The sequence below is a fragment of the Neophocaena asiaeorientalis genome, unplaced genomic scaffold (genome assembly GCF_003031525.2).
Source record: "Neophocaena asiaeorientalis asiaeorientalis breed wild unplaced genomic scaffold, Neophocaena_asiaeorientalis_V1.1 scaffold59, whole genome shotgun sequence".
Taxonomy (NCBI): Eukaryota; Metazoa; Chordata; class Mammalia; order Artiodactyla; family Phocoenidae; genus Neophocaena; species Neophocaena asiaeorientalis.
This window is the reverse complement of record NW_020174268.1, coordinates 19,341,131-19,413,219: the sequence shown is the minus strand read 5'-3', so window position 1 is coordinate 19,413,219 and position 72,089 is coordinate 19,341,131. Positions and strand designations below refer to the sequence as shown.

Here is a 72,089-nt window from a genome sequence, read left to right as displayed (position 1 = left end):
CCCTGTGCCGGAAACCTGGGACAAAACCAAATATATATTTTTATTATACATACAATATCACCACGGGGGCACCATTTCAGCTGGAAGCTCTGGGTTCAGGACCCCCTGAGCCAGGCTGTTCTTAAACATTGGAAATCCTGGGTGTGATTTTGATGAGTCCTGTGCTATTATTTTCTCATTCACTAACATTATAATTTAAAGTATTTTGGGTGCCTATAAAAATATCACCCAAGTATTTACCATGTGCACATGGTGAAAAATTTGCCTGAAGTTCACCAACTTTGGAGCAGAAGTTAGATGAGATGAAACACTCTATAAGGAAGCCCAAACCGCACCCTGGACCCTACCCTGTTCATTTAGGGGAGAGGACTCCGAGAAATGTCAGAGCCACTGGCTGAGAAAACGGTGAAAAAGAAAGTACAAGCCCCAGATGGAGCCATTTGTGCCTCACCCTCACCCCGCAGCAAACCAAGGCTTCATGGCAGTTTCTTTTTTTTTAAGAGTTTTTGTTTTTTGTTATTTATTTATTTATGGCTGCGTTGGGTCTTTGTTGCTGCGCGCGGTCTTTCTCTAGTTGTGGCGAGCAGGGGCCACTCTTCTTTGTGGTGCGCGGGCTTCTCACTGCGGTGCCTTCTCTTGTTGCGGAGCACAGGCTCTAGGTGGGTGGGCTCCAGTAGTCGTGGCTCGCGGGCTCAGTAGTTGTGGCTCACGGGCTCTGGGATCTTCCCAGACCAGGGCTCGAACCCGTGTGCCCTGCACTGGCAGGCGGATTTGTAACCACTGCGCCACCAGGGAAGCCCCTTAATGGCAGTTTCAATCCCTCCTATAAATGTCACCTTTAAAGCAGCCAATCTGCAATTTCCTGATCAAGGTTGGTGAGGTACGACCCCTGCCTCCCCTTCTCCCAAAAGGGATCAGCCTGGCCTGGAACAATCCTTTCTTTTCTTTGGCTAATAGCTCCCCTTCCCCGCCCTCCTTCCCCCTATAAAAACCCCTCGAGCTCCCACCTGGATGGGATGCTGCCCAATTCATGACTCAGCTAACAAAGCCAATCAGATCTTCAAGTTTACTCAGGTGAATTTTGTTTTTATAACAAAACATAAAGCAACTCTACAGCAACAATAATAATAGTTAATGACTTCTTTCCTTTGTCTTGCTACTTTGTATTTCTGTGGCAAAATAGTTCTTGAATCACGTGAGCCAAAAGTCACCTCTTGCCTGTAACGCGACCACCGGGCTACAGGGCCCCAAGTCTCGCCTTGTCTGTGGTTCCTGACTCAGCTACACCTGCAGGGTTGGCTGCGGGAGACGGGACCCCGCCGTCAAGCCATAAGGGTAGTTTTCCAGCCACTCTGTACCCCGGGGGGGGTCCCCAACCCTTCACGGCCAGCCCTGAGCTGAGGTTTCTTCTCATCTGGATTGCAGGGGGTCCCATCAGCTGCCCAGAATAAGCTGGATGGGAACCCTGCGCAGAAGCCTTCGCTGATGCAAACCCGTGGCTCCCCTAGACCACCAAACCGTACGCGGGGCCCTGTGAGAAACAGGTCACTCCTTTGTCCGGAACCCTCCTGTCACGGGCTCAGCTAAACGTTTGCTGCTCTTTCAAACACAGAACCAACTGCCAACTCATATGCAGAAGAGAATAACTTGAATGCTAACTTCCCCCACCTTCTGGGGCCCCGCACAGGCCTGTAAGGAGGAAACCAGCGTTACGTTTGAACCTTGAGGCAGCTCAGTCCATCTCCCTCAGACCCTCCCTGCTGCCTGGCTTCATCCATTGGCCCAGATCCCATGGCACTTTCTCCCTCAGGGCTGTCCAGTGATCTGACAGCCTGGGAGACCGTGGCATGCTGAGAAGGCCAGTAGGTGGCCCTGGGGGACAGTCAGGACACTGCGATGTAGGAGGAAGGGCTGGGGGTGCAGGGGGGCGAGGAAGGAGGGAGGCTCTGTCCACAGCGAGCGCTTACCGCATTCCAGGTGGGGCTCGGCCCTGGGGTGCAAAGACAGCAGGACATGACTCTGCCGACCAGAGGGGCACAGCCGGGGGCCTAAGGCTTGTGCACGAGCAAGTGAGGCACCTACCGGGGATCCTGCAGAGCAAGGACTTTGGGCAGGTGTTTGGGCTTCCAGGACTGCCAGGAAAGTGGCCCTCTGTGCAAGGAAGAGTCGCCTCTGGATAGCTTCTCTGGAGAGCGGGAAATGAAACCAAGGAAATGAATAAGACAAAGATGGAAAATATGCCGGGCGGGGTAACGGACAGACCACAAGCCGAGGCCAGAAACACGAGGGCTAACGCTGAGCTCTTCTGGGGACTGGCTAGGGGGGTGGGGCAGAATTCTTCAGGCTCCGATTTCCTCAGCCATGCAAGGCTCTGGCTTGATGAGGAATAAGCCTACTGTGCACAGGGCCTGACCCCCAGGCAGGGCACTGAGAGGCAGCTACGGCTCTCAGCACGGGGACGCTCAGGTCCTGCCCGTGCACTGTCAGATGGGGGTAAGAGACACCCCAAGGATGCATCGACTTCAAACTGAAGTCACTGATTTCCACGATGCCTTGACACTATCCCCAAAAACATGTACTGAACACACTCAGCTTCAGAGGTAGGAACTCAGGGGGCAAGCCCAGCTGACCGTGACATCCCTGGGCCGTGGGTCATTTTGTTTCATCCCGAGAGTTGCTTCCAAGTTAAGGGAGGCGTTCAGCTGTGTACCAGCTCCGTGGAGCCATGTCACTCTGACCCACGCCAATACTCACCAGCCGTTTTCAGTGTGAAAATTTAGGTGCAGGCAGTGCCTTGCACTGAAGAGCATTTAATAAGTGTTTTGGGGAGAGGAAAGCATGCATCATACGCTCTGCTTCGGAAACAGATGGATTCTGGAGCTCCCATGTCTCCTAAAAAGAAGGAAGTGCTGCAGCCCGACCCAAGGTGGTACCACAGGGTCCATTCTGGAGGCAAGAGCCGGCATCTCCTCCCTGTGTCCCTGGCCGGCATGTCTTCTCCGTGTCCCTGGCGACGACGCACGTGACTGTGGAGGAAAAACTAGTTCTAGATCCCGGGGAAAAACACACAAGGAATGAGATGAAACGTCCTACTTAACTGGCCCCTGAACTCTCACAACCTGTTTTTCTGCTCTTTTCTACTTTATAAGCGTCCGTCCAAACTTTCTCCCGCTGTCACACCCACAGCCCTCAGGCCTGGACCTGCCTTCTCACATGTCCCCACCCTATCCGTCCACGTCCCTGCACACTGGTCCCGGCTCATCCACAAAAGAGCTAAAACAGGTTGTTGCTGTCTCACATCAGCCTCAAGGAGCTAAGGTCCTTTGTCTATAAGTTCAAGACAGAGAATAAGGCCTGGAGCTCACTGTTTTGACCTGCCAAGTAATTTCTAACTATAGAAAAGAGGCATGCAGGCTTCCAAATACCACTCAGTCACACACACACACACACACACAGACACACACACACACACAGAATGACCCAGCATGCACAAACAACGGGCATCTAGGTCCTTGGGTGGAGATGTCATTTTGAAATTGCATCTGTAGATCTGGAGGAGAATCTAAGTTTACCCCTTTCTTTCCCAAAGAGAGTTTACTGAACAGACAAGAATGCCGGGCCGTTGAGGCCAAAGCACAGAGGGCCTGACTGAAGGAGTGCATTTGGGGTTTTAGGCTCCATATCAGATTTAAGATACATGAAGATTAAAAACACTGGAACTCACCCAATAAGACAGTGTTGGTTGATCCCATACTAGTGAACTTATTACTTACAAGGGCACAATTCCAATGACTGTGGGACCAGGGGACCACTGATTTGGGGGCTCGAGCGCTCAAAGAAGGTAGGACGTTTCTTGGTGAGGTGGAAAGCCGGGCAGGTCTGGAAGGTCCCCACTTGTGAAGTGCACAGACGCACATGGTCTCTCTGCTGACCAGCTTTAAGGTGACACTAGGCAGAGATGAGCAAGGGGGTGAGTCAGAATCTGGCTTCGGCCGCCGTGTCCGCAGTGACACGCACACAGATGGAAGCTATGACCCGCTGGCCCGGGCCAGCTCCATTCCTGTCCTGTCGCCAAGCCCAAATTCCAGACTCCACCGGCCTCTCGGGGCAGCCGAGGAGCCTGCATCTCGGTTGAAGGGGTCTAGGCTCCTGTTCACTGCCCAGTAACAAGCCCTATAAGCCCCAGAACACCCTCCACCCCAGGCCCAGCTCCTGAGTCACCCACAGCAGAGCCCCAGCCTGAGTCACTCCACTGTCATAAATGCCTTCGCATTTCAAAGCTCCTCCTCTGAAAATACTGTCGATAACCACATCACAGCATAGAAACAAGAGCCTTAGAAACCGAATCTCAGAGCGGTGGGGTGAGCACGTGGAAAAGCCGTGTGTGGGCAGCTGACCCCCCAGCCAGCAGGTGTGCCGATGGGGAGCGCTGTCCTCAGGGCTCTGCTCCCCGCTCCCCGCCTCCTTCCAGTCCCCAGGAGGGTGTGGACTGAGGGTCCCCCAACGTCTCTGAGCCCCAAGGGCCGGGCGGCTCAAGGGGGTCAGCCTGACTCTCCCTCCTGCCCTCTTGGGCTCACTCAGCAAACTCACTCCCTCTGGCTCTCTAGGATTTCTAGGATCCTGGAGGCAACAAGGTTAGAAGTCCAAAACTGACTTCAAAGCAAAAAGCATCCACAGAGGGCTTCCCTGGTGGCGCAGTGGTTGAGAGGCCGCCTGCCGATGCAGGGGACGCGGGTTCGTGCCGCGGTCCGGGAAGATCCCACATGCCGCGGAGCGGCTGGGCCCGTGAGCCAGGGCCGCTGAGCCTGCGCGTCCGGATCCTGTGCTCCGCAGCGGGAGAGGCCACGACAGTGAGAGGCCCGCGTACCGCAAAAAAAAAAAAAAAAAGCAGCATCCACAGAGATAAGAAGGGTCACTTCGTAATGACAAAATGATCACATTTGGACAGTTTCCCACGTGGGGCTGTCCGGTGTTACCGGCAATGCACAGTGCTCTTATCAACATTCTTGCGTTGAAATCAAAATTGTTTTGAATATGCTCAATTGACCAAGAAGATATAACAATCTGATATATCTAATAACCTAGATTTAAGTATATAAAGCAAAAACAATGACTGAACTAAAAGGACAAATAGACAAATCTACACACACAGTAGGTGATTTTGACATACTCTTCTCATAATTAACAAACATGAAAGTCAGCAAGGATATAGATTTGGACAACCCAGATACCTCTTTGAAAAACAGTTCAGCATCATCTTTAAAATTACAGATATGCAAACCCAGAACTTCCATTTCGCAAGGTACAGCCCACAGAGAAACTGCACATGTGACTCATATTCAGAAATATTCATAACAGCATTGCCCACTGCCAGCAGCCCCGTACAACGGCCGATCCCCAGTCTACAGTCAAATGAACACGTAACTGTGGTCTACTCACTGGAGAGAATCCTATAAGCAGTGAAAACCAGTGCACTAGGTCTACGCACAACAGCGTGGATGAACCTCAAAGCACGATGCTTTGAGGAAGAAGCAGGATAAAGGAACGGAACGTGACTCCATTCCCGCTGAAGCACAGTGTTTAAGGTACACACACGCATGCTCGCACTATAAAGGGCAGTTAAGAGATGGTTATCACAGTCAGGTTGTCGGTCATTCTGGGAGGTCGGGGGTTGACCAGAAAGACGCACACAGGGGACTCCTAGGCTGCCAGTATTGAATTGTACCTACATTTTTATGCAACTTCAGGTATGCTGGTTGCTATTTACCAGTAAAAGCAATATTTTCAAAACTTAATAAAAGCTGGTCGAGCGCCCCCAGGAGCTGTCCTGCCTGGAGAAGCGCCACCCTCTCCTCCTCTGGTCCCTCCAGGCACCTGATTCTGACCGCACCCTCAGCCCCCTCCCCACCCAGACGGCCCAGGGAGGTAGGCAGCTCATCCTGGGATGGAGGCCCGGGCTCTGGCCTCTCCCTGATGGGCAGGCCCTTTCTAGGCAGGAATGCCTGTTTCCTACCAAGAAAGAGGCAGGTGTGGGCTGCAAAGCAAGGCCCACCTCAGCCTGTTTGGGTTCGGGGCCCTGACCTGCCTCCAGCCCAGGAAAGAGGAATCCCTCACAGGGGCCACACTAGATTGTAAGGACCCACGTGGGGCTTTCTTGTTATAAAAAGCACATGTCTGCCTTCACCTCCCTGTCTCGGGATTATCAAGGGCAAGCAAGGCTGTGCTGGGGCAAAATTCAAAGATTTAGGATCTTCAACCTGTTGGCAATGGCTGTTCCCAAGGGCCGGAACCGAGGGGTAGAGGCAGAGATGGCAGAAAATTAAAGCCAGGCCGTCGGGGTAACATCTCTGACCCATGCTCCTTCTTCCATCCCTCCAGAAATTCCTGGTCCCCAAGGGTAACCTCATGCAGGGTATTCCCGGTCCGCGCTAGGGACCCAGCCAGGTCCTCAGGCTTCCGGGAACTTTCTTTTTTTTTTTAAATAGATTGCTTTCACCTGTATATAAAATACATTCCCATAACAGACATTTTCCAAAAGCCTTCCAACCGCAGAGCGTCTCCCTAAAGCCTGGGAAGTGTCAGCCTCTGGCTTGTTTTCCCTCTGGGGAATTCTGCTGAGCAGCTTCCACGGGCGGCGCCGCCAAACATGGGCAAGAGCGGCCTGGGCCCACCTCCCAACGCATCAGCTGCGGAGACGGACGGAAAACAGGCTTCCTCGTCGTCGCTGAACCCAGTCCCGCCATCTTCCCTCTGATGAACTCAAAGGCCGCAGCACCTCGCCCTCCAGGGCGCCCCTCCGCTCCCATCCCCCCAGGACGCGCCACCACCAACATCCCTGTCCCTTCCCTAAGCCCCCCCTCCCCCTCCCTTCCGTGTCCATCAGGCCGCCTGTAGGGGTCACTCCCTCCGCCTCCGCCTGCTTCTCTCGCTCCCCCGCACCTCCCTGGGCGTCCGGTCCTCCCTGCTCGTCCTCCTGGGCATCACCGCCTGGGCCCTGTCTGTGCCATTTGTGACTTCCGGCTTCCACCTTTGCCCCTCTATCTTCAATTCTCCATACAGCAGCAGAGCGGCCTTTTAAAATGAGAAATCAGGGCCTCCCTGGTCGCGCAGTGGTTGAGAGTCCGCCTGCCGATGCAGGGGACACGGGTTCGTGCCCCGGTCCGGGAAGATCCCACATGCCGCGGAGCGGCTGGGCCCGTGAGCCATGGCCGCTGAGCCTGCGCGTCCGGAGCCTGTGCTCCGCAGCGGGAGAGGCCACAGCAGTGAGGGGCCCACGTACCGCAAAAAACATAAAAATAAAATGAGAAATCAGACCTAGCCAGGCTCCTTCCTCCCATCCCTCCCACCACGTGGCTTCCCTCATTTTCTGGGTAAGATCCAAAGTCACCCCCACGGTGACCTGGCCCTAACGGTGTCTCTCCTCACTCCGAAGTACTCGCCTTCCAACCCGCTCCCCCAGGTTCCTTCAGTACGTCCAGCTCAGGCCCGGCTGGGGGTCTTGCCCCACTGGTCCCTCTGCCCCTATAGTCTTCCCTTTGATCTCCACGTGATTCCCTCTCTGCTCTCACGTGTCCTCATTACAGAGGCCTTTCCTGCCCCTGCCTCCTCACCCCATCACCGGCTCTGCTCACCTGCACGGTTCACAGAGGTGCATGACGTCACAGGTATATATTACACGCCTGTTCCCTGCCGACTCCTACACTAGAATGTACATTCTGAGCACAGGGACTTGGTTGGTCTGAATCATTTCTGCATTCCCAGAGCTGAGAACACTGACACATAGTAGGCACTCAATAAGTATGTGTTAAATGGATGAATCAGTGATTTAAAAATTATATAAATACTTTAAACATTTTATTTTACCTTAAAACACATATATATGGCCAATTATTTGCCAGTATTTTGACCCAGGGCCAAAGCCTTTTCTTTGTGCGGTGCCCCAACTGGGGATTCTTGCTGTCTCCTTTTTCTGCATAAGTCACACCTATAATGTGTTATCTACAATTTCAAAATCTGATTACTTTAAATGGGCAGGAGATCTTACAGACTGTTGAAAAGCAATTTCAGTACAGAATGCTTCCGTTCTTAAATTATTTTCCCCCAGTCTCCCCTACACTTACTTTAAAGCAAATCTTTAAGTTACCTGTATTGAATCTTTCCAAATCATTCAACTTAGCTTTCAGAGAAGCAGTTCTCCCTTTTACACTCATGTTCACATACGTAATAGTTAATGGGCTGACTTCTTAGTGTGTAATCACATTTCCTAAGTACAATAACATGAACCACGGGCATCAGCTCGTTTAGGAACCCAGCTCCCCTCAAAGGTGTGCAGGTGAGCTGGGGAGACTCCAGGTTCATTGCTACCTGCCAGCGAGTTTGCTCCAGTGAGACAGCATAGAGGAGGTCGGAAAATAGGACTCCTGTAGAAAACAAGTCCCTGACGCAAGCACATGGTTTATCTGATGGAAACCGGTCTGGGTCCCACAGGAGAGAATCAGAAAAGCAAAATTAGGGCGGCTAAATGTAGCGAAGATCCAAACACAGCCTAGGCAAGAGATTTCCTTCTGCCCCTCCTGGCCAAGGAACTAGCGTTCATGAGAAGGAACTAAAGTTAGTATCAGAGCCATACTGAATGCTGGGTTTCAATCAATACAGTTAACCTGTATCATTGGTTAGTAAACAACCTAGCTCTCACTCTCTAGTAAGAAAGACCGGACAGTCATCCTCAATTCTTTGGTCATCCTTTAAATTCTAAATAAATTAATCCTTTTTAAAAGACAGACTTCTGGGGAGTTCCCTGGCGGCCCAGTGGTTAGGACTCGGTGTTTCCACTGCAGGGGGCCCAGGTTCAATTCCTGGTCAGGGAACTAAGATCCCCCAAGCCACTCGGTGTGGCCAGAAAAAAAAAAAAAAGACAGACTCTGAACCCGAAGTGAACCTAACTTTGAGCTCCTGCTTTCCTCCCTGGGTAACATTTTATACAGCCCCAATGTTTCAGTCACCCTGTTCTTCTGGTCATTTGTCACCCACGTGCTGATGGGGAACGATGGCCTCAGCTGTGGGTCTCCTCCCATCCGGTCACTCATTGACACCCTCTTCCTAATGTCCCCCTGCTGGGAACCCGGCCTGGCAGGATCACATGCACATTGGTCATGGGATGTTCATCCTCTCCTCAGATGTACGGGCTTCAGAAGCTGCTGGGCCCTGGTCCACCATCCCCAACTCGGCCCAGATGTGGAATCAGTAACGAGCTCTACAAGCCAAGTTAAATGTTTATAATCCTTCAGGCAAAATTTTAGCCACAGCTTTCATGGCAGTTTTCAAATCTTCCTTGGGAATGAGGACAGAGCTCAAGGCCCAGGTCCTTTCCTCTGGGGCACTCATATGTATGTTTATGACACCTGCTCTCATCAAACCAGAGCTACAGGGACTTCCCTGATGGTGCAGTGGTTAAGAATCCGCCTGCCAGTGCAGAGGACATGGGTTTAAGCCCTGGCCCGGGAAGATCCCACGTGCCGCGGGGCAACTGAGCCCGTGAGCCACAGCTACTGAGCCTGCGCTCTAGAGCCCATGTGCTACAATCACTGAAGCCCAGTGCCCTAGAGCCTGTGCCCTGCAACAAGAGAAGTCACCATAATGAGAAGCCCGCACACCACAGTGAAGAGTAGCCCCCGCTCGCCGCAACAGCAACGCAGCCGAAATTAAAAATAAATAAATTTATATTAAAAAAAAAAACAGAGCCACGGTCCAGACCTTCCCCTTCTCTGATGCAATGACCAATCATTCTGTTAGACACAGATGTGAGCTAGTTCTGCTGCCTTGACTCCCATTCTGGAATCCATTTCTGAATGACCTGATAATGGTGACCTGCAAAGGTGATCTGGAAGCAAACCGACGACATGCCGTGCAGACCGATTCACGGGTGACAAAGGACCTGGCAAAGAGGGCCGGTGCATCCAGCCTTCCCAAAGGGCACATACCCCTCGTGGGATCTCAGGCCAGATGGCACTTGGGGCCACTTCCTCTGTTCCGAGTCCTTCCTCACCATGTGGCTTCCTTAGGAGTTTGCTTAGCGGGAACATATGCTGTTCAGGCCAACACATATACTTGGTCAGTTTGACGGGTATATTTTTCATCATAAATTAATAAGACGACATTCAGACCTCTTCATTTGAATCTCACCATGTGTCTGTCTCTCCAAGACCAATAACCTCGAGGGTTCTGATAAGAGTTCTGAACGTATGAGGCTGAAGGCCAGACCCCAAGCGAATACCACTGTGAGGCTTCCTGACGTCTGGTCAGCCTGTCCCAGCTGATTAGGACGCAGAGCAGGGCTTCTCAGCCCTGACAGCGCATTAAGTGCGTGTTTAAAAGAATGTGGAAACACAGAATTCCTAGAAGACATGGGCTCTTTGACATCAGTCTTAGTAATATGTTTTTGGATCTGTTTCCTTGGGCTAGGGCAACAAAAGCAAAAATAAACAATTGGGATTACATCAAACTAAAAAGCTTTTGCACAGTGATGGAAACCAGCAACAAAATGAAAAGGCTGCCTACTGAATAGGAGAAGACATTTACAAGCGATATATTTGATAAGGGGTTCGTATCCAGAATCTATAAAGAACTCACACAACTCAATATCAAAAAAACAAACAATCGTTTAAAAACGGGCAGAGGACCTGAGTAGACATTTTGCCAAAGAAGACAGACAAATGGCCAATAAACATATAAAAAGATGCTCAACATCACTAATCGTCAGGGAAATGCAAATCAAAACCATAATGAGGTATCCCCTCACACCTGTCAGAATGGCTATTGTCAAAGACAAGAAATAACGAGTGTTGGCAACGATGCAGAGAAATGGGACCCTCCTGCACTCTTAGTGGGAATGTGAATAGGTGCAGCGGCTATGGAGGTTCCTCAAAAACTTAAAAATAGAACTACCATACGATCCAGCAATTCCACTTCTGAGTATGTATCTGAAGAAAATGAAAACACTAATTGGAAAAGATATGTGAGACCCTAAGAAATCTTGCCATTTGTGACAACATGGATGGACCTAGCGGGTACTATGCTAAGTGACATAGGTCAGGCAGAGAAAGACAAATACCATATGATTTCACTCATATGTGGAATCTAAGAAACAAAACAAACATAACAAAACAGAAAAAGACTCATAGATACAGAGAACAAACAGGTGGTCGCCAGAGGGAGGGGTGGGGGGGATGAGTGAAATAGGTGAAGGGGATTGCGAGGTACCAACCTCCAGCTCTAAAATAAATAAGTCACGGGGATGTAACGTACAGCATAGAGAATATAGTCAATAGTGCTGTAATAACCTTGTACCGGGACAGATGGCTACTAGATTTACCGTGGTGGTGAATTCATAATGTACATAAATTCAAATCACTATGGTGTACACCCGAAATCGTATAATATTGTACGTCAACTATTCTTCAACTGAAAAAAAAAAAGGGAAGAACACCCGGCCTCATCCCAGATCAGTTAAAAGCAGAATCTCTGGGGCTTCCCTGGTGGCGCAGTGGTTAAGAGTCCACCTGCCGATGCAGGGGACGCGGGTTCGTGCCCCGGTCCGGGAAGATCCCACATGCCGCGGAGCGGCTGGGCCCGTGAGCCATGGGAGAGGCCACAGCAGTGAGAGGCCGGCGTACCGCAAAAAAAAAAAAAAAAGCAGAATCTTTGGAGGTTTCCCAGGAGATTCTAATGAGCTGCAGAAACTGAGAACCACTGGCTTAGTGTATTTCCCTTTCTACGATGAAGAAAAAGCCCTTGGGTCCTGGAACCAGTGTGTACAGTCTTCTAATCTGAGTTCTACTAAGCATTAGTAATAGTACTGGTTACCATAACCCGAGGGCCTAATCTTTGCCAAGTACTATGTTATGCACTTTTATATACAGTATCTGAACACCTACAAACAACCGTATACGGTAGACATTGTTATCCTCATTTTAAATGTTTTAATTTATTTCATTTGTTTACCTGAAAAAATAGACTCAGAAAGGTTAAGTAACTTGACCAAAGCTCACACAGCTGGTCAGGTAAAGAATCCAGGTTGATCTGATTCCAAAGTCCAAGCTTCCCCATTCTGCCATGTTGCCTCTTAGCCTTTAATGATTGTAGGACGCATGATACAAATGTTCAGATTAGTAATGTTTTGGCCAAAATTCCATCCATGGAAAATCCAAGCTAGGAAGGCTGTTTCTCCAGAGACAGTTGACGTGAGGGAAACGGCTTGTGTTTAAGAGGGTCAGCTCATTTATGACTGTAATCTAATTTTGTAGAACAGCAAACTAGAGGATGATTTTGAGCTGAATTACATTTGTATTTTTAATCAAGGGGCCAACATTATTGAGTATGTAATAACCCATCCTCTTAGTTTATTTTAATCCTTGAGAAAACAATAATTTCCCCCATTCAACTCATCCCCCCGCCTTGATTTTGGCGACTCACTGCCTGAGTTTGACAAGACTCCCACATGGAACCAAATTATGTGCATAAAATATCAAAATGAAGGATTGCTCTTGCAGAAGCAGTTGCTGAGATGTAAAGGGTAAACGGCACTAGGCTAGAAGCACTTGTGGGGAGTGGCCTCCCGTCTCTCCACACCCCCAGCCTGCCCGCCCTGTTCCGGAGTCATCAGTGGATCGCGGCACCGGCTCTCGGTTCCATCACAATTGCTGGGAAACCAAAAAGCTGGGCTGAGTTGTGCAAACACTGCCCTGCACGGAACTCTGATCCCGTCTCACACTGCTCACCAAGGTAATATCCTTTCATAAACTGGAGAATCAGGCTTCAGCGGTCAAGGTCAATGACGTGCACAGCGTCAGGGGCGCTGGCGTCCACGGTGCAGGTGCAGGAAGGACCCTCCTAACAACATGGTTGGATGGTGTGTCCAGACATTTTACTTCCCTTTGCGAGTTTGTAATGATCTCTCCACTTTGATGCTCTCAAACCTTGGACCCGCAGCCTGAACCCCGAGACACTGTTCCATGGAAACAACGGGTAAATCTGATGCTTAGCCCCGTGCCTGGGCGGGAGGTTCGTAAGTTATCTGTTGAGTAAACGAGGGAGATGGGGGCAGGTGTGGCGTGTGCCCAGGACTTTGGTGGGGGCCGTATTGCGTTATTGCATCACGTAAACGTCACTGCTCTACCCAGCTGGCCTCGCCGTGGCGGGTCCTGGGTTTGAGAGGCAGCTCCATACGTTCGTGAGGATCCATCTTGCCCGCAGGGGGCCCGGCCGGCCACGGCCCTCTGGTGGCCAGGAAAGCCCAGGACACGACGGCCCAGGGCGGCAATGACATCCTGCTGAGGGATCCGTGAGGGTACGATGAGGATGAGGGCAGAGGGCACGGCCTGCTCTAAGGCCCGGGGCAGAAAAGCTGGGCCTGGGAGTGGAGGTAGGGTGAGGGCGGTCCACTGTGCAGGCTGCAAACTCGAGCCCGGCGTCTCCGGGGTCCAGATCCCAGCCCCCTCTTTCCCAGCTCCCGCAGGGGAGAAGCGCCAGGCAGTGCGAGGGTAGGGCGAGCCCCGGCCTGCTCACAAGTGCTCCCTAAGTCGCCCTGTCACTCCTGTTCCTGGGGCTGCAGCCACAGTGCAGCATGACTGAGGACAGGGCATGGGCAGAAGCAGCCTTCCACCCCAGCACTTGGCACACTGCTCGGTAGGTATTAGACGTTCGTCGGAACACAGCCCGTGAATCTCCCACCCTTCCCAGTAAAACAGAGGGCGTGGCCGCTGCTCCAAAGGGTTGAGGTGGGGATTAAACGAGACGAGACACCTGAAAGCTTTCCTGCACGACACCTGGCCGGAGCAGGTGCAAGTAAAAGCCGCGTGAGTCTGACCTCCTCCTGGGTCAACAGGCCTGCTGGGCCTTTGTAAAGCAAGATGTACAAGTTCAGTATTTCTCAAATCCAAGGAATGCCTGTGTTCCACGGGACGCCAATAGCGTTCTGTGAAAATAAAAATCAGTGCCCAAACACTTTCTGAAATGTATTAAATAGTCAGAGACAGAAAGCACTAGGCACTCCTGTATGCTTGTCTGTATTATTTTTCACTGAAGTGCTACTAAGACGTGAAGACCATGGGGTTCACAGCTATGTGGTCCTGGGACTAGACAGGCAGGTCTGGAAGCCGAAGAGAGGGCCCCAGAGAGCTCCCAGTTCATGCGGGATTTCAGGACCTGATGGAGGTGGCATTTCTTCAAATCAATGGGGCAAAGAGGTTTTATCCAGGGAATGACATTGGAACAAGGAGCTGGCTGTCTGATTTCTCCCTTGTCTACTTCCAGGAAACATTCTATGATGTGCACAGAAGATGGATGTAAAATTTTTAAGCCATTTTTCAAAATCTCCACCTAATGAATATTCAGACATTTGCACTCAGCAAAACACTTGCTCCGTTTAAGACACAGCAGTGAAGCCGCTCATGGTGAGGATTCCCAGTGAATCAGCCACACGATCTCGTTCTGCACTAGCTCAGTCCCATTTCATGTGTGCGTTTTAGATGAGTTCTTCCAGCATGTATCCAGGAAGTGTGCGCGCTTTAAAAAGAGCCCTCAGGGGCTTCCCTGGTGGTGCAGTGGTTAAGAATCCGCCTGCCAATGCAGGGGACACGGGTTCGAGCCCTGGTCCGGGAAGATCCCACATGCCGCGGAGCAACTAAGCCCGTGCGCCACAACTACTGAGCCTGCACTCTAGAGCCTGTGAGCCACAACTACTGAGCCCGCGAGCCACAACTACTGAAGCCCGTGGGCCTGGAGTCCGTGCTCCGCAACAAGAGAGGCCACCGCAATGAGAAGCCCGCGCACCGCAACCAAGAGTAGCCCCCGCTCGCTGCAACTAGAGAAAGCCTGGGCACAGCAACGAAGACCCAACGCAGCCAAAAAAAAAAAAATTAAAATAAAAAAAAAAAAAAAAAAACAAGAGCCCTCAAATTTCACTGCGGGGAACGGATTTACCGAGGCCAGGACTGGAGGCCGAAATGCTGATTGGGAGGTACAAGGTGGTGGCGACCTGGACCAAAGCCATGGCCTAGAGATGTCAAAGTAGGTGGGCTCAGGAGATTTAGAGGGTCGTCCTGAGAGGACTTGAGGTCTGGATGTATTGGCAGGATGGACATAAAGGCACAGAGGACGATTCCCAGTCTCTGACCTGTGTACGTGAGTGAGGGCAGGATGGGGGTTGAGCCAGTTGAGTCTGAGGTGTCTGTGTAACATCTGGATGGAGCGGCCCACGTGACAACTGGCTAGAAGGGCCTGGAGCTCAAGGCACCTAGGCAAGAGGTAAAGATTTGTCACTAGCATAGCTGATAGTCGGAGGCGTGGGATAGGTGAGGTTGCCCCACCGGAGCGTGAAGAGAGGGACCAAACGGCCTGCAAGAGAACCCGCAAGAACCCCACCACGGCAGTCACGTCCTAAAGATCCTATCTCAGCGTCTGGTGTCCCAAACCCGCCCCCCATCCCCAAAGCCGCCCCTTGGCCAGGCTCTCACGCCTTCTCAGCTGGATGACCACAGCCTTCTCACTGGTCTTCCTCTTCCAGGCAGGAGGAATCCACTAAAAGGCTCTTCGCGAGCGTCGCTCTGAGAAATCAGTCCTCTGCTTAGAACCGTCCCGAGGTCCCCTCTCTGCCTTTTAGGAAAATCCAGACTCCTTACCTGATCAATTACGCTCTTGGATTTACAGCCCCACCTTCCTTGCCTCTTGGTTCTGGCCACACTACAGCCGCACTTCCCAAGGAGGCGACGCTTCCTGTCCACAGCACTTTCTCACATACTGTCTTCTTTATAATCAGAGGCGTCCCCTCTCTATCCCCTCCTTCTTCTGAATAACCCTCACTTCTCCTGGCAAGCTCGGCTCAAGTGGCGTTTCCTCTGGGCGCCTTCCCTGCCTGCAGTCTGATTTAGATGCTCTGCCTCTTGTGTTCCTGCATTGTCTTACTTACGTCCCCATCAGGGCTCTCCACACTCCGTATCCTTGCAGTTAATTACTGGCTCGCCTGTTTCCTTCACTGAGCCGCACGAGGCCTCGCTCTGTGTTCTTGGCAGCTGGTGGCACACAGTGCGTGCCCAATCACAGGAGCTGCATCAATAGATCCTTGCTGGCACTGGCTGAGCCCCTGCAATGCAATCCTCACCCTCTGGACCCTCAGGCAGCATCCACAGTGATGTCTAGTTCACAGGCCAGGAGCTGAATGAAGCCCGGCGTTTGCTCAGCTGACACGTGGAGCGGGGCTGGGATGCGCTCTAAACCACATGAGTCTCCTCTGACAGCTCCTGCGGAAACTGAAGAACATTTTACTCACGTTTTGTCTTTCTTCCTCAACTATGAGCTTACTTTCTACACTGTGAGCGCCGTGAGAACAGAAATGGTGTCTTAGCCATCTTTACATCCCCTGCAGCAACTGAAGGGATGCTTTTCACGTAATAACTCTCTTCAATATCTAAGAAGTCAGTACTAGGTTTCCGCTGAAGTTTCTAGACAACGCTGTTGAGGGACTGTCGCCCTGAACTGTACCAGGTGTATCTTACATGTATCTCAATTCCATTTATGACATTCCTACAAGATAGCCTTACTTTTGCCATTTTATAAATGAGGAAAGCAGGCTTATGGGCTATGGGACTGGGTCCTGAGGCTCTGAAGGGCTGGCTCGCTGCCCACTTAATGTGTGTCTGATTAGCTCAGCATATAAAGGAGAAGGCAATGAACATTACGGTCACCAAGTGACCACCAGTTCAGATCTAGATTGGTGCTGGGAAAGATACCAAGAGACCTGTGTCAGAGAAACTTGTCGCGTCAGCAGCTGTCTCTGACAAGAGTTTCCCCTGGAGAGAATGGAAGCATGTTCGATACCAGTGAACCCGGGACTGCAAGGCTGCCCTGGAATCAGTCCTCCTCCTATGGGACTGCAACACCTGCATCTCACAGAGTGGCACCCGGCTCCTGGGGCAGGTCCATCAGATTCATCGGACTGGACTTCCATCTGTCTAGCAGTAAATTCACTTCACAAAACTTCCTTTGAAAACTTTGCAAGTTGCCCTTCAACTGCATTTTTTTTTCTCTCGTTCTAAAGCCCCTCCACGGTCCTTAAGACGTATCACCTTTCCATAGAAGGAAATTATTTATGCCAGAGCAGAGGATAGGTACGATTTATTTCCAATAAAAGCTTTCAAGACACCCAACATTCTTCACCATGAGGCTGCTAAGCTTATCAATCTGTCCTCAGTTATTAAATAGCTCGGAATCACTGTAGACCTTGTAACACGTTCTGGGAGTTCCCTGGCCACAGAGTAATTATCTCAGAAGTACAAGAGCCATTTCAACTTTGTACCTAATCTCAAATTCTACTGTTAAAGCTTTGCCCCGTGGCATGTGGGGCAGAGGCTAATAGATCCTGAGCGTGTGAATTCCAGTGATTCCCCAGCCATCAGGGCTAGGCCTCCCCGAACTGCCAGGCAGTGTGAGTTTGTTAAAAGCAAATGCTTATGGGGCTTCCCTGGTGGCGCAGTGGTTGAGAGTCCGCCTGCCGATGCAGGGGACATGGGTTCGTGCCCCGGTCCGGGAAGATCCCACATGCCGCGGAGCGGCTGGGCCCGTGAGCCATGGCCGCTGGGCCTGCGCGTCCGGAGCCTGTGCTCCGCAACGGGAGAGGCCACAACAGTGAGAGGCCCGCGTACCACACACACAAAAAAAGCAAATGCTTATAAAGAAACCGTGGTATTCATACCGTGGAGTACTATGACCTAACCCCCAAGCCTGGCCCTCCTCCAGGGTTCTCAGCAGAAGGCTTCTATCTCATAAGCTGTGCCAGCGACACAAATCCAGGAGTCCTCCTAGACACTGCTCCCCTCGCCTGCACCCCAGCCAGCCCGCGGCAGGGTCCTGTTGCCCTGAAGCTTCATCACACACACCCACTCTGGCCCCTCCAGACCCCTCTCCACACCACAGCTCAGGATTTCCTTCTCAGAGCACAAGTCTCCCCACCCCTGCCTGCCTGCTGTGGGATAGGATCTTAAGCCTTATCTCACTTTGTAACTACATTCAGTAAATCAATGTAATTTCAAACTGGTTCTCGTCAATAGCTTAATATATAGTAAAACAGAGTAGATATGATGTATAGAAGTCCAGACACTACATCGCTCATACTTGGGTTCACGATAGGAACTTAAAATATACACCTTTTGGGCAGAGTGCAATAACTGAGATGGCTTTTAGAATGATAAATACATGTAATGCTGGGAAAACAGGTAAGATGCTTATATTTTCTGAAGCTTCCATGATCCCATCTAATCATCTTATCCACGGACAGGCCATTTTGTAAGTCTACTTTCCTCATCATCCTATCATCCCTTTTTATTTTTCCTTAAATAAGTGCGACACTCTGGCAGGTTATTAAAAACTAACCAGTCAAGTCCAGCCAAGAAATTCTTTTTTCTTTTTTTTTTTTTGCAGTACTTGGGCCTCTCACTGCTGTGGCCTCTCCCGTTGCGGAGCACAGGCTCCGGACGCGCAGGCCCAGCGGCCATGGCTCACGGGCCCAGCCGCTCCGCGGCATGTGGGATCTTCCCGGACCGGGGCACGAACCCGCGTCCCCTGCATCGGCAGGCGGACTCTCAACCACTGCGCCACCAGGGAAGCCCAAGAATTCATTTTTGCATCCTAAAACAAACTCCATTTGGAAAATGGTTCCTTCCTGAAGGGAAAAGCCACCAGCAAACAGAAGTTTCAGTAAATAGGTTATAAACAACACAAGTCATCATTTATCACCCCAAAACGTGCACAGACAGTATGCGATCACTGTCTTGTTCCTGGGCCTTGCAGCGGGTGAGACTTTGGAACGACATGGCCGAGTACAGTAAAATCACGTCTCTTCTTCCGCAATCTTGTCAATGACCCAACATGCACTTTCCAGGATTTACTGGGCAAGGGGTGCACCACCGCACAAGGTGAGCCATCGCTCCTCGGTCACTTTTTAATGTCTTCTATCAAGTTGGCCACAATTCGGAGGTTCCTAAATCTGAAGAACCAGAGTGTTCTCCAAAGGAAAGTATGTTGAGAGACGGTGGAGTGCATCTTTAATGCAGGGTAGGTTCACCCAAGGCCGCTGTGCCCGCCCAAACTGAAGGAATACGAAATCAACTCCTGCCACCTGAAACCTAGAGACTGGTGTGCTTTGCTCAACCCATCTACCTCTTTTCAAGTCAGGGACAGGCGAAGGGGTGCTTCCCACCCTAATGACCAGTGCAATCTAGATTCTCCCTGCGGTAAATGATAGCACCCGACGTCCAGCTAGTTTAAAAGATGCAGGGCAGTGTGATGTGGAGCTAATACAAGCCCTGGCCTAGGATGCATGGCTCCCTGTCCGCCTTGTCCCTGCAGCCTCACGTGGGAAGGAGCTTGTTTTTCTAGCACAACCTCTGAGCCAGTCTAGGCACCCCACCTGCCAATGGTAAGACGCGCCTGCTCGAGGCTTCATTTCTTATCTTCTCTCACTGCTGAACCAACAGAGAGCTCTCCCTTGTACTTAAGGGCCTTTCTGCTCTTCCCACTGCTCTGTCCCAACTCAACCCTAGAAGCAAAACACCCCCTAGACGGCAGCCCTTCAAATGCTGTACGTAAAGACAAAAGTTCTGTCCCTCTTAAGTATCCCATGAGTATTCCTTAGATGATTTCGCTTTTCGACAATGCTCCCAACAGGTCAACTCCAGGTTGGCAGTGAACTTATAGAAACCCTGATCTAGAACTTCAGGTGAGTTCTAACACGGGCCCAAACCTGGATGATGAGAATCACCTGGGAGCCCTTGAGAACTCCATTTCTCATCTTCAGTCAAAATCTTCGGGGATGGATCTCGGGAATCTGAACGTTTGTAAGATTCCTCCAGTGATTCTGCTAATTATCCAGATTTGGGAATGACTTCTCAGTAGAGTGGGACTGTTTTTTTGATCTTCAAAGAGTTTTGCTTCTTTGAAAACAATTAGAAGGTATGACGTTTTCATTAAGGCCTAGATCAGTTTAATTATAGGGCACATCATTGACAGCAGGTGAGGAAACTTAAGAAGGGAACCCAGTATTAAGGTGGATTATAGTTAAGCGGTATATGACGAATCGTGTAAGCTTGTTTCTTCAGAAATCAGGGGTCCATAGTGGCTGCTTGAGGGAGAATTCCTGAGAGTAATTTAGAACCTTCCACAGGGAAACAAGGGGTTCAGATCCTCTGACACCTGGATCTACTACCTTCCAGCTGAGTGACTTTGGGAAAAATCACTCAACCTCTGAAAAGCCTTAGTTTCCTCTTTTGTAAAATGAACCTCATAGACACGGTCTTCAAGATGAATCTTTTAAAAAGGTAAAATGCTGAGTCCAGGGCCTATCACATGCTCAACTCAAAAATGATGGGTTATTTCAGCAGCTCTGGAGATTTAAAAAAAAAGGGTTATCACAGAAAACACATCAATGAGGAGAAGAGGAAGAGCTTTCAAATAACAGGTATTGGAAGCTTTCAAATAACAGGTACTGGAAGACAAGGGAACTTGGAAAACGGGAGGGGTGGTCCTGGCTTTTCAAGAGTCCACGAAAAACTCTTGAAAACAGACAGTGTCATTTACTCAAAGTTCAACACGATACAGATGATCATCTCAGCTCCCCACCTCCGGGTACTGTGTTCACTCCGAGAACAGTCCTTCAGGGACGTGAATAAACAAGAGCGCCTCCAGGCCAGGGTTCCCAAGAATGGTGAGGATAAATAAACAGCAGTCCCTCAACAGCTGACGAAGCTTCAAGTTCTCAAGTTCAAGTGCTGATTTTACAGGCGCAAGTACTACCCTGGAAGGGAGGAGGGGTGCTAGCAACAGTGACTGTTAAGATATCTTGCCCTCTGAGATTCTAAGTTTACATTTCTAAACTTGGGATTTGGGGAAAGACAAGGCTACTAAATAAAGACAGATAAATGCAAGGTACGTGCTGAAGAAACACGCAGGCACGCACGGAATGCTACTTTACACAAATGGGATGTGTTCCGGGAAAATCTCTTTGGGTCACAAAAGTAGTAACTTCTGAGCAAAACCAGTAACACAGTGTCCTGTCCGAAGTGTGTACTTCTAGTTTGCAAATGCATCTGAGGAAAAAACACACAAAACCCCACAAGCACAAATAAACCAACTTTAATAGATATTATTTTGTATTTATATAGCGCCTTCTTCAAGAACCTTAGATGCTTTACAGACATTATATCTAATTAATCCCCACAACAACCCTGTGAGGTAGGTATTACTCCCATTTTACAAGATAGGGAGACTGAAGCACAGAGAGGTTAAGTGACTTGCCCAAGGTCACACAGTTAAATTCACTGAGGAGCCAGGACCTGAGCGCCTTAGCCTCCCAACTCCCAGGTAAATACCTCATGAGAGAATCTTTATTGAAAAGTAGCTTTAAAGAAAGTATCAAGAGTAGTAAGTTATGGGAGTGAGGTCTTTCTACTGCCGTCAAGGAAAGAAAAAACCCTACACGGATGGTCAGAGGCGACGAGACCCATATATTACATTCCTCACCTCTTCTCTTTGCCTAAAGTTTCAGGGCTCCTGTCTCGAGGCAGCTTCTAAAGGTAAAGCCGCCAAGACAGAAGCCATGTGACTTAGAAGTGAGACTTAATTTAGAATATGTACTTTCAGTTACGATAATTTATAGAAATTTTTATTCCAATATACAAAATATGGGATAGCCATCCCAACAAACAAGTACACAGTTAGACAGCAATCAGCCACCATTTACAACTGAAACCCGCCCCTCAGTTCCATCAGTCGGACCAGCACACCACCTCACAATGCGTTCTATATGGGTCACTTTTCTTACTTACTGTATCTGCATTTTTCCCCCCCGACCCTAACCCTACATGTTTTTAAAGTATACTGTATTTCTGAGAAGCTTCAAAACATTTTACGTAGGTGCAGCTGCACTCAGAGTGTACGAAGAAAATTGACAACCATCACCGCATCGCCCCCTCCTGACAAGTCATCCTATTAAACCGGGTGTAGATGTGAACAGTGTGTGACTACCATGGAACTCAAAAACAACGCTAGAACTTGCTTTAATAGGAAATTTAACCTTGGCTTTTACTTCACTGTATGTTTTTTTAAATGCAAAATGTAAAAACAAACACAACATAGTATCCCAATGCTGTACCTTTTTGCAAATGACTTCATCTATCTTTCTCATACATGTTGTGGCCCAACGCAAGGAAAAACTGGTTCAGCTTCACGTCACTCCTCGTCTCCATACTGAAAGCTGCAGAAATTTCGCTTTATAATTCCAAGACAATTTGGCTGAAGCCCTCAAAATAAAAAATGCACCCACCTCCGCAGCTATCGCCTTGCCCACATTCTTGGTTGTGATTCTCTGTGCCATGGTGGTAGATCGGGCAGGCCATATAATTTGTACCAGAACCATTCCAGCCAGGGTAAGGCTTTAGAAACTGTCTCTTAAAAAGCAATCTGTCAAAACATATCATCATTTTCTCCCAGTACATCTGTTTCAACAGTCCCATTAGCTAAGTGACCCTGTTAAAGATCGATCCATGGAACGAACAGGTGAAGTCATTTCCTGAGCTAAAAGATACAGATAATAAATGTTAATAATAGCAGCAGACAAAACATTTTTTTGTTGCTTGTTTTTCAGATTCAACAGTATTAGTAAAATAAGTTTACAAAATTACAACGATTAAAAGAAAAAGATTCCTGCCTGGAAAAAACATGAATAAGGAACATCTAAGGCCTGATTGCTATTATCTTGAATATATATTCAATTATTTTCAGCAAGTTACATTCGGCCACCGTCAGACAACTTCTTGATGCATGGCAAAGTGTCAACTGCAACGGTTTACATACATCGTACATCACACATATTACTTCTTGAAACTGCCAACAGAATGAAGTCTTAAACACAAAGTTAAATTCCAATAACATCTGTAAAGGCGGAAGGGGGAAAGAAAAAAAAAAAAAGACTTGCTTTCAAAGTACTTCTGGTCGACCTCATTAAAATGTAACCCTCACAGGGTCTGTTAGCTCTCCAGGAGCTGGGGCTGGGATGGATCACTTCTTTCCAGGATAAAGAACATTTGAAAGTAACGTAGCTGCTATGACATGAGTTTTCTAAACGTGGCCTCAACCTGAAGCAGAGCACTGACGAACTCTCAAGGTCGCGCACCACTGCTGCACCAGGACTTCTTAGATCATTCCACAATGACAGGGAATTTGGGATAGTTTTTAATTTTACTGAAATTAAAACTGAATGAAATAACTGACTGACAACTAGGACAAATATTTAGCCAGAGATATCAGTTCCTCCCGAAAAAGAATATGTACCTCCTCTCATTGCAATTTTTCTTAAGGTAACTTATGATTTAAAACAGAGTTTAAAATTCATCTTAAAAACAGAAACAAACAAAAGGATTAGTTAAGCTGACAAAAACTAATAAAAATATGCTGAAATTTACTGACAGAATCATGGGCACTTCATACAATACTTAGACTCTACCAGTTTTAAGTAAAATAAATAAGGAAAAAAATTATAATTACAAAGCCAGTCTTTCCCCTTGGGGAAACAAAAAGCCACTTTTGACCAACTGTTCCCTAGATATACATATACTGTATATTATTATAAGCTTCTTCAGAGAAGCAAACGTATTTGTCTTCCTGACACTGGATTCTAGTATCTGTTAGTTTCTTTACATCAGGAAGGCAACTGCAAGTGTTGGGCCCAAAAGTATTTCTGGTTTACGCTTGAAAAGACCACCCAGTATTGCTTCTCGATGTGTTCAACCAGGCAAATGTATGCAGTGTGTTCAACATCATCTCCTGCAATTGTCAGTACAACCTCACAGATTCCTTTTCTTTCTACTGCACCCCCAAGGAGTTCAATCATTATTGGTGCAATTAATGAAGAGAAAATGCATGTCAATTACTGGAAGGCTGTTTTACAAGAGGAGCTGGTATCTCTGATTTCACTGCCTTGTTGTATGGAACTGCGCAGACAGCATGATACCTGAGCAAATCAATCAACTACCACGGTAGGAAGAGCGCGTTAATCCAGTCTTTGCTTTACTGTGTGCAAAGTGTGCTACTGCCCCCTGAGCTTCCTGCATTTCTCTTTTCTTGGAACACTGGTGCTTGATCCTTTCCCAAATAACCAGAGAAGAAATGAGGCAGAAAGTCTCTCTTTATCGCAGTTCCCTCAGTCCCGGGACTGATAGAAAAGGATGTAGCCAGACTCAGAGTTCTTTGAGATATCTGACGTCAACCCGTAGAATTCTTCGATAGCTTGTGCATCTATTTTCTGTGAGGCAAAACATAAACTTTAGTACAAAGACAAGCTCTTTGAACTGCTTAAATGCAATAAAATCTTCAACCTTTCTTAGAATAATGCCTTTCATTTTCTCATTCATAAAACAGCTCTGCACAATCCAAATGGCTTAAATTGAAAAGACGGATGATGCCAAGTATTGGTGAGAATGTGGAACAAATGGAACTCTCATTCATAGCTGGGAGGAATGTAGAATGGCACAGATGCCGGGGAAAATGTTTAGCATCATCTTCTAAGGCTGAACATCCAATTACCCTGTGTGTGACCCAGCAATTCTATTCCTGGGTATAGGCTGAACTATAGGAAACCACTAATTGTCAACCATTGGGGACCTACAAAAATGGCTGTTTCATATGGTTCAATCTAAAATATACCCAAGAAAAATGAGGGCCTATGTCCAATAAAAGACTTGTACAAGGATAATCAAGGCAGTTTTATTTGTGATAGTCAACAATGGACAAAAAGTCAAGTTTCTAACGTGGTATATCCGTACAATGGAAAATTAGACAGCAATAAAGAAAGAACTACTATTGCAGGCAACAAGACTGAGCTGCACAGGTATTGATGAGTGAAAAAAGCCAGACACAAAAGCAGTCACACTGGATGAGCCCCTTGTATTCAAACACAGGCAAACTTCATCACAGTAACATAGTAAAATTCAAAATAGGGGATTCCAGGGGATGGTGGGTAGGGGAGGAAAGCTGTGGGTACTGACCAGGAGGAGGAATAAGGGAGCTTCTTGGGGTGTTGAAAATATACTATATCTTGATCTAGATGGCGGTTATGTGTGTGTGCGTGCATGTGTGCATTCACGTAAAAATTTAAGTTGTTTAAAATTTGCATACTTTACTGTGCCTTATAGCTCAATAAGTTATTTTGTTAATAGTGTGGTTGACTCTCAACCACTGCGCCACCAGGGAAGCCCTAGTGTTTTTTTTTTTAAACTAGCTCTGTTGTTGAAAGATTTCCCTTGTTTTATTCTAAACATTTTAAAAATTTTTATTTATTCATCTATCTATCTATCTATGGCTGTGTTGGATCTTCGTTGCTGCATGCGGGCTTTCTCTAGTTGTGGTGAGCAGGGGCTGCTCTTGGTTGCTGTGCAGGTGTGAGGGCTTCTCATTGAGGTGGCTTATCTTGTTGTGGAACACAGGCTCTAAGCACGCAGGCTTCAGTAGTTGTGGCATGCGGGCTCAGTAGTTGTGGCACGCGGGCTCAGTAGTTGCGGCTCGCGGGCTCTGGAGCGCAGGCTCAGTAGTTGTGGTGCACAGGCTTACGTGCTCCGCAGCACATGGGATCTTCCTGGACCAGGGATCAAACCTGTGTCCCCTGCATTGGCTGGTAGATTCTTAACCACTGTGCCACCAGGGAAGTGCCTATTTTAAATTTTTTTTTTTTTTTTTTGCGGTATGCGGGCCTCTCACCGCCACGGCCTCGCCCATTGCTGAGCACAGGCCCCAGACGCGCAGTCTCAGCGGCCACGGCTCACGGGCCCAGCCGCTCTGCGGCACGTGGGGTCCTCCCGGACCGGGGCACGAACCTGTGTCCCCTGCATCGGCAGGCGCACCCTCAACCACTGCGCCACCAGGGAAGCCCTCTAAACATTTTAAAGGTTAGCTGACCATTATAGCAATGGGACTGGATGTTAGGGAGCAAGAAGTAGAAATTAGACTACAATCTGAAGACCTGTCATATACAATGAGAAGCTGGAAGGAAAAAGTTAAGAGCAAAATACACACACAACTTTGAAGAAAAACAAGAAATTAGGAAACTACTTACTTCTACAATGTCGTCATCAAACAACAACCAAAAATCATGACTCTTAACTATTGCAATATAATGGCCTCGATTGGGACCACTAAAACAAAGAGAAATAAAAGTTAATTTTATACAAAGTTTATTAGCATTGCTCTTCTATGCCCTATATTCCACGTTCTATAAAGTAGAAAAACTGAAACAGATAAAAATATTCCTTATCTATTCTTTCCCCCAAAAGATCAAGCTACATTGATCTGAACTGGCATTCAATTTTAAGGCCAAATAATCGGTACTCTACTTTGAGAGATATAACCAGTATTCTCTTTAAAAGCTATACTATAAAATTCCCTGTGCCTTTTTAAATTATTATTATTATTATTATTTTTTTTTGCGATACGCGGGCCTCTCACTTTTGTGGCCTCTCCCGTTGCGGAGCACAGGCTCCGGACGCGCAGGCTCAGCGGCCATGGCTCACGGGCCCAGCCGCTCCGCGGCACGTGGGATCCTCCCAGACCGGGGCACGAACCCACGTCCCCTGCCTCGGCAGGCGGACTCTCAACCACTGCGCCACCAGGGAAGCCCTAAAATTATTATTTTTGAAGTAATTTTCCAATTTGCTTCTATAAAAGATTGAAATAAAAATTTCTAGCATTTTTTGCGGGGAGGAGAGGTGATCACAGGCAGAACATGCTGAGTTAAACTACAAAACAATGCATGTAGAGTTATTTCTGAGTCTTAACCCTCGGCAATAGTTTTTCTTGAGGAAGGATTCCATGTGATGCTTGAAAAAGGAAAGATATCGAATCCTTGGCTCTGAAATCAAGCTCCAACTTCATAAACTTCTTTAAACAAGTGACTTTTTTTTTAGTATTACTAGTGCTAGCTTTAAGTACTTAACTCTTAGCACCATTATAATTATTATAATTGCCTCTGCATCCCATTTTCAACAAATCTGGAATACAGAAATCTAGAAAAATGTAAAAATAAAGGTGGGATTATTTCTTTTAAAAGAAATTCTTTTTTTTTTTTTGGCTGTGCCTCGTGGCTGGCAGGATCTTAGTTCCCTGACCAGGGATCGAACCCCGTGTCCCCTGCAGTAGAAGCGCAGAGTCCTAACCACTGGACCGCCAGGGAAGTCCCTAAAAGAAATTCTTTACAAAGAACACGTCAAAGATTTTTAACCTCTCCCAGTTTAAGTATGACTCACTATAAAAGCTTATATATACTTTTTAAATCAAATTATAATTCTACCACAATTATTATATTACAGACTTTGAAGTAATTTTCAACACAGATTATTCTTTATGGTGAATACTATTTTAAAAGTAGCAACCTCAGATATAAGAATAAGCTGCCTCCAAGTTTCCTCAGATCTTTTTTTTTTTTTGCGGTACGCGGGCCTCTCACTGTTGTGGCCTCTCCCGTTGCGGAGCACAGGCTCCGGACGCGCAGGCTCAGCGGCCATGGCTCACGGGCCCAGCCGCTCCGCAGCATGTGGGATCTTCCCAGGCCGGGGCACGAACCCGTGTCCCCTGCATCGGCAAGCGGACTCTCAACCACTGCGCCACCAGGGAAGCCCTCCTCAGATCTTTGATTCCATAGTTGAGATGAATATCTCAGGTGACAAAATGACACAAAGAGAGTACTTTTTCACTGTAGAGGAAAATACCTCAAAACTTAAAAAAAAACCACCACTTTTAATGCTAAAATAAACCTCCAGTCTGATCATTACACCAGGGTTCTGTAAGGTACCCGATACTGTTTTCCTCTGTTCAGATGTCATCACTCTTCTTCAGAAACATAATGCTCCAAAAATGGAAAACAAAGATTACTGCTGAGGATAAGAGGCAGGAGATGGGCTGACACAGACCATGGAGGTTAAAGACTGTGACAGAAGCGGACTCCCTCGCAGCTGTCCTGACATATTCTGAGCAGAAAGCTGGGAGAGGGAGGGACAGCTAAGGAGAGGCTGGAGTACAACACGCTGTTAGTACAAGTTTCCAACAGCCAGGGGGAAAAGGATGAGTGACCTGTTTTAAAATTATTACAGGAGGAAATTCCCTGGAGGCCCAGGGTCAGCACTCGGCACTTTCACTGCCAGGGCCTGGGTTCCATCCCTGGTCGGGGAACTAAGATCCCACAAGCTGCACAGTGCGGCCAAAAATAAATAAATAAAAAATAAAATTATTACAGGAAATTCTAAATAGTCAATGAAGACTGTATGTTCCAAATATAAATGTTGATTATGTGACACTCTTGTGGTTTGAGAATTTTTTGAGCCATTCTATAAATTAAGATCTATAGATGAGATAGTACACTCTATTGGCTAACAGGAAACACACGGACTTCTAAAATCAGAAAGCTTATCTTTGAAGATTATCTCCAAAACCTTTTAAAGTGTTTTCCACAATCACTAACATGATGAACATATCCAATTAATCTCAGAAAGAACTTATTTTGTAAAATCGCTTTAAGCAGTGTTTTTTTTTTTACCAATAATCAAGAAAAAAGGAAACAAAAAACTAACAGGACTTAAAGTTCCCAGAATAATATTTAAATAATAAGAACAAGTATCAAATCCAGGCAATAACACACTATTTTAATATGTAAAGGTTTTAAGAAGGAAATGGTAAAATGCATCTGAAATATCCATTTGAAATAAACTTATTTTCGTCCTACAGCATCGAGGGCTACGGAAGCCTCCACAGGGCCTGCATATCCGAGCATCCTGTGCGTGCACCTGCCCACCACCGAGCATCCTGCCACCATGGCCCACGGCCCTGTTACCTTCCACAGTGAACCACGACGGCCACGAGGTCGTACATTCTGTCAGGATTGGTTGCATCGCCTGAAGTGTTAAATAGACGAAGTTCTAAAGGAAAAACTACCCGGTAAGAAAGTTTTGTGTATCGATGGAGTTGATCCATGTATTTAAATCTTTTCAGATGCAGAGCTAGAATCATGGGCAGCTTTTTAACTTTCATCCTGTTAAAATAAACATGAAAACAAAATTTCATAAGACGTTCACCATGTCCTTAAAAGAACTATCAAACTTCACGATTCAAGTAACAGTTGATAGTTTTCATAGCCGGGCACTGCCCACTTGTACATATTTCTACTCATGACTTTTGTATTAGCAAAGCAAAATTCTGAAAGTCTTAAGACGGCCCCTGCCCCCCATCATCACCAAACCACATAATCTGACACAGCACTTGGTACGGCTCCCAAAGAGATATGATGGCACATTCCTTTATTAACAACTCTGTACTTCTGAAATATAGGTCACTGGGCCCGCTGCAGGAAAAAGCAGTTCCTTAAGGCCGCTCGCTCCTTCGGAGGTGAACGGAGGCTGGATCCATTTGTTCTATTCAGCTATATAATTCAGTAACAGACTGAGAGCAGGAGACAGTGAGAAAAGCATTAAAGACCATCCATTAAAGGCGTCTGCCAGAGACAAGGAACAGCTCCTTAGTAAGAGCGGTGGCTGCGTGCACCCTGGAAAGGGAATAGAATAACCTGGAAACGCAGGAGTGAAGCTTTCACCTGTAAAGCACGGGCCTCCCCATCCCCCAACGCCCTGAAGGACCCCTCCGGGCAGCCTCTCCCCGAGATGCCTCTGCTCCCCCAGTTCATTTCAGCGCCGACGCCTGATCTTCTGGCGCAAACAGCTGTTCTCCTCAACCCTCCATCAGCACTTTACACACTCACGTCATATCTGTACAGTTTATTACACTATAAAACACTTAGATGAGTACGGGTCGTTCTCTTCTAGGGTCTGGACTCCGGACGGACAGGGACCATCTCTTTTATTATATTTATCCATCTAGCACAACTAGGTACTTGACAAACACTAGAGAACTGAATTCTGTGTGTGTTCAGTGAAGCAAAACACTGTTCGTGATTAAAAAACGACACTTGGTAAACCTCTGCCTCTGCTGAAGTGAAAACAACTCGTGTTATGGCATCATTCTAGATCTGCATTCTACAGATCTTACATGTGGTGCGGCAGCTGATTCCAGAAGTGTTTATTAACCTGGCTTTTGGGAAACATCAGCGAAAATAAATGTAAAACCTAATCGTTCCTGGAAAGCAATCTAGCAATACGAATCAACAGCCTTTGTGGCCTTTGCCTCAGTAATCGAAACTAAATATATCATCTCAAATACAAGACTTCTGAGAGGAATTCAGTTCTGGAGTTATTTTATATTGTGAAAAAGTGGGAGAATCCTAGCTATTCAACAACGTGAAACGCTGAAATACATTACAATACAAACACAACAGAATATTTTACAACTTCAAACAATGCTGTTGCAAGTTTCTAAATGGCATGGGAAAATACTTACGGAAAGTAAAAAAGTCAAGATATATATTTATATATACAGTAATCCAACTCTTAAACATCAGATGTTCAATTAAACTGGTACAGAGTTGCTAAAACAAACTCTTTCAAAACAATAAAAGCAAACTATCCTTTGAAAATGTCCAGTGAGGTGCAAACCCACAAGGATTTTTCTATGTGTTAAATATGTTAGTAGTGTATTAGATACAGGCAGTTAAGATTAGGAAGAGGAACCAGATATGGCCTGGGGGTTAGGAAAAATGTGCTTTTAGAAATTAAGCCAGAGCAGAGGGGGAAAGGCCCAAATGGAGAAAACAGAACATGTCCAAATGCTGGCTTATAAAATACGCCCCATCAGACAACACGGGAGGAACACGAATCCTCCCAGCAGCACTTCTTCCCAGAGGAAACCCGACACTTGTGAAGAGACACAGGATAAAGTCAAACACAAATATTTGTGGAGCCACATTTTAAAGATGATGAGAGACTATCTCACAAAATTTTTCTCATACTGACATGGCTCAGGAAGAAATGAACACATAGATAAGCTGAGTCAAATTCATTATGGAGATTGTGAAGCAGAAGGAAGAACAAAGAAGTTGATTTCCTGCTTGAAACACCAATTCCACCAACACACCAAAGAATTGATAGGATTCTGGTTTTCCTTCCATTCAAACACGTGTGGAGAAAGGTGACCTTAGGGAGCTCTTGATCTCTGTCACTGTTGTTAAAAAAGTGGTCTCAGAATGTAATGTTTTCTCCAAAAGACAAATATGCTGAAGAAAAAAAGGGGAGGACAGAGAACTTTTTTTTCCTTTTTAGTTAAAGTTTGAAATAGACATTGATTTTTAAAATGTATTGATTTATGTATGCACGCACACATGCACGCATGCGTGCATGCTGTGCTGGGTCTTAGTTGCAGCACGTGGGATCTAGTTCCTTGACCAGGGATCGAACCCGGGCCCCCTGCATTGCGAGCACAGAGTCTTAAGCCCTGGACCACCAGGGAAGTCCCCGACATTGATTTTTATCTTCTGTAAACTGACTTATAAATTAATTTTCCATTTAGATTTTTTTAAATGGCATTTACACAATGATTAAAATTTGGATGAATTTACGATATACATTTTCTTGCTTTTACATCTTTAAAACAATAAGGTGTGTTCTTTTTGCACTAACGTAAGAGGTATTTACCTTCCTTTTATCTAATTATAATTAGATAATATCTAATCATAATTTAAAACTATTTTTAAAAAGCAGAAGGATGGAAAAAGACATTAACAAAGTCAGCAAAGCTGGCTCTGGCTGATTCTAATATCAGACAAAGTAGAACCCAAGCCAAGGAGTGTTACTAGAGATAAAGAAGGACATTCCAAAAAAAAAAGAAGAAGGACATTCCATAATAAAGAGGGCCAACTAATCAAGAGGACACAATCTTCAAGTACCAAATACCAAATTTGATAGAATTAAAGAAATAAACAGATAAATGCACAGAGTTAAAGTCTTTAACGGACTTCTCTAACAAAAAAAGTCAGTAGGAATAGGGAAGGTATGAACAACCAAATTATGGATCTAATCAACATTTATGGAACACTCCATTTCAAAGTGAAGAATATATGTTCTTCTCAAGTACAACTGGACATTCATTAATGTACTGGACAATGAAAGAAGTCTCAATAACTTCCAAAACACAGAGATCACAGGATATATTTTCCTGACAAAAATTAAAAAACAAAAAAATAGCAAAATCCCCCTGAAATATGGAAACTAAGCTATACACTTCTAAATAATCCATGGGACAAAGACAAAATCACAAGGGCAATTAGAATAGATTTTTAAATGGATGATAACGCAAATACAACATGTTAAAATTTGTGGGAACACAGCCAAAGCAGCGTTTAGAGGAAAAGTTATAGCTTTAAATTTTTATATTAGAAAAGAAAAAGGGCAAGTCTTGACCACACAGAAAAGCTTAATAATTGTACATAAAATTCCAGTTTCCTCTTATAAACTTAATGTCAAGCACGACTAACTGGGGCACATGGTGCTGGGGGTGAGGGGAACACGACCTATGACCATGTGTGACTGTCAGCAGACATTTAAGTTGCCTCCACCTCTTCTTGGTTATTGTAAATACTAGAGCAATGAACATGGGAATGCACATATCTCTTTGAAAATCCTGTTATCAGTTCTTTTGGATATGTACTTAGAAGCAGAATGCTGGATCATACGGTAATTCTATTTTTAATACTTTTGAGGAACCTTCACACTGTTTTCCACAGTGGCTGCAACATTTTACATTTCCACCAACAATACACAGTTCCCTTTTCTGCATATCCTTATCAACACTCATTATTTTCTCTTTTTATTTGAAAGTGGCCATCCTAACTAATGTGAGGTGGTATCTTACTGTGGTTTTGATTTGCATTTCCCGGATAATTAGTTATGTTATCTTTTCATATGCCTGTTGGCCATCTGTATGTCATCTTTGGAGAGATGTTTACTCAAGTCCTTTGCCCAATTTTTAATTGGGTGATGTGGTTTCTACTGTTGAGTTGTGTGAGTTCTTTATATTCTGGATATTAACCTCTTATCAGATATCTGGTTTTCAAATATTTTCTCCCATTCTGTTAATATTCTGCAAATATTTTCTCCCATTCATGTCATTTCATTCCGTTGTTTCCTTTGTTGCACGTAAGTTTTTAAGTTTGATATAGTCCCATTTATCTATTTTTGCTTTTGTTGCTTGTGCTTTAGGTGTCATATTCAAGAAATCACTGCCATACTCAACATCGTGAGGCTTTTTTTCCCCCTATGTTTTCTTCTAAGAGTTTTATAGTTTCAGGTGTTATGGTTAGGTCTTTAACCAATTTTGAGTTAATTTTTGTGAATGGTATGAAGTAAGGATCCAACTTCAATCTTTTGCATGTGGATACCCAGTTTTTCCACCACCATCTGTTGAAGATCATTGAGCATATAAATGCAGGTTTATTTCTGGGGGGCAGGGGTGCGGTGATAAGCCTGGCTACCTACAGGGGCACTGACCAAACTATTAAATACATAAGGATAAAATATATATATATATATATATATACACACACACATAAGGATAATGGGAGCCAATCTGTACTGTCAGAGGAGGGGCTTACAAATATTAAAAAGGAGAAAACCAGAATAAACCCTATGGTGTTGGATGAAACTGGAGGTACTGTTGTGAATTTGTGGTTTTTCGATACAGATAGACCAACAGATAAATAAGTACAGATGTAAATATGTGTACATATGTACACACACAAGCACGCATGTCCTCCAGCTCTGTTCACTAAGTGGGCCCAGGAACAGTGACACGGCAACGGCAACGAGCACACCTATACCACGGTCCTGGTTTTTAAACGTTATTCTCCCCCTAAAAGGAACCAGGGCTCCTTCGAGAAACGGCTGGTACCAGTGTGGGGGGCAAGGAAGGTACAAAGCAAGCCTGGACATCTTGTTGCACTACAGAGTAAAGAGGGGCTGGAGAACAAAGGGACGGGACAAAAGACACCAGAGGCAGCGGGAAGGGGCTCCTGCTGGCCAAATCGGGATAATGTGAACATGAAAATAAACGAGACAATCATTACCCACAGGATAAAACAGGAATCTCTGAGTCCTCACTGAGATTTAAAAAATGAAAAAAACTGTAAATATCCCCATTTCTCACCGAACCTTCAATCTCAAAATACATATGAATTACAACTGGGGAAAAGCACAGCTTCACAGTGAAGAATCCTGGGAGACAGCACCTTAGTCAAGTGTCCAAAGAGAACAGTACCAGTCACGAGATGTGCAAGACAGAGTACCAGAGCAGGCCTCAGACTGTCCTCGGAAAGGCCGGGTGCAAGGATGGTCCTGGGCTAACATCTGGGAACTTGATCGGGGGGTGTCCCCACTGTTCCCTAACTGACAAGCGTGTCTCGATGCCCCTGAGAACTGTCTGTGCAAATCATCTGGTTTATGCTGAACACCTGCTTCCCTTCCGGAAGCCTGGAATTTTGGTACATGCCAGGCAGAGGACGCCTACGTGTCCAGCCCCCAATAAATCTCGGCCACCGAGTCAGTGAGGAGCTTCCCTGGGAGACAGCATTTCTCCCATGTTGTCACATTTGATGCTGGAGGAACTAAGTACGTCTGTGTGACTCCACGGGGACAGGACTCTTGCAAGCTGGCCTGGCTTCCCCTTGGCTGATTGTACTTGTCCCCTTTCCCTGTAATCAATCTCAGCTGTGAGCACGACTATGTATGTTGAGTCCTGCAAGTCCTTCTAGTCAATCACCAAATCCAGGAGTGTCTTGGGAACCCTGACACTTGACACATAGAGAATCATGTGCCATTTAAAAGAACACAATGAGAAGAACACAGCATCACTTCTGTGCGATTCCTGCCCAAAATACATAACCTGAACCTAATCATACAAAAACATGAGACAAACCCAAAGAAGAACATTCTATAAAATAACTAATCTGTAATTTTCAAGTGCCAAGATAATGAAAGTCAAGAAAAGACTAAGGAACTGTTCTACATGTAAAAAAGACTAAAGAGACATGAATACTAAATGCAATGTGTAATTCTGGACTGGATCCTTTTTTCTATAAAGGACATTATTGGGATCTCTGGTGACACTAAAATAAGGTCTACGATAACAGTAAGACATCAGCGTTACTCTCCTGACCTGGATGGATACAGTACATAGGAGACTTCCTTTAAGTGTCCAGGATCGCATCATATCAGGAGCTCACTCTCGAATGGTTTAGGGTAAAGAAAAAACATGGTTAGTATCGCTCACGCAACTTTTCTGAGCTTGATCCAAAATAGAAAGTAAAATAATCAGGATGACGATGATGATTCAATTCCTTGATACCGAGATACCGTCTTCATCATAATATACTGAGAGAAGGTACAAAATCCTATGCAGGAACAGTGGAAACCAGGGTGAGGGTGAGTAAAGTACTTTCCCCTCGTCCTTCCTCACCAAGAAGAAGTTTACATTATCAAGAAAGCTTCAAAGCAAAATATTTTAACTGTATTGGTTTATGATTATTAAACAATCACTAAATGCAGAAAGTCACCTGAGGGTACAGAGTTGGATACTGTTTATCTAGGAATTACCTAATAAGTCTGAGCTCTTGGTGATGAAAGAAATGTTTTCTCATCGCAAATTGTCATAGATCGCTTTCAGCTAGAAAAGCCCATCCACAACACTGCCAAAGAATCACTATAAATGTTAAAAACACTGACTTACCGTTTGTGTGCTTCCTGTTTGCTGCGGCATTCTTCACAGTAGTATTTGTATTCACTGCATAGAGTTTCTGTGTTGCTAAAACCCCTGTGTAAGACACAAAATAACTGTGTCTATACCAGAAAGTTACGTATTCATTTAAAAATATTCTAAGCCCAAAGACAGTCATTACATGTCAAAATAAATAACTCTGCACTTACCTTAAGCAGTGAGTAATGGATGTGTTTTGTTCCACGTCAACAGAAAGGTCTAAAAAATCTTCATCTTTGCTGCTTATCTGTAAAAATAGGGAAATATTTTTGATTTCTTTTTTTTTTTAAACATCTTCATTGGAGTATAATTGCTTTACAACCTTTGATTTCTTTAATCACTGTTCCAAAATGATAGAATTAAGTGCACCCTATTATTAGTATTATTAAGTATAATTAAGTATATAAAGAATCCTTTTTCCCCCAAGTTATCCAAAAGGACACTGAATGAATAACTTTCATTATATGTACAGGTGAAACACCAAAGTGCACCTGTGACTGATTTTCTTACTGGCAAAGGCTAGTGTGATGTGAAATTCCATTACTTCTCCTAATCTTGGTAATACTGTGAAGCATAAAACAAACTGTAAAAAAAAAAAAAAAAAAAAAAAAAAAAAACAAACTGTACCATATACGCTATTTCTTAAAAAACACAGGCCAAGACTGAATGAGAATGTTTGGCAAAGGATGTGATATCTGTATTGTTTTATCATTTAAGAAAAAAATTTAGCCCAAAATGCCAAACTGTAATCTTCACTTATGACTTTCTTTTATTTTCCCCCAAAATTGAACAATGTTCTGTTTGAATTACGCATAAATCATCTTATAAAAATGAAGTTACTATTTATTCATCTGAACTGGAGTAGGACAGAACTTTAGTCATCACTTTTCCTACGTGCAAGGAGACGACGCGATGCAATGGGAGGGACCTCTGACTCGGTTCCCGGGGCCTCCCACTCGCAACGACTCTACACCCGCTGATGGTTTGTGATGACTTTTCAATACAACACCAAAAGCATTTAAAGAACATCGAAAGCACTTCCATGAAGGAAAAGACTGGACTTTATTAAAATTAAAATGTAATACTTAAAATTTAAAACTTCTCATCTACCAAAGACACGGTTCAGAGGATGAGAAGACAAGCCACAGACTGGGAGGAAATCTCTGCAAGAGACACACCTGATAAAGGACTGGTATCCAAAATATACGAAGAACTCTTAAAACTCAACGACAGAAAAACAAACAACCTGATTTTAAAAATGGGTCAAAGACCAGTACAGATACCTCACCAAAGAAGATGTACAGATGGCAAACAAGCACATGAAAAGATGCTCCACATCACATGTCATCAGGGAAGTGCATATTAAAACAACAACAAGACGCTACTACACATCTACAATAGAACAGCGAAAACCCAAAACGCTGACGACAGCACCCGCTGATCAGGAACCCTCACTCATAGCTGGCGGGAATGGCGCAGCCACGCTGGCAGCACCTCACACAACTAAACATACTCTTCTCACCACACGATCCGGCAACTGTGCTCAGCGCCGTACCAACCAAAGAGGCTGGGAAGTTATGCCCACACAAAATCCTGCACACGCACGGTCCTAACAGCTCTGTTCATAATTATCAAAACCTGGAAGCAACCTACATGTCCTTCAGTAGGTGAATGGATAAACTCTGGTACCTCCAGACAATAAATCGTAATTCAGCAGTAAAAAGAAATGAGCTGTCAAGCTGTGACCAGACATGCAGGGACCTCAAATACGCACTGCTAAGTGAAAGAAGCCAATCTGCAAAGGCTGCATACTCTGCGATTCCAACCACATGGCATCTGGAAGAGGCAAAACTATGGAGGCAGGAAAACAAGCAGCGGCTGCCGGGGGTTGAGGAGGAGGGAAGCAGGAATCCGTGGAGCACAGAGTGAAACCACTCTGCAGGATACTGTAGTGATTGACACATCATTATACGTTTGTCAAAACAAAAAGAAATCAAAGAACAGACAGCACCAAGAATGAACCCTTATGTAAACTATGGATTTCAGATAATAACGTATCGACATTGGCCCAGCAACTGCAACAAATATATCTTACTAATGCCAAGGATGTTACCATTAGGGGGAAGTGGGGAGGGGGGCAATTTGGGAACTCTCTGTACTTTCCACTCCATTTTTCTTAAATCTATTTAAAAAGAAAAAGAAAAAAGAGTTCCTTATTAGTCTCTGCCAGTGTAAGTTTATGTGATTCAGTTAACCGAGTAGACTATGTTATTCTTTCCAACATCCATAAAGCATTTCCCTTACTTTTCTAGCTTGTGGACTCTTTTCCAGTTGACCACGCTACTCTCCTCTGCTATTAAAAACTAGCAGTACAACCATCACAGTAAAGACTGGACTGGGCAAAAATCATCAGTGAATGCTAAGTCTGGGGGGAGATTTTGATGAGGAACAAGAATATCTGTGTCTCCCACAGTCTCCCTACTAGTTACAAGGGCATAAAAAAGTCATTATGAAGTGGAGAAACTGAACAACATCGTGAATCGGAGATCAAAATTAATTTTACCAACGAGGGGCAGAAGGAACTGTGTGCCTGTATGTGATATCCTGACGAAGACATATTAACTATGAATTGTTCCGGTCAAGAATGTACAAACCGGGGCTTCCCTGGTGGCGCAGGGGTTAAGAAACCGCCTGCCAATGCAGGGGACACAGGTTCGAGCCCTGGTCCGGGAAGATCCCACATGCCACGGAGCAACTAAGCCCATGCACCACGACTACTGAGCCCACGTGCTGCAACTACAACTACTGAAGTCCGTGTGCCTAGGGCCCGTGCTCCACAAGACAAACCACCGCAATGGGAAGCCCGCGCACCAAAACGAAGAGTAGCCCCCGCTCGCCGCAACTAGAGAAAGCCAGCGTGCAGCAACGAAGACCCAACGCGGCCAAAAATAAAAAGTTAATTAATAAAAGAAAAGAAAAAAGAATGCACAACCTGCATCTAATTAGAAGGAAACATCAGGCAAACTTGATACGAGGAATGTTAGATTAAAGGGGGGAGGGGCACAGTCTTTAAAAATGTAAGTATCATAAAAGAGAAGAAGACTATGAACATGTTCCAGATTGCAGGAGGCTAAAGGAAGCATGGTGACCACATGCGACGCAAACCACTAAACTCTAAAACCAGACCCTGTGCTGAGAGGAGGCGGTGCTGTAAAGGGGGTCAGTGGCAGAACTGGATAAAGGTGCCTAAGTAAGAGTCTGACCTTTCATTTGTCAAGGGAGAACAAGGTAAGAACTTAACAGGAGGCCTGCGTTATCCGACCCTACGAGTAAATCGTTTTCAAGAGATTTACCTATTGCTCATCTTTACAAACTACCCAGCAAGTGGGTAGTTTCCCTCCTTAAGTGTACACAGGAGGCTTCAGCTTTTATTCCAACCATAAACAACAAACATAATTGTAGGAAAAGGAGCAACAAATTAATATACTTCCCTGACCTGTAGGTTTTACGAGCTCAACTAAGACTATAATTTCCAGAATATGGCTTTACGGTCTCTTGTAGCGAAACAAACTCAAATAGTTCAAACAGCAGCAAATGTTTCTCTGCCACCTCAGTATTAACTATGAACAAGCGGACAACTGAGAGGCACATCTGTCACAGTCATATACTCTACCCCTGAGGATTACAACTTCCCAGTTCATCTCTCATACCCACTCTCAAAGAACACTTCATATAATGGATGAGATTTGTTCTACACGAAATTTTATGATATACTTACAGTCTCACAAGTAAGACATCTGGTTTCATTAGTTAATGTTCCCTGAAAAATCTCATGAACCCACGTTGGGTCTGGTGTGCTGTTGTTGTTTTCACTGTCAATATTCCCGTTGGGCAAACGACCATTCTGCTTTTCCTGCTTTCTCTCTTCCTGTAAGATGTCGGCGATCGTGTTCAGCAGGTAATTCAAGAACTCGTGGGCATCCTGCTGCATGTAGTTGTCAAAGAGCTCTGAAAGTAAGCGCATTTCAGAATTAATAACTTCATGAAAAAACTAAACTAAAAAAAAGAACAGTATTCCATCAGAGCTAAGTAAAATGTTTGGAACTGTTAGAGTAATGTACAAGAAATAGGTATCTTTCGCATATACACATTATGACTGAATTTGGAGAAAACAGTTACGATGAAAGAGAATCTTTAAAAGAATACTAATAGGTCAATGAGAAAAGAGCAAAACCTATCCTCACACATAATGTACTGAGGAGATAAGAAACAACCGCTTTTTATTAACTCATTTAATCTATTACTCCACAAATATTACAACATGGCAAGTTTTTTTTATTTTTGGCTGCTGCATTGGGTCTTCATTGCTGCACGCGGGCTTTCTCTAGTTGCAGCGAGCGGGGGCTGCTCTTCGTTGCGGTGCAAGGGCTTCTCACTGCGGTGGCTTCTCTTGTTGCAGAGCATGGGCTCTAGGCGCGCAGGCTTGGGTAGTTGTGGCACGTGGGCTCAGTAGTTGTGGCTCGCAGGCTCTAGAGCGCAGGCTCAGTAGTTGTGGCGCACGGGCTTAGTTGCTCCGCGGCACGTGGGATCTTCCTGCATCAGGGATCGAACCAGTGTCCCCTGCATTGGCAGGCGGATTCTTAACTACTGCATCACCAGGGAAGTCCCAACATGGAAAGTTTTAAAGTAGAAGCTGGACAACCTCTTGGCAGTGCCAATGCAAATGCATAAGAACCACAGAGGAAGTTGTTCACATTAAAAAATACTGGGCCATACATGCTAGAGATTCTGATTAAGTCAGAGATGAGGCCTGGAACCTGCACTTTTCAAAGCTCCTCCAGGTGACTCTGCTGTGCAGTCAGGCTTAGGGAACAAAGGCATCATGAACTACCTATTTAATCCAGATTTTCTCTAAGGCCCCTTCCAAATGTGAGGTCTGTAACTCTGTGGAACGTTTCCTGTAGTTACAGGAATAAGTAAATGACGTGGAATCCTGAGGGTCGCTAACATTAAGTGCTTGACCTGTGCTTGCATCACGCACCCTGAGCCTGAAGAGGAAGGACTTCAGGGTCAGGGTCTCATGCCCTGTGACATTGCTATTAACGGTATTTCACAAGCGAGGAAAGGGGATCAAGTGGTAAAGTCACTGCCAGGAAGCGGCAGGGCCCGGATTCAAGCCAGGCCGTCTGGCCCCAGTGAGCCACATACAGGCAGCCGGGGCCACCTGGCCACACAAGGCGCCTGCGGTCCAGCCAACAAAAAGCACTCAGATGACCACCCAGTCAGGAAGCTTCACCTTCAGAGCTTCCGTAAACATTTAATAAGTGCCAGGAAGTTCACAGTTTACAGTTTTTTAAACGATAGAATAGAAATTGAGAAGAAAATTTAAGGAGAGCCTTCCTAAAATAAAAGGAATTTAAAAATTACATTTTAGAAGAGCTACAGACATGACTGCATAAAACTAAGTTCCATGCATTAGAACTCATTGAAAAAGTTAAAAACAGTGAAACCTGAAAGTTATTAACATCTTCAACATATAATATAAAGAGTTTATCTCAACATAACAGAAAACACAAAGTTGGCAAAGGACTTGAAATCAACAATTTATAGAAACAAAACTCAAACGTTTAAATAAAACACACGAAAAAACATTCAACCCCACTGTAACGAAAAACGTCTTGATTTTCCTGTCTCTAAAATGGAATACCATCTTCCTCTGCAAGGTTATTATAAAGATAAAATGGGAGCAAGTGAAAATATTCATTTTCATGAATATTAAAAGAAAATAATGATTTTAATTTACGCGTCAAAAAAGATCTTTGAAAAGTATCACATTTAAGATGCGGGTGCTAGAGCAAGACTGTCTGGATCCATCCTGTGGTTCCACCTCTGGTCACGGGCATGTCACAGGCCAACACAATGATGCTAGGACTGCACCTGGAGCCACACTTCACTTCTCTGCTATAAGTCTGTCCTGAGGGGTTTGATTAGCCTTAAACAAACTCCCTATGTTATTTTTAATAACAATAAAAGCCCTGTGTCCTAAGAGTTCCTGCATTAGTGCATGTGGACTTAACCTCTAACTGATCTTTAATTTGCTGTACTGCGTGTCTTCTGGGTTTTGCCCACGAGGGACAGTGGATCCAAAGCATCTGACACCACTCCCACCACCTGCTCCGGCAGATGTCACTGCACACCACCCACACCGTGAGACGCCTGCACCTCTGCAAACCCTCCAGCCATCCTCTCCGTCTCCGAGATCAAGCCAAGTCATGCTGGGAACCCTCAGATGGTGCCGCCAATGGACTGGTCTATGCCAAAGCTGAGATAACTGAGGTCAATGACTTTTCCCCTTGCCTCTCAAGGCAATAACCTCCATCCCTAAGAACACCACCCTGCCCCTCACCCCAGTCTCCTAGTCTCCACTATTATTGTACCTCATTTCCTTCCTCATCCTTGGGATTTTCTTCTTTCGCAACCCTTTGTCTGCTGTTCCTTCTAAGAGCTGCTTTCTGTTCTAAACTCCCCATTTCTTCAACCTTTGGCATCTTCTAGCTTCCTGCTGCCACCCCTAAACCACTACACTTTCACTTGCATATAAAAACTCTCCCTCAATCAAGAAAGCGCGTAAGATCTGGCCATCCTACCCTTAACCCTCACCCTTCTGTGGTCATGGCTAACCTCCCCTCGCCCACTAATGGCCTGACCCATGGTTTCTCCATCCACCCCGACTCCTGCCCTAACCTGCTCTGTGTCCAGGCAGCTCCTGGACGTGAATGGGGCCCCTCAAAAACCAAGAGCTTCCATCTCTCACTCACCCCTCCCCAGGTCACAAATCTAGAATCACCAACCTCAGGAGGCCCACTAAGACGAGGACTGCAGGGAGATTATGCTAGAGGCGATTCGGGGTCTTGAACAAAGTGGAAACAGACTGGGGGGGGTCATGGAGAATACAGAGGGAGGGATGATGGGAGAGGGCCAGGAAAAAGACTTGTAACCACTGCTAAGGGCCTGGTTAGGGTGAGGGATGGATAATTCACCACAGTGGGTAGTGATGGCTTAATGCCACAAGCTAGACTCACTCTCCCTCTTAAATTATTTTAGCATACATGCATGTTTCTCAAAACAAACATTTTTTGTAAAGCAGAAATATGCAAATGTTTTTATTTTTTTTAAAGATGAAATATCTTTTGGGAGGGTATGTTCCTTTAATACAGAACAATGACATCATATTCAAAGAAATACCTCAATTGACCTGAATGCTCTACAAATGAGATGCAAAGTAAATCAGAAAATACTCTATTTTGTTCAAATATTTTAAATATTATCATCCATTTTCTATAAACATAGTAAACCGAACATACCAGAACCTCGCAGAGCCTAAACTAAGAGCAGCCACTGTAGTTTTAAACATCAACCAAGATCACATAAACATCCAAACATCATCGACTAAATGGCCTCACAACAATCCCTGTAAACTGTATTATATTTGATTTCTAAACTCTTAGCTTTCTTATGGGTGGCTTTCTTCTCTGCAAAGCAGCATAATGGGCAAGGCGGACTTCAAACTTGCTTTGGCAAATTAAACAAATTCACTCATTCATTCACTCATCCAACAAATATCTAGTAAGCACCCCCGATGTGCCGGGAACTGGATTAAGTCCTCGGACTACAAAGGTGCATAGAAACAAATGGCTCCCGACACTGAGGAACTCACAGTCTAGCGGGAGAGACAGACAATGTCAATATTAAATAAACGTATATGAAACGTATAAGCTATCAAAGTCCTGGTACAGCTGTAACATCAATGCAAAAAAAATAAAAGAGGGAAACTGAATCACTGCCTAAAAGTAAGTTTTCTTCATAATTCAGAAATAGCTACAGCTTTTCATCATACAAAATATCTTTCATGCTCTTTTGGAGAAAAAGCATTAATGAATATGAGAAAATATTTACTAAAATCTATTTAATAGCTGTTATTTCCTCGCTTGAGGAAGATGTGTTCATATTTTTGTATCTGTGTCTCTCCATAGCACCTGAAACGCTGCTGTGCACACACGGGTTCCCTGAGAAGCAGCACCCTTCCTCCTGCATTCACTGCTGTATCCCCAGCACTCAGAACAGTCCTGCCACACATTAGACGCGCCTGACATTTCTTGAGTGAATGAAGGAAGGAACGAACAACAGGGGTTGGAACAGCTACGACGACATGAGAAGAATCAACTTGGCCCCAAACAACAAAGTGAAAAATGCACTTTGTCTCGAGCCGGCTGGTCTGACTTCAAGTCCTCCTTGATGATCCAGCTGAGTCAACTCAGTTGGTTAGGTCACAAACCTGTGTGTTAGCTCTTCTAAACGAGGGAGAACTCAGTTGGTTAGGTCACAAACCTGTGTGTTAGCTCTTCTAAACGAGGGAGAACTGACAGGAGTCAATCGTCACAAGCAGATGGCTTTGTCTCCTACCTCCGCGACTGCAGCGGTCTCCCGGCCAGTCGCCATGCTTCTCGCACTGCCCGTGGGTGCCCCTTCCTGCCGCCAGGCCCCCGGCAGCCAGGGGACCTTCTGATGCAGAGCGGAGCCCTCCAGAGGCCTCCCGTGGCTTTCACAATAAACCGGGAGCTGCCTGGCCCTTCCTTCTCTCTGACTTGACCTTCATCTCACTCCTCTCTACCTGCAGTAATTTTCTTGCTGTCCTTCAAGCACTCAGGGCAAGTGCAGTTTCTGTTCTACCTGCTTGGAACAACCCTGCTTTTGATCTTCAAATGACTTGTCTCTTACTTCACACCTCTGCTCTCACACCACTCATCAACTCCCTCATCCTCTACCACCTTGCCCTGCTTACTTTTATTTGTAGCAATGACACATTATCTTACGTAACTGTTTGTCTGTCTTTCTCGCTAGAATGTCAGCCCCATGAGGGCAGAGGTCTGTCTTATTTCATTATCCCTAATTCCTGCACAGTGCCTGGAACACAGTAAAGACTAAGCATATAATCATTAATGCGATGCAAATATCCCTGTCATCAGAGACAACATATATATGGAGCAACTGTTGTCACACCAGGTGCAGGAGCACAGTGCTATAGTGTCTTCTGCTGTGATTAGGTAACATAAATGAACATTTTAAAAACAAAAATCCATTACTGAAATTAAAACAGATTCTTTCCAAGGGATATCTAAATGATTAGTAATATAAAGCAATAGCGGTTAAAACAATATAGAGCTAACATCCACTGGGAATACAGAATGGGAAGTTTTTAACATAACATGGAAGGAGATTGATTTAAGAACACTCCAGAAAATACATTCTAAGATGGCGGTGTGGGAAGATGCCGAGTTAGCGCCTCCCAACTAGGGTACCTGCCAGCCACTTGTGGGGACCTTGACGCCCAAGGAGACGGGAGGAACCCCTAAGTGAACCGGTAGGGCGTCGGGGGACTGAAGCAGGAGAAATGGAAGCCAGACAGGATCGGTGCCCCTGAAGCTGGGGAGATCAGGAGAGGCAGGCGGGAGGGGCCCTTCGGGAGGAGTGGGAAAGGAACAGAGGGCAATGGCCTGGCCCACTTGCGCCAGGAAGCCTGCTAAGCGCCCAGGCTGGTACCCCTGCTCGAAAGCCCCCTCCAGGCCTCGTGGGCCAGGAGGGAGGCTGGGGAGAGCAGGAGAGGCAGATGGGAGGGACCCTCCCGGAGGAGAGGGAGAGGAGTGCAGGGCGTGTGCCCTGCCCACTTGGCCTGGGGAGCCTGCTGGGCTCCCAGGCCGGTCCTCTGCCCTCCAGGGCCCACCCCTCCCCCTGGCCGCACTGGTCCCGGGGGCATAGGAGGGAGGCCGAGGGGAGAACAGGAGAGGCAGGTGGCAGGAGCAGGAGAGGAGAGGAGGGCGTTTGCCCAGCCCACTCGAGCCCAGGAAGCCTGCTGGGCTCCCAGGTGAGGTCTCTGGCCCTCTGAGACCAGGGATGGGGGGCACGCCTGGGCCCCTTCTGTTCCTTCAGCCTAAGCCCCACCCCCCACAGCCCCAAGGCCTTTTCCAGTCCTGTGGGTCCGAAGAATAGGCCCCGCCCACCACCCAAACCTCGCCCTTGCTTAGGCCCCGCCCTCCACAGCCAAGGGCTTTTCCCCCTCTTTTTTCTCCTTTTCTTTCTTTTCTTTTCCTTTTCCCTCCTCCTCTTTTTCTACTATTGCGGTACTGATGTACTTTCCGGTTGTTGATTCACTATATTTTTATTTTTATAGTCTTTCTAACATATCTGTTAGTTTCCTACTCTAATTTTATTTTTTACTGTTCTCTCTCTCTCTTTTTTTTTTTTTTGCCACCCCACGTGGCTTGAGGGATCTTGGTTCACGAGCGGGGGTTGGGGTTCTGGCTGAAGCTCCTGCGGTGGGAGCTCTGTGTCGAAACCACTGGACTAACAGAGAACCTAAGACCCCAGGGAATATTCATTGGATTGAGGTCTTACAAAGGTCCTCATCTCAGCACCAAGACCCAGCTCTACCCAACAGCCTACAAACTCCAGTGTTGGAAACCTCAGGCCAAACAACCAGTAAGACAGGAACATAATCCCACTCAAGCAGAAAAAAAAATTTTTAATGAGACGGCAAAAAAATATGTCACAGATGAATGAGCAAGGTAAAAACCTACAAGACCAAATAAATGAAGAGGAAATAGGCAATCTACCTGAAAAAGAATTCAGAGTAATGAGAGTAAAGATCATCCAGCATCTCAGACATAGAATGGAGGCACGAATTGAGAAAATACAATAAATGTTTAACAAAGATCTAGAAAAACTAAAGAACAAACAAACAGCGATGAACAACACAGTAACTGAAATGAAAAATACACTAGAAGGAATCCATAACAGAACAACGGAGGCAGAAGAATGGATAAGTGACCTGGAAGACACAATGCTGGAATTCACTGCTGTGGAACAGAGTAAAGAGAAAAGAATGAAAAGAAATGAAGACAGCCTAAGACACCTCTGGGACAACACTAAACGCACCGGCATTCAAATCACAGGGGTCCCAGAAGAGAAAAAGAAAGGGTCTGAGAAAATATGAGAAGACATTACAGTCCAAAACTTCCCTAACATGGGAAAGGAAATAGTCACCCAAGTCCTGGAAGCACAGAGAGTCCCATAAAGGATAAACCCTAGGAAAAACACACCAAGACACATACTAATCAAGATAACAAAAAATAAATTCAAAGAAAAAATATTAAAAGCAGCAAGGGAAAAACAAAAAATAACATGCAAAGGAATCCCCATAAGGTTATCAGCTGATTTTTCAGCAGAAATTCTACAGGCCAGAAGGGAGTGGCAGGATATACTTAAAGCGAGGAAAGAGAAAAACCTACAACCAAGATTGCTCTACCCAGCAAGGATCTCATTCAGATTCAACAGAGAAATCAAAAGCTTTTCAGACAAGCAAAAGCTAACAGAATTCAGCACCACCAAACCAGCTTCACAACAAATGCTAAAGAAACTTCTCCAGGCAGGAAACACAAGAGAAGAAAAAGACCCACAAAAACAAACCCAAAACAATTAAGAAAATGGTAATAGGAACATACATATCGATAATAACCTTGAATGTAAGTGCCCCAACCAAAAGACACAGGCTGACTGAATGGATACAAAAACAAGACCCATATATATGCTGTCTACAAGAGACCTACTTCAGACCTACGGACACACACAGACTGCAAGTGAAGGGATGGAAAAAGATATTCCATGCACATGGAAATCAAAAGAAAGCTGGAGTAGCAATACTCGTATCAGATAAAATAGACTTTAAAATAAAGACTGTTACAAGAGATAAGGAGGGACACTACATAATGATCAAAGGATCAATCCAAGAAGAAGATATAACAATTATAAATGTTTATGCACCCAACAGAGGAGGACCTCAATACATAAGGCAAATGCTAACAACCATGAAAGGAGAAATCGACAGTAACACAATAACAGCAGGGTCCTTTAACACGCCACTTGCACCAGTAGACAGATCATCCAACAGAAAATAAATAAGGAAATACAAGCTTTAAATGACACAACAGACCAGACAGATTTAATTGATATTTATAGAACGTTCCACCCAAAAGTGGTAGAATACACTTTCTTTTCAAGTGCACATGGAACATTCTCCAGGATAGATCACATCTTGGGTCACAAATCAAGCCTCAGAAAATTTAAGAAAGTTGAAATCTTATCAAGCATCTTTTCTGACCACAATGCTATGAGACTGGAAATCAATTACAGGAAAAAAACTGAAAAAAACACAAATACATGGAGGCTAAACAGTGCACTACTAAATAACCAAGAGATCACTGAAGAAATCAAAGAAGAAATTAAAAAATACATAGAAACAAATGACAATGAAAACACGACGACCCAAAACCTATGGGATGCAGCAAAAGCAGTTCTAAGAGGAAAGTTTATAACAATTCAATCTCACCTCAAGAAACAAGAAAAATCTCAAGTAAACAATCTAACCCTACAGACTTAAAACAACTAGAGAAAGAACAAAGAAAACCCAAAGTCAGTAGAAGGAAAGAAATCATAAAAATCAGAGCAGAAATAAATGAAATAGCAATGAAGAAAACAACAGTAAACATCAATAAAACTAAAAGCTGGTTCTTTGAGAAGATAAACAAAATTGATAAACCCTAGCTAGACTCATCAAGAAAAAACGGGAGAGAACACAAATCAATAAAATTAGAAATGAAAAAGGAGAAATCACAACTGACACTACAGGAATACAAAGGATTATAAGAGACTACTACAAACAACTATATGCCAATAAAATGGACAACCACAAAGAAATGGACAAATTCTTGGAAAGGTACCATTTTCCAAGACTGAACCAGGAAGAATTAGAAAATATAAACAGACATATCAGAAGTAATGGAATTGAAACTGTAATTAAAAATCTTCCAACAAACAAAAGTCCAGGACCAGATGGCTTCACAGCTGAAATCTATCAAACATTTAGAGAAGAGCTAACACCGATCCTTCTCAAACTCTTCCAAAAAACTACAGAGGAAGGAACACTCCCAAATTCATTCTATGAAACCACCATCACCCTGCTACCAAAACCAGAAACAGGTATAACAAAAAAAGAAAATTAAAGACCAATATCACTGATGAACACAGATGCAAAAATCCTGTACAAAATACTAGCAAACAGAATCCAACAACACATTAAAAGGATCATACAACATGTTCAAGTGGGATTTATCCCAGGGGTGCAAGGATTCTCCAATATATGCAAATCAATCAATGGGATACACATTAGCAAATTAAGGAATAAACATCATATGATCATCTCAGTAGATGCAGAAAAAGCTTTTGACAAAATTTAATACCGATCTATGGAAACACAAAAGACCCCAAACAGCCAAAGCAATCTTGAGAAAGAAAAACGGAGTTGGAGGAATCAGGCTCCCCAACTTCAAACTATACCACAAAGCTACAGTAATCAAGACAGTATGGTACTGGCACAAAAACAAATGTAGATCAACAGTACAGGATAGAATGCCCAGAGATAAACCCACACACATATGGGCACCTAATTTATGACAAAGAAGGCAAGAATATACAATGGAGAAAAGGCAGCCTCTTCAGTAAGTGGTGCTGGGAAAACTGGACAGCTACATGTAAAAGAATGAAATTAGAACACTCCCTAACACCATACACAAAAATAAACTCCAAATGGATTAAAGACCTAAATGTAAGACCAGACACTATAAAACTCTTAGAGGAAAACATAGGAAAAACACTGTTTGACATAAACCACAGCAATATCTTTTTTGACCCACCTCCTACAGTAAAGGAAATAAAAACAAAAATAAACACATGGGACTTAATTAAATTTAAAAGCTTTTTCACAGCAAAGGAAACCATAAACAAGACAAAAAGACAACCCTCAGGATAGGAGAATATATTTGCAAATGAAACAACAAAGGATTAATTTCCAAAATATACGAACAGCTCATGGAGCTCAATATCAAAAAAACAAACAATTCAATTAAAAAATTGGCAGAAGACCTAAATAGACATTTCACCAAATAATACACACAGATGGCCAAGAGGCACATGAAAAAATGCTCAACATCACAATTATTAGGAAAATGCAAATCAAAACTACAATGAGGGGCTTCCCTGGTGGCGCAGTGGTTGAGAGTCCGCCTGCCGATGCAGGGGACACGGGTTTGTGCCCCGGTCCGGGAAGATCCCACATGCCGCAGAGCGGCTGGGCCTGTGAGCCATGGCCGCTGAGCCTGCACATCCGGAGCCTATGCTCCACAACGGGAGAGGCCACAACAGTGAGAGGCCCACGTACCACAAAAAAAAAAAAAAGAAAAGAAAAGAGTGTATAATTAATAAACTAATATGAAGGAAAAAGAACACTCCAACAATGAAAGTTAGTGGAGATGTTGAAATAGGTAATACACTTTCCAGAGATTTAAAACAAACCAGTCAATATAATCTCACTAGAGTTATGCAATGGATACTTTATTAAGTCTTCTTTGATTTGCATGCTCTCCTCTACATTAATTAGCGGGAAAAAAGTCAAAAGCCCAAAATCAAAACATATTTACAAAAGCCAGCAACATCAAGTAATAAACATGGTTGTCTATTAAATATTATTTCTGAGGTATAGAAAAATGAAACAAAGCTAATGAAAAGATGGGTTTGGAATATTCATTCTGGAATCAATTTCATTCAACAAAGTAATTAAGAAGTCTATTGTGTATCAACTGACTCTGCCTAAACACACAAAAAAATTAAAAAAAATTGAACTCCTAAAACATAACAAATACTGGAAAGATACCCCAGCTTGGATAAGCAAACATATAAAGCTGCAGGTACTGAACCACACAGAACTTTCAAAACACAGAAACGTGAACTCTGCGTTCAGCAGGAGAGTCGATCTAAATTTAAAAATCATTGTTCAGGTAAAGATAATGTTATGGACTGCATGCACCTGCCCCTCTCCAAATTCGTATGATGGGACCCTAATCGCCAGTATGATGCTATCTCGCGATGGGACCCCTGGGATCTCATTTAGGTCTTAAGGGCTGAGAATAGCGCTCTTATAAGAGACTCGAGAGAGCCTGCTTCTCCCTCTCTCTTCGCCGTAAGGGGCCACAGCGAGAAGGTGGCTGTCTGCAAACCAGGAAGACAGCCCTCACCCGTCAGTGAATCTGCCGGTACCCTAACCCTGGACTGCCTGGCCTCCACACTGTGAGAAATAAATGTTTACTCTTTAACCCACCCAGTCTATGGTAATTTTGTTACAGCAGCCCAAACTAAGACAGAATACATGTGATATTTTATTCAACAATAAGGTCAAGGAAAATGTACTATTACATGAAAAGGAAAATAATATGCATTCTGTATAAGTTTATGTTTCCGATGCTGAACATTTCTAAAATACTAACAAAATCACTGAGAAAGGATGGCATGTTCAATTATCATGTACAGCTGACCCTTGAACAAAGCAGGGGTTAGGAGAGGTGACCCTCTGCACAGCTGAAAATCCACATATAACTCACAGTCGGCCCCCTGTATACGTGGTTCCTCTGTACCTGGCCCGCACCTGTGGATTCAAGCCACTGCAGATGCTGCAGTGCCGCAGCATTTACTATTGAAAAAAATCCTCATATAAGTGAAGCCGCGCAGTTCAAACCCATGTTGCTCACGGGTTAACAGTACATGAGTTTTCCACCAGGACACAATTTTCCAAGTTTACTACCAACACAGACAAAAAGACTCTCTGAGAAGACTTGAATCACTCAGTTCACATTCTAACAGAGTTGTACTTGGCTTTCTTACCAACAGAAGATACTATACATATCTGCAATTCAAGAAAGTAAGTAGGTTTAGCTTTAGTCAGGGGAACACAAAAAAGATGTGTTTTTGTGAGCAATTAATCAACTGATCTATATTTGTATATGGAGAAAATGAACAAAATCTTTAACATAGGTATCAGATTCAAGAGTAGTAACCTAGGGCTTCCCTGGTGGCGCAGTGGTTGAGAGTCCGCCTGTGAATGCAGGGGATGCGGGTTCGTGCCCCGGTCTGGGAAGATCCCACGTGCCGCAGAGCGGCTGGGCCCGTGAGCCATGGCCGCTGAGCCTGCGCGTCTGGAGCCTGTGCTCCGTGGCGGGGGAGGCTGCGACAGTGACCCGCCGCGACAGTGAGAGGCCCGCGTACCGCAAAAAAAAAAAAAAAAAAGAGTAGTAACCTAGAGCCATATTATTTCAGCACCTTCATATGTTTTAGGGAACGAGATATGACCTATGCTCATCTCAATTCATGTGATAATGAACAGGCCTCTCCACTGATGTGTTTAAGAACCAACACCAAAGACTTCTCAAGCCATGTTTCTGTGCGCATTATTATATTTAATAGATAAGAAATCTAACGAAAAATACTAGTCAGCTTTATTTCTACAATGATTGAAATGCCTACATCCGAACAAACAAGCAGAATTCTACATGTTTCTTGAGTCCATCTGAACCTTCTGAGGTAGCACACCACACTGGACAGAACACTGGGCTCAGATGTCAGGAAGAAGTGTGGGGCTCGACAGGTGACCTTAACGTCTCTGAAAGCCAGTGACATCACGTAAAGTGAGGAAGTAATGTCTAACTTATGCACTTGCTATGAAAATTAAATGAAAAATATTTTAAGAGAGAAAAGAGAAGTGGGATGCAATCAGTAACTATTTTTAAAAGTGGGGTGGGGACAGGAGGTAAAGTTAAAACTACCTACCCTAAGCCAGAAAGTTTACTTTATTGTGTTAGGTCTTTCCTTTCCCTGGGGTGTGACTCCTGGCAGGTCTCTTAGCTTCTGTTTTTTTCATGGCTAAAATGGGGGAAATAACATGCTCTCTCATCAGGTTATCGTAAGGATCAAATGAGTTAACATACACGAAAGCATTATGAGAACAACAAATGAACAATAAGTGAAAGAAAAAAACCCCAAACCCCCACAACTTTTCTTGACAGAAAAGCCAAGCAGGCAAAAAAGAGAAATTATGATTTCTCACTTCCTGGCACACAGAATTTGATCTTTGTACAACATACTTCAAGCAGCAATCACACCTCACAGTAATCACTGTGTGACCGTCTCCTCACTAAACTGGCACTGCATGAGAGACAGGAACATCACCGTTGGCTTTTCAGCAGCTAACGCATCATCAGCTGATGCTTGTTGCACCTGATCTTCCTGTTAAACAAGCAATACATTAAGAAGTAGAAGAGGGCTTCCCCGGTGGCGCAGTGGCTGAGAGTCCGCCTACCGATACAGGCGACACAGGTTCGTGCCCCGGTCCGGGAAGATCCCACGTGCCACGGAACGGCTGGGCCCGTGAGCCAGGGCCGCTGAGCCTGCACATCCGGAGCCTGCGCTCCGCAACGGGAGAGGCCACAGCAGTGAGAGGCCCGCGTACCGCAAAAAAAAAAGAAGTAGGAGAATTACCATTTTCTTTCCGTAATCTTGTTATGAACTTCTTAGGAGGTATGACTCCAACCTTTTTCTTCTGGGTAGCGATGCTGTGGAAGAGGTCTGCTAAGCACGTAAGAAGACTCTCCTTCTTCCTAGGTTGACTCTTGTACGCGAGAACTTTTTCCCGAAATGGACGACAAAAATAAAGTGCTTGAAGAACTGAATTGCAGTAGCAAGTATTCCCAAACTAGAATAGAAAAAAACATTTTTGTTAAATTTGAGGCAACACAGTTTTCAGAGAAAGAATGTCTATGTCTAAAGCTGAGAGAAGAGAAAGACAAGATAGGGAATTGATGATCCTCATAACTTAAAAGGTATCTGAGAGTACAAATAATTGTCCTGATTGCAAATTACCCATTCTAACATTAAATGGATGCTCTTGGCATCAGTTTCAGGTTAAAACGGAAGAAAAATACATGCAATAAATTTGGCCTTTATTAAAACTGAGTTAAAGAACTACATAGTTTAAATAGTGAGATTAGTTAAGGTTTAGGCTTCTGGCGAATTCCTTTTCCAATTCCCATTGTTATGATAGTATTGGCTGTATACAAAGCATTTTCTATACTGTACGTGTAAAAATGTAACTCTCAAAAATTCTTTAAAAAAAATATAAGAGTGAGGTTTACTATCAGGTTCTTCAGTGCCATCCAAAAAATAAGGAAAAACAAGACACTCTGAAATATTAGATGAAAAAGTCATCAACGTGACAGCCTAACAACCACTGAAATGCCGAAATGCCAGGTCACATTATTCTCCATCCGTCAGAAGGACGTGGACTCGGCTCCAGAGTTGAACCCTGAACTGCAGCCCCACCTCTCACTGGCCACGTGGCCTGGAGCAGGTGACTGATCACTCAGCCTCAGTTTCCTTCTCTTTAGTAACAGGGGAGAAAGTCATCCTACTTTACAGAGAAAATAACACAGGGTTTAATAAATATTTTTCGCCTTCTTTTTTCCTTCCCATTAATAGACACTGACTCCCAAAGCTGGCTAATAAAACCCCTAGAAGTCCATCACTGAGGAGCTGGGGAGTTAAACAAGGGACGAGGACAGTTCTCAGAGAACTGCCACGGGGCGGGGTCAGGCATACAGAAACAGGCAAGTGGAGAAGAATGCTGAAGAACGGGCACTCTTCAATTATGTCCATAAATACATGCACACGTTTGCTTATATTTTAAAACTAGGAAGGATATATCAAAAGCTAATAAAAATGGTTATATAGAAAGGGAAAAGAGTAAGAGCAATGAAAGTGAGACTGCTGTACACGTACACGGTTATAAAAAGTTTACCTTGTAACCATATTTTTAAAAACTAAATTAAAATGAAAAAGACAGAATAAATTCCTAAAATTGAAAATAAATAGAAACAAATCAGACCTAAACGTGTACCAAGTTGGTGGTAGAACTACGTAAAGAAAAGAGCGAGGGCTTCCCTGGTGGTGCAGTGGTTAAAAATCCGCCTGCCAATGCAGGGGACACGGGTTCGAGCCCTGGTCCGGGAAGATCCCACACGCTGCAGAGCAACTAAGCCTGTGTGCCACAACTAGAGCCCACGAGCCACAACTACTGAAGCCCATGCGCTTAGAGCCCGTGCTCCGCAACAAGAGAAGCCACCGCAATGAGAAGCCGGCACCACAAGGAAGAGTAGCCCCCACTCGCCACAACTGGAGAAAGCCCGTGCACAGCAAAAAAAACCCAACACAACCAAATAAATTTTAAAATAAATAAATAAATAAAGCTTTAAAAAAAAAAGAAAAGAATGACTTCAAATAACTTTAAAACAGGATTTTTACTATCCATGCCTACTGAACTACAGTCTAAGAACAAAAAGAACAAAGAAGTCTTAAAACAGCATTCAGTACTCACACTGTTAGAATTAACCCATTGATATTGCTATTTTGAAACCACTAAAGATATACTGTAAGACAAAGCAAGGAAGGAATTATGTTAATTCCCCTAGGAATCAAAAAAAATGTTTTTTAAATTTATTTTTGGCTGTGTTAGGTCTTCGTTGCTGCGCGCAGGCTTTCTTCAGTTGTGGCGAGCAGGGGCTACTCTTCGTTGGGGTGCGTGGGCTTCTCACTGTGGTGGCTTCTCTTGTTGCGGAGCACGGGCTCTAGGCGCGTGGGCTTCAGCAGTTGTGGTGCATGGGCTCAGTAGTTGTGGCTCGTGGGCTCAGTAGTTGTGGCATGCGGGCTCTAGAGTGCAGGCTCAGTAGTTGTGGTGCATGGGCTTAGTTGCTCTGCAGCGCGTGGGCTCTTCCTGGACCAGGGCTCAAACCCACGTCTCCTGCATTGGCAGGCAGATTCGTAACCACTGTGCCATCAGGGAAGCCCATAATCAAATTTTTTAACGTAAAGGAAAAAAGATACAATAGTAAAAATCAGAAGAGTAAAAGCCCTTTAAAGTTAAACTGGAATTAGAAATAGCAGTATAAACTCATGCCTCTTTGTAAACCTTAAAGTGTGTGTGTGTGCTTGTGTTCTCAGGTTCTGTCCACTGAAAAGGCCTCCACATCAGTAAATTTCCCCTGCATCCAGATTGTGGCCTCTAAAAACCCTTTTCCCACAAAAAGGAACTAGGACGACTTACCGATATGGCTATACAACATAATGGACAGGAAATGTACAATGTACAAGATTAGCCTGGAATATCTTTTTGTGTGGCTTGAAGAGCCAACTTTCATCAAAAAGAATTACTGCAATGGATTAAAAAGCACATCAATTACACAAATATCTATGTGATTTATTAGTCTCCAGTGGAAGCTGTAAACAAGAATATAAAAAAGGAAAGCATCAAAGTTTTACCCCACCTTTCTCATAAAAACCGTATTTCAGGGGGCATTAAAGTTATTGTTTAGAGAATAATTCTGGCTAATAAATCCAGAAGAAATCATTGTAAATAATGGATTGGGTGATAATTATCCCTGGATACCTAAAACATTTGGTTAAAGGTTGGGGGGGGGACTTTAAAATGGGGGGCTCAGACCTGAACGCCCAATGCACTCCAGCATCATTCAAAATGAACAGCCAAAACTTTACATCCCGTGATGTGGTGCACCGAGAAATATGTAGCAATTCCTATAAAGTATTCTTGCCTTAGAAAACAAAATAAAATCCCTAAACTTTAACCAAGTGTCTAGATTGAACTACCAATTTACAAGATACTCAGGGAACAGAGGAAGAAGTTAAATACCCCAAAAAAGGAACAGGACAGCGGACTCAGCGAAGATTTACAACTTCTATGTTCACACTGCTAGTCGGAGCCAAGAACCGATTTCGTAAAGACAGATGTGTTTACAGGCTTTCCAGAGAAATGCTAAAAGTATATGACAATGATGCATAGATATCGTGGATCGTGAATACAACCATGGATATCCTTCAATGAAGCCTCTCCAGGGGCTAAGTACGCCTGCAGTAGAATCTCCAATACTACTAAGATTATCGTACCAATCAATCAGTATTAATTAGTCTGAAAAATACTAGGAATTGTACAAGAGTCTAATGACTCCAATGGCCAACAAACTATGGCTTTGTAAACTGAACAGAAGATACAATCCCCGTAATTTGGACATTTTATTAAAGAATAAACAACAGGGAACTCTAACAACTTCCACAGAGCGGGCAGATAAACAAAAGACAGCAGCTCACAGTATATTAGAAACATTTATGATGATGAAGCTTGACCCACTAATAAAAAAGCAAATAAAATAAGCTAAGGAACTGGCATGTGGAGAATTGCTGAAGTCCGCCTCCTGCTAAGCTTCTGACTACAAGCAATAGGTAACATTACAACCAACCTTGGAGGCTTTCTACTATGGTCTTCTTTACTTACCTTCATCAACCCCATTAAAGAAAAAGTAAAGGTTGAAACTACTACTATTTCTCCAGAATAAACTAACTTTCAATCTTATTCGTAACTTTGAAGCTTTTCCTTCAATTTCCCTGATTTTTAGTAGTGACTTTCACTGAAGTTTCTGAAACCTAAAAACAGATCCTTCAAGTATATAGCTTTCATGCAAAAGACGGTCTGGGATGATTTCCTCTGCACTCTTGCTTCTGAATAGGACTGAAACCCACCCTGTGCTTTTTCAGCTGGTTCTGAAGATCAAAGGCATGACCAGGCTTAAAATCAGGGGAAACAAATATTAAAGGTCTCATCACTGACTTCTCAATTGTTTACTGAACACAGTGACCTATCCCTGCTTTCTCTGAGTCTTGGGGGAAAAAAAAAAAAAAAAAAAGATTTCTCATATCCCCATCAATAAGATCATTTTGAGCACATATCCCTAATACATGCATATTTGTTTAGAAATAATATATGTACTACATTATGTACACTAAAAATATAACAAATGTGATTAAGATGAACATTTCAAATTATTATATTAATTTTTTATTTGCACTAAAAATTATTAAGTAAGAGCAATGAGACAGTATGCTTTTTTGTAAACTATGGGTTATAGATTTTAATAGAGCGATTTGACAGTTCAGTTATTTGGCTATGTAGTTTTAAGGGATATCAAAGTTGAAAAAGGTATCTCCGTAAAGATACATACATAGGTCCAAGTGGAAAAGACTCTCTCCTTGACAGCCTTTACTCTCTAAACTATGGTATTAGATAGTCGATCCTATCTATCAAATTTGTTTGAATTCATTTAAGTAATTACCTGTCTTGATAGCAGCAAAGCCTGGCCACTGAGCACACAGGATCTGAAACCAAGCTATCTAGGTTCAAGTCTGGTTCTGCTACCCGACCCTAGGAAATTACCAAGCCACTCTCTCTTCATTGGTTTCCTCATCTGTAAATGACATTTATAACAGCACCCACCTCTACAACCTTGTAAAGAATTAAATGAATGATCTGCATGAAGAGCTTACCATGGTTCGGAATACCTCATCACTACATGGTTATTTTTGAAACAACCTTTTTGTGCCATCTGTCCCTTTTGAAAAATTAGCTTAGCTGAAATAGATTAAATCCTGTAATCCCTAAGTCTACACTTGAATCATAATAGATTGCAACAGCACAAATGAATAAGAGGGGTGATACTGTTAGCCTTTGGTACTATGCAGCTCGCAGTGACACAGGAACACTACACACATGGACAGAGTAGTATGGGTGCCAATGTCAACCAATTATTAAGAATTAGTAAAGCTTAACCTATATCTTTCCTTTTTAGATAAAAATAAACACTAGAAATGCTCATACTTTGGTCCCCAATGAATCATCTTACATATTTCATTTGGAAACGACTGGTTTTAATCACAATATGTCAACAGTATTACCTTTAAAAAATGTTTTTAAATGTTTAAGTGCCCCACGGTCCTCCATGCTGGCTGGCGATGGTGCCATCCTGTGAACACCCTCCCTTCTACGGGAAGGCCCTCCTCCCCCAACCACAATCTGTTTAGGTGGCCCTGTTTTACGTAAGTCTAGACCCCACGTGTCCCTACCCATCCCCTCTCTGCAGCCAGGTGAACCTAATCCAGATTCTCATGGACATCTGTTCCTCCCCCCCTCCCTTGCCCCCCTGCCCCAGGCTTCCTCACAGGAACCGACTTCTCTGTGCAAGCTCTGTACGACTGTCAGTCACAAGCTCTTTTGTAGACCCTGCAACAGGGTCGGGCACTGGATCCAATCTGGCCAGAGGCCTTGGGGCAGAGTTCTTTGGTCAGGTTTGATATGGACGGTCTGGGATCTCTGATGATATAAGATGGCCATCAGGTGGAGAGAAGCTAAAGGAAAAGGAAACCAATGCAAAAGAAAACAGAACCAAGAGACACAGGCCTAATCAACTTTACAACCTACAACCTACAAAACCTTCCATTTTTATTTCTCACTCTCCTCCATAATGGCCCCTGTTCCCTGGATTCAGAGTTCCAACTAGTGACTACTAGCAATTCAGGTTAAAAGACTTTTATAACGGTCTAGCCCCACAAACCTACTTGTGTTTGGGAACCTATTGTGTTAGAAAATTAAAATAAAATCATATAATGAAATGATTTTTAAAAGGCTATTAAAAATGGAGAGACTGGGCTTCACTGCTGGCGCCGTGGTTGGGAATCCGCCTGCCAATGCAGGGGACAAGGGTTCGATCCCTGGTCCGGGAAGATCCCACATGCCGCAGAGCAGCTAAGCCCATGCGCCACAACTACTGAGCCTGTGCTCTACTAGAGCCCATGAGCCATAACTACTGAAGCCCACGCACCTGGAGCCCGTGCTCCGCCTCAAGAGAACCCACTGCGGTGAGAGGCCCAGGCACCACAACGAAGAGCAGCCCCCGCTTGCCGCAACTAGAGAAAGCCCGCGTGCAGCAACGAAGACCCAGTGCAGCCAAAATAATAATGATAATAAAATTTTTAAAAAATGGAGAAACTGCACAGAAAGTAGGAAAGAGATACTACTAGTCTAAATCACTACTATCAACTTTACTAAAATAAGTACTCATTAGCTACAAGACAAAGGAAAAAGGCAATCTGGTTTATCAGATTAAACAATTTGTTTTCAAAGAATTTAGCTGACTATAAACAGCAGACACGTAAGGGGGGTATTTCACAGCAAAAGAAAAGCTTCCACAGGCTCCTCAAGGTGGCTTCTGCACCCCGAGCCACACAAGTATTTCCCCTCTCCTAATATCCTGTACCATCAGAAATACTAACGTATTCACAAGAGTTAACCCAACAGGAAATCCCCACTCTATGTATTATGCAAATCACAGTAATGGCATCAGAGTTACCATTAAGAGTAAACGGCCATAAAAGCTATCATTTGTGAAAATATTCCCCCAAGATAAAAACATCTACAACTGAAAATAATGGAAAACAGACTGTTATTAACAAAGTGAAGAGTAACCACTCGGAATTTTCTGGTAGATTAATTAACTGTGGGGTTTTGGGGTTTTTTTTCCCCTTCTCTCCATAAAAAAAAGAAAAACAGTCTAATTTTCTAACTGCCCAAATACACACACTATTTCCCAAAAGCAAGTGCTATTGAGGGATTCTACCACTTACTGGTCGGTCGCAAAAAGGGATCCAATCAGGCAGATCTAATGGGAACCCTCTTCAGTATTAGCTTTTTGTAAGAGCAATTACAATGAACCTGCATACTTAAGAACAGACTGATGAAAAGAAAATATACATGTGCCTCATTTTAACAGAATCCAATCGCTAGGAAAGATTAACCACCAAGTGCCTTAAAGCAGCTACCTTCCATGTTGTTTATAACACTAACTACTTGGCAGACAGGCACAGGGACGGGAGGAAGACGTTAAAATGTTCATCTCTCAATTAACTAAGCCATCTCCCCGACCCCTCAAAGCTCCAACCTTAATTTTTAAGGGACTACTATAATAGTGTGATAGCTCTACAAAGAAAAAAGGGGGAAGGAAATGAGAGAGAAGGGTGATGACAATTTAAGAGCTGAAAACAGCTTATGGAAAACGGTTAAAGGTACGCAACACAGCTGCCAAGTAGCCTGAGGGCACAGATCAAAGAAGAAGTTCATCACTATCCTAGTTCTGCTGCATCTACTCGGACCACCAGGACCACCAATTTATTTCTGCGTATAATTCAAGGTGTTCCTCAATCTTTCACAGCTGGAGCCCTGGCTACCTTAGGGATCTCAATTCCTCATCATAATAACCAGGCACAGAGATCAGAAACTGTTCCCAGAAATTCCTGCTTTCCTTGGTTTTACTGAATCTCGGTTACTCAGCTTCAGGGAGAAATACAAATTCTACCTTTTGAATTTAGACTGATACACATGAAGTAGTAAAAATGATACCTTCTTAGAAACTTTTTTTGTCTGTTTTTTTACACACAGTCAACACTGGTATTTGGATACTGGTATCCAATTAAAAACAACATATCAGCAGAAGAAAAAATAATATAGAGAGAGCTTTAAGACTCGTTTACTTGTTTTGAGGTTATCTGCAAAAAAGTCAGTTAGACACAAAATGGAGAGATTGGAATGTTTATGCTGGAGAAGGTAAAGGGAAAACAGCCTTCAATATAGAAAATACTACTACTCTAAGGAAAATGGGTTCTTCTGGGACACTAAAAACGGGCACAACTTTTCTACAATTTAAGACACAAATTAGCTTTGGAAGCTGAGCCAAGTAAGGGCGGTAGCCACAGCCACAGGGAAAGGGCAACGAGACTGAAGAGCTGGGGTCTGCCACCCCCAGAACTGAAAGGAGGCTTCTGATCACTAGACAGCTCTGTAAGTATGCGCATTTCAGATATCAGAAGTAGAGGCCAGCCTGCTCAACAAACAAGAAAAATTAAATATATTCATTTAACTCTCCTCCCCACGATACCCCAATAGAATGACAGTAAAAGAACAGATTAGGCAAAAACTCAAAAGGCCAAAGACGACAATGAGAGATTAGAGGTATCAGCGAACTTCTAGAAAACAGAAGGCAGACGGAGGAGAAGTAGCCCAAATGTCTCTAAGAGACAAATGGGTAACAACGGACTCACCTCTAAAGGGTCAGAGACGTTTTGTGGGGTGGGAACCTCTGAGAACACAAGTCTGGTCCTCAGTCTTTAAAAGGACCATTTAGACCCCCAGGCACTCAACTCTTCCTTCAGCTGCAGGTTTAGTCTCCACAGAAGATGAAGAGGAGACTCTGGGTGGAGAACCCTTAAGGACAGCAGTGAGGCACCGAGCAGGAAACAGGACCAAATAAAACCCCGAATAAGCCCCCACCCCCACCCCAGACAGGCGCTGGAGGAGGCTTCCTGGCAGAAGATAAACAGCCCCAGAGAGACAGCTCCAGCTACTGAAATGGGATGGGGGCCGTGGGAGGGAGGGGCATTCGCCAGGGGCCACTCTAGACTGAAAGAGCAGCCCCACCACAACACAAGAAGCCCCAGTCATCCTTTCAGCATTTCACCCTTATAGACGAGTACAATTTGAGGAAAGCTTCCAACAGGAAAGATACCAAAGTTTAAAAGGGGGCAGGGAATAAACTCCAAGGTCTCAGAAGCAATCCAGTAAGCATCAGAAAACCTCAGCAACAACAAAAACTATAAATGACACCCTGCGAAAAGGAACAGAAAACACTGCCCCCCTGAAACAAGAGAAGAAAAAAAAGTAACACCGTAAGAAATAAACAATGCAATGACCTGGACAAAAAAGTTGAAGATATAGTCTAAAATGTAGAATAAGGCAGGTGATCAAAAACGGGAGAATAAGAAAAATAAAGAATCAGTCTAAGTGCTTCAATACACAACTAACCATATCAAAAAAAGACAAAACAGAGAAATTACAATGATAGGAAGAAAATTATCCCAATAACAGTATCAGAAATGTTTTACAACTCAGGGAAATAAATCACCAGTCTGAATGGGTCCATAAACACTCGGCACAACAGGGTCCCCATCAAGACACAGGATTAGATTTCAGAACACTGTGGATAGAGAATATCCTTAAGGCCTCCCAAAAACTTTTTAAAACGGATAAAAAAAGCCCTGTACATAAGAGATCGAGAACCAGAATGGCATCCACCCTCTCAGCATCAACAGAAGCCAGAAAGCAGTGGAGTAAGCCCTGAAAAATTGTGAAGGAAGGTTGTAACCTAGGATGGATATCTAGTTCTAACAATAACCAAAACAGTCTTAAATATACAAGATCTCAAAGTCTGTATCCATGCACATTCCCTAAACAAGCATCTACATGAGGTGTTCCACAAAGCAAGGGAGGAAAAACCCGGAAAGAAGTCGGGATGAAGGAAAGGAGACAAGTGCAGGGAATGTGAAGGCGATGGAAGAGACATCGCCAGGTACAGGCTGCATAGAAGGAGCACGGGGGGCTGGGTGGTACCTGACAGGCACGGCTCAGTGGAAACGGATACTGAGAAGGTCTTTTTGGCTTTCTTTAGTTCTGCTGAAGGCTCTGGGAAGAATAAATGAAAGTTTAGGACATGGAAAAATAAAGCAATGATTAATTCCATATTGGGAGAATGGGGGAAAGTGAAGTTGGGCAGGGATGGTGAGAACAGAGAGTGAAGTTTCTTATCCGCGACAACAGGAAGTCAGTAGTTTGTTTGTTTGTTTTTAATGGCAGTATAAGTACCTTATTTAGGCTGTAAGGATACATTCCAGAAAAAATAGCCCGGAGCGGCCTCCTCTAGGGAGGGGAAGAGGAGGAGGGTGGGCACTGCTGACCCTGTGTTACTAGCTTATGCCCAGCGCAGACAGACAGAGAAGGGTCCCCAAGCAAGGCAAGACACACATACCACTGCAACTGCCCTCCTCAAATTGCACAAGGAATCTATCTGTACATAATGACGTGCTGGTACTCAGTAACACACCAATCTGTTCAACATAACTTACCTTCTTACCTGTATTATCACCAATACACATATCTTAAAACACTACCCATGGATCCACCTAACAGTGCAGTACAGCGTAAACTACCACGACAACTATATAACAAAGAGCTGCGGTGTTTTCTCATGATTCAGGAAAGAGTTAAAAATTCTAAAGAAAGCCCTTCCAAAGTTTTAATAATGTATAATTACAATGATTACCTCCATAAGGGCAAGGCTATGTTTTTTTCTCATATTTCACACTTTTAAATCTATACCACTGGAACAACGCCAGAAGCAAACTGACAAAGACGCTATAGACACATGGGGGCATTTACAAAACTATATTTATATCTGTACATTTGGACCACTTATATTTAGACACGTAAATAATTCTCAAAGAATCAAAGAGATCATTTGGTCTAGGCCATATGAAATTTTGGTTATGAGAAAATTCTGACACAAAATAGGAAAAAAATTCAGGCTGACAAGTTAGAAACTGTTCCAAGACTCTTAAGACTTCAGGCAATGGGGACTTCCCTGGTGGCACAGTGGTTAAGAATACGCCTGCCAATGCAGGGGACACGGGTTCGAGCCTGGTCCAGGAAGATCCCACATGCCACAGAGCAACTAAGTCCGTGCGCCACAACTACTGAGCGTGTGCTCTAGAGAGCCCATGAGCCACAGCTACTGAAGCCTGTGCACCTAGAGCCCGGGCTCTGCAACAAGAGAAGCCACCGCAGTGAGAAGCCTGCACACCGCCATGAAGACCCAACACAGCCAAAGAAAATAATAATAATAAATAAATAATAAATTAAAAAAAAAAAGACCTCAGGCAATGTTGTTTCCCTCCCATTAGAGATAATCTTGAAATTCCAAGTCATGTTTCTTGGCATTAAGTCTACTGATACAAAGGAACAAATTTCCTTTAATAAATTATGAACTGCATTCACCATTCTTAACACTACTTCCAAGCATAATTTGAAGGCTACGTATCAACGGATACTTACATTGACTAATCCAAAATAGTGCTCATTGACTGGAAACTGTTCTGGACCAATCTCTTTCTCTAATGCCGAGGCATTGGCGCCCTATAAAATGAAAAACAGACATCTTAGTATTTACAGTAGTTTCCCAATACTGTCACAATTATATACACATTACAGAGAAACCCTTAAAATAATTTTCTTGTTGGGGCTTCCCTGGTGGCGCAGTGGGTGAGAGTCCGCCTGCCGATGCAGGGGACACGGGTTCGTGCCCCGGTCCGGGAAGATCCCACATGCCACGGAGCGGCTGGGCCCGTGAGCCATGGCCGCTGAGCCTGCGCATCCGGAGCCTGTGCTCCACAACGGGAGAGGCCACGACAGTGAGAGGCCCGCATACCGCAAAAAAAAATAATAATAATAATAATAATTTTCTTGTTCCCTATAACTACCTAACATTATGGAAAGAAAACAAAGGGTGATAGTGAAGAATAAAGGCCTTTAATAATATGACCAAAAACTAGTTTGCAGGAACATTCTCATGGACAAAGCCTGGATCAAGGAATTATATCAAATCCTGTTCCTTGTTTTAAGTAATGCGTGTGAGCCCCTGCTGTATCACATGGTCTAACAGGAGTATAATCTCAGAGCAGCCATCTCAGAGAGCTGAAATTTTGTGAAATTAAATATGCATATATTCAGTGACCTAACACTTCTTCAGAGGTATATACCTGAAAACTTCTCAGACAGAATTAAAGGTGACAAGAACGTTTGCTGAAATGTCACTGACGACTGCACAGCTGACTGCAATCTAGATGGTCTATAACACGACAGCATAGTATGTAGCAGTCAGAATAGATGAACTAGGTTTACATACAAAAACATGGATACTTATCAAAAACATAATATTAAGTAAACAAAGTAAAAACAAGATCCACATATATATATATAAAACAGTACATGGCAAACGGGCTGGAAGAATGTACATGAAACACACTTGAGTGGGGCTGGAAGAGGGCCGGGATGTGGAACTGCAGGGTGAAGGACAAAAAGGAAAAAATAAAATAAAGCCCAACAAAAGAGGGGCCTTGCCCAGACAGTAACTGTGTGTCATGGTCTCAGGAATACGACCGACTCAATTCTGTGCATCTGAGGTCTCTGAAGGAAAAGGGACGGGGAGTCGGGGGAAGTGGTGGGCAGCACACAGGCCCTGAGTACCAGCACACACTAGCAAATGGGCTCAAGACGTAGCCTGAAAGGGAAGTAAAAGCAATTCTGAGAACATAGTAACTCTGCATCAGTCTACCTGGAAATTCCCAAGAACACACACTACCAGACAAATACAACTGATACTACTCACAAAACAGCCCAACACCACCTTGCGGAGCTGCACACAAGACGACAACACGACACACACACCATGCCTCTCCAAGGGTGCGACCACGGTCAACACCACCAGGTGCCCATAGCCCACCCCTGCTGTTTCCTAAGCCTGGGAAGCCCAGACCTTTTTGTCAGACGATGCCTCTTCAACTTCCTGATGGGCCAGGCCTGAAATAAGTACTGATGAAAGGGACCGGATGGCTTGGTGGTCGAGTTCCACCAAAACGAGACATTTCCTCTAAAATGCCCTCCAGCTATCCAGCACTTGGATATATACATGATACTGTCTTTATTTTTTTAATTTAGGAATTACTATTCAGCTTTCTGTAAATCCCCAACACAATCACTAGTTCACAGATACTGTTTATTTCTAAATTCGGCTCTCCATGAACTGTTTTATAACAACATGAAATTCAGTTATTACAGCAACTTCAAGATCCACTGAATAGAACCGTCTTGGTGGAAGGCTACAAGCCCCGCTCTCCGCCCCCGCCAGCTCAAGTATCTTGTCGCAGAATTTCCTCACATATATTGAAAACTGTCACTAAGCCACATGTAAGAATTTAAACTGATATTGGTGTATTCAAATGAGTATAGCCCCTTTCCCACAAAAAAAAAAAAGACAAGAAAAGGTGCTATTATCCAAAGTACAACCTCACCCATCTATGTACTTGGGACAATAAAATACCAGTACACATACCCGGGGAAAGCATTTCTGGCCCTCGGGATGAAGCAAGAACAGAACACCATGCGAGCATTCTCCACTGTAACACCGATCGCATGCCACACCCGTGTGCTCTGACCGCCCCGTGTCCCACTGGTGTCCCTACACCCTTCCAGGCGCTGCTCAGAAAGCCCTTCCCCCACCCATCCCGGCCTCAGGGTAGTTTTGACTACGGTTCAAGTTCTTAGCCTCTCTGTGCCTCAAGTTCCTAAGGGTAAGAGGGAAATGGCACCAACTACTTTACAGAGTGGCTACGAATAAACTGAGTTGAAGCTTTTGTAAAAGCATCTGGCTGTGCCTTGTACGTGAGCCGGTGTGCGTAAATGCTGCTTCTCTTCTCTCCCTTCCCTTCAATTCCAAGGGGAAGAAAAGCTACTCTCATTGGCCAGTAATATTAATAAATATGACCGGCTCCATGCAACAGCTAAGAAATAACAAGAGAAGGAAACAAAAATCAGAAGGAGAAAATGAGGAAGCTCCATTAAAAAAACAGATCATCTCCTCAATCTGGCCAACTCCACAACACGGCCGCTGGAAGAACCCTCATAATACTCCCCCAAAGCCGAACCACCAGCAGAACCACAGTCCAACGAGGCCGGATTGAGGAGGAGGTTAAGTGCGATGAAGTGGAAACTCAGACCACTGTCATTTAACCTTTCTGGTAATTTAAGAATGTTTATTTGCAAAATAAAAGGGCCAGTCTCCTCAGCAATTTTCTAAACCCCCAGCTCTAAGCTTATCTATTGGGTTTTCAAGTAAGCATTTACACAAACTTAGGTTTTCACAGCCGAAGATCAGGTAATTTCGAAAGTGCCTTCTAACTTAACATTCTGTCATATTTCCAATCACTTTATCGACACTTCTGAGGACACTACTGTATTAGCACAAAGCTCCAGGGAATTCTAAGCCAACCGACACATGCCGAGCAACACGATTCGACAGGGAGGGATTGTGGCTGCAGATACAGCAAGGGCAGCAGCTCGAAACGGACAGTACAGAGAGGACGGAATTGGCTTGGCGACACTTCTAAAGCAAGGCACAGAACAGTAAACTATACCTCAGCACAGCATAAGGACGCCGCAGAGCGGATCCTGTGAACTACAGGAGGAGAGTCCCACGGCAGGAATTCAAGACTTTCTTGCAGAAATGACCAGAGCACACGCCTACCTCTAGCCAAATGCTAACTACAAAGGCAGAGTGTAGACAAGGCAATCCAGTTTCCGATGAGTGCTTTTTTTTTAATTTAAGTGTTTTCAACACTACAGTTAGATATAACTGGTGAAAAACCACCACGAAGCCGAAAACTTGCCACACAATTTTTAGTACGTTTACCAGAGTTCTCAAACATCATCCCTTGAAGATGTTATTGAAGGCTGACACTGCCTATCGTGTCAAGTAAGTCAGTCAAGCTCCACAAGATTTCAATTGAGCCTAGAACAAGTCAACATCCAACAGTAATGGCTCTGAACAGCCCTGCATCCCCACAGTTGAAAAACAGGACCCCACTGCAATTAACAATGCTTTAGGAAATCACGATTCTTTACTGGGATAAAGGGAAGAAACGCTGGTGTTCTCAGGAATTTCTGCTCTAAAGCTTTCGTGAGGAACAGGATTCATCTGTTTTGTCTGAGAACACGGCACGCTCAGAAGGAAGAAGACATTCTTTCTGACTGTTCTGTCTCCATTATTGTAACTTACATAAGATTATTTTAGACTCAGTATCTATTACTACAAATTCATCAAGAAGAAGTAATTAGATATTCGTGACCCTCCTGATGAAGACAACCAAAAGGTGAATGAATTTTTTAATTAAAACAATAGTAATTTACTGAGCTGGTGAGAAAATAAGGAATCTGCAGAAACCAAAAAACGAAGCCATGGGAGAACGCTGGGAGATAAGCAAATGCCAAAGACAGATTTTACGTGGAGGTCACCTGCCAACACTAGTGACCTGTGCAGCCTACTCTGACAGCTGGATGGAACAGAACATGGTAACCAGGTGCTGAAGCTTAGGGCCCACCAAAGACAGGGAGGCCAGCAGAAGACCCCAGCATGACAGTGAGCCCAAGAGGGCTACGTCTTCAGCTAAGGGGGAACGAGAAATAACCCCGCACCGCAGAAGGAGATGGCAACGAAACCTGCCTGACTTGTCCTTGGTGTGGGAGTGCGGGAGGTGATAAATATCTTCCCAACGGTCATAACCACAAGCTGGCCATAATCAAAGCTTGTGACCCAAATTCACACGTGCTATATGATCTTACAAACAAACAAAATCAGGCAGAAAATGTAATTCAAAGAGGTCCTGAGTTGACAGTGCCCTCTTCCACCCTACAGCTAGCAACCAACAGAATTACAAACTCATTCTAGAAGACAAATTCAATCCACCCCACGAAGAATTCCCACAAATAAAACTCCAAGAGATTTGAGTTCACAATCAAAAATCACACATACACAGAAAAACAAAAAAACAAAGCACCACGAGTAAAAGCCAGCAGAAGCACAGATGGCAGAATTAGATTCAAGATATTAAACACCAGGACTATTTCAGACATGATGTAAAACAAATGCTTAATATGTGCAAAGAAATAGCAAAAGCTTGATTATAAGAACAAAGATGAGAATTTAAATAAAGCCTAAGCTGATTTTTTTAAAGAACCAAATAAACTTCTAAATATAAAAATTATAGGGCTTCCCTGGTGGCGCAGTGGTTGAGAGTCCACCTGCCGATGCAGGGGACTCAGGTTAGTGCCCCGGTCTGGGAAGATCCCACATGCCGCGGAGCGGCTGGGCCCGTGAGCCATGGCCGCTGAGCCTGTGGGTCCGGAGCCTGTGCTCCGCAACTGGAGAGGCCACAACAGTGAGAGGCCCGTGTACCGCAAAAAAAAAAAAAATTATAAAACTTTTAAATATAAAAATTAATTGAAAGTTAAAAACTCAATGGTAACTATGAAGACAGTTCAAAACAACAAACAACAGTGGTTCCCAGGGATTAAGGAGAAGGAGGGATGAACAGGCAGAGCTGAGAGGATTTTTAGGGCAGTGAAAATACTCTGTACGATACTATAATGAGGAATACATGTCATTGTACGTTTGTTCAAACCCACAGAAAGTACACCAAGGGCACACTGCAGTGTAAACTATGAACTTTAGGTGATTATGATGTGTCAGCATAGGTTCATCAATTGTAGTAAGTGTGCCACTCTGGAGGCGCTGTTGACAAGGGGTGAGGCTGTGCACGTGCGGGCAGGAGGTATATGGGCAATCTCTGTACTTGCCCTTCAATTTTGCTGTGAAACTAAAACTGTTCTTAAAAAAAAAAAAGTTATAAAATAAATAAGTAAATAAAATCAGAAAGAAAAAAAACCTCAATAGCTGTGCTTGAGAAACAAGGTTAATATTGGATAATATTTTAAAATCAATATCCCTGTCAATATAATGCTACTAATTGAAACTAAAGGTTTATTAAAAATAGGAAGTATTGTTTTACGGAAAGAATTTCATGGAAAAATGGAGCCATTATGGAGCTGCTGGGAGAGACCAGGGTACACTAAAAATAGCACTCAACTAGCAAAGCTACAGGCTTGAGTCTGGCTCTGGCCATGCCACTAACTAGCTGTAATACCTTAAGAAAAAATGCTGCTCTCTCGGGACCTGGGTTATCTCGTATGTAAGATCTTGATCTCTATAGTACCTCCATCCCCACATTTCTAACAATGTGTGAACCTACTGGCTCTTCCAATCTTATTAAAACATTAAGGATAAAATGTTGCACAGTCTATTAAAGGTCAGACAGTAACAAGGCTCTGGATGGTAGTACAGTATCATCCGCAGAAACAATCATCCCATGTAAGACGTTGCAGGCCATGGAGTAAGTGCCTCCTTAAACCTACCTAGTGTGATTCTTAGAAAGCTGAATCACGCCAAAAATAACCACCCAAGCGAAAGAAGAGTCAGTTGAAACTATAAGGATACCCTTTATTTGTTGATAAGGATACCTATGTTTTGAAGATACCATCTGCAAACAGGAAAAAAGAAAATCACTTGGGAGACAGCTGCTTCTGATTAAATAATGTCTACACAGTCAATGGTGGAAAACACACATCTGACTGCCCTGCATGTGCCATTATGAGAAAGAAACAATTACACAAAAGCAAACTGATACCCAGGAATGTTTTCAAGAAAGTAAATTAAGGAAATCTCTTCCACAATCTAAAGCTAGACTATGGTAAAAAAATGGTATCTATGAAGACATATCATTTTGAAAAGCTAATTATGTTCAGTGTATACTGTTTAAGAAGACAGGGTACTTAATACATTTTAGTAGGAAATAAAAAAATGATGAAAACCTAAAAGATGAACATCTCCATCAAGAAAACATACTTATCAAGAATACAGTCGTCCCTCAGTATCTGTGGGGAATTGGTTCCAAGGACCTCCACGTGTACCAAAATCCAAGGCTGCTCAAGACCCTTACGTGAAGTGGTGTAGCACTTGAGTATAACCCAGGCACACCCTCCCATATGCTTCAAGTCATCTCTCAGTTACTTATAATACTCAATGCAATGTAAATGCTACGCAAATAGTTGCCGACACACAGCAAATTCAAGTTTTGCTTTTTGGAACTTTCCAGAATTTTTTTCCCAAATATTTTCAATCCTCGGATGTGGAACCCACAGATACGGCCGGCCGGCACTTCCTTCTTTACATTAGTTACAGTTCTTTATAGCAGATAGTCTGTATTTAATACAAACATGAGAAAATACATTTTCCCCACTTCTGTGTTTCAAGTCATATCTTAGAATCCAGTGTTTACCATTCCAAGTTTAATACTGAAGTGGGTCAGATCAGGTCAGTACCCAAAGGAGAACTGCCAAAACAGGCAGGAAAGGCTTCCTGATGATCAAAGGAGCAAGTGACCTTAGCAAACTAAGAACAGTTCTGGAGGCACAGGAAGAGCTGACGTGAGGATGTGAACACATCCTTTGACTGCTGTAAAAGGATGACTCCAAAGTACGAAGAGGTAAGAAACAAGTTTCTGTCTCCTAAACAAGAAAACGGAGAAGAAAGAGAAGGCTGAAAGTCCATGCCTGTTCTCCCGGGAAACGCTGTACCCCCGAAACTAAGTCAAAGACAACAAACATTTTAATGAAAAAACAAACCATTTCCATATCCTCAGTTTCAGGCATCATAAAAATCATCTCAAAGCAGCAGTCCTTCAGAAAAGATGAACCTCAGTAAGCAACTGAGTACTTCTGCCCAGCCCTGTGCCAAACGCTGTGGAACGTTATTTTCAAACAGTCACACCCATTAGTGGCGGGGTGAGGACAACTCAGTGGGTCACAGCCACCAGTGTCTCTTTCAGTAAAACAGAACAGATGACAGTACATCTCCCTACCAAGAGTAAACAAC

The 72,089-nt window shown here is 44.2% G+C and overlaps 1 protein-coding gene across 1 annotated transcript; it reads right to left on the bottom strand.

Annotated features, from left to right (window-relative positions):
- Window positions 1-21,180: 21,180 nt before the first annotated feature.
- USP12 (ubiquitin specific peptidase 12) lies at window positions 21,181-53,364 on the bottom strand. Its single transcript, XM_024755491.1, has 8 exons — window positions 53,251-53,364; window positions 52,543-52,635; window positions 39,554-39,783; window positions 35,946-36,022; window positions 35,749-35,832; window positions 28,919-29,116; window positions 26,153-26,231; window positions 21,181-24,346 (listed from the first exon to the last, which is right to left on the bottom strand). Exons 3-8 carry the CDS (start codon window positions 39,764-39,766, stop codon window positions 24,245-24,247), a joined length of 753 nt encoding a protein of 250 aa, XP_024611259.1. The 5' UTR covers window positions 39,767-39,783; window positions 52,543-52,635; window positions 53,251-53,364; the 3' UTR covers window positions 21,181-24,244.
- Between the last annotated feature and the right edge of the window lie 18,725 nt (window positions 53,365-72,089).

Bases quoted from the DNA above. Each gene is read 5' to 3' on its own strand.
- USP12 (XM_024755491.1), bottom strand. From the start codon at position 39,766: ATGCAGCAGGATGCCCACGAGTTCTTGAATTACCTGCTGAACACGATC. The intron at 29,117-35,748 runs GTAAGTCAGTGT...TTATTTTAACAG, and splicing joins AAACAGGAAGCACACAAACG to GATGAAAGTTAAAAAGCTGC. The intron at 24,347-26,152 runs GTAAGTAGTTTC...TTTGCCTCACAG, and splicing joins TTGATGACGACATTGTAGAA to AAAATAGATGCACAAGCTAT.